Raw genomic sequence first — 72089 nt, 5'->3', positions numbered from 1 at the left:
TTATAATAATTTCTTAAAAAAATATGGGTTCAGAGAGAGAGAGTCCTTTCCTTGAACCCCTCCTTCTCAAAATTTTATAAAATCTTTTTTTTTTATAATAATTTCTTTAAAAAGTATGGGTTCGGAGAGAGTCCTTTCCTTGAATCCCACAATTTTTCTTCCCCTTTTTATAAACATCAATCTTTATGAATGTGGGAGATCGAGAGAAACTCCTTTCCTGGAAACCCCCACCATTTTATGTCTTTTTATAAAGCTCATTCTTTACAAATACGGGAGATTGGGAGAGAATCCTTTTCTTGAAATCCCTTATGTTAATTTATTTTTGCAGAAATCCTATGAACTCTTATTTTTAACAAAATTTATCAAACACATTTCAATGTTCGGTTCGTGGGAGAGTTCTTCCAAGAACCCCGAATTTTATATTGGGACCCGATGGAGAGTCTTTCTCAAAGTCCTCATGCTTATATTATTAAGGGAGAGTTATTCCTTCAGTTCGGCTTAATCAAACAAATACCATAGTTCCAAAACATTAAATCATTTAAGATGAAACGATATGGGTAAAGGTTTTAATGGTAATTATGTCGATGGTGAGACCTTCATTAACTGAGAGTCCTCATTAATGAAGGGAATTCTCTAGGTTTTAATTAGCACATCCCTTTTGAATTAGAGTCCTAATTAAAAGGAATGAAAATCTATACCCGTATTGATTCATGTATATTCACTACACACACCGCACCCTCAATAATTTAGATGCTAATGATGAGGTGCATGATGCATGAGCTGAGAGTCCTTCTCACTCATTATGAATCTCTAGGGACTAAATAATACCTCTTCATAATTAGAGTCTTAATTTTGGAGAGGGAGGAATTTAATAAAACACATTTATAATGAATTTAATAAACACAACCTCAACTCACTTTGGGGCCATCTCACTTACCCGTGTTCTTAGGAATCCAGAATAGTGAAATATCAAACGTTCCTTTAATAAATAATGAGGACCAACATCATAATTTTAACCCCAAAATTATTGGTTTTAAATTATAATGAGCACATCGTTAAATCCCCTTGCCCTTATTGAGGGACGATGTGGGGTGCCTAACACCTTCTCCACACGTGTACGAACCCCGAACCTGAAATCTCTGTTTTAGAAATGGCTTTATGAATTTTTTTTTTAAAAAATGGTTTTCTTTAATTTCCCTCAAAATTAAAGTGACGACTCTTCACTTTTCCACATCGGTGAGAATTGTCCGGTAACCGCAAAACCCTTGCGACAGCTTGGTGACTCCACTAGGGATTTAAATTAACCTCGGTTTAGAGGTCCAAAAGTATATTTAATCTTATGCTCTTGTAAATTAAAATAATTAATTATGGGGTTTAACTTATGAAATCAAAGGCCTTAACATTTAGATTATCACTATTCTTTTTTACTTTTGATTGTTTTAATTATTTGACTTTTGCATTACACATTTCCAAGGATTTAACCTAAAATCATTTAGAGTAGAGAAAGAGAATCCATATAGCCGACCCTAAATTTTTGGGATAAAAGCTTAATTGAGTTGAGTTGAGTTATGTGTTATAGCAAGCATTGTTTAAATTCCCCTGGATAAGGAAAAGGTAGATATGTCCCTTCACACACTTAATACTTGCACAATATCCTCACACACTTCAGCTCTATACCTGGGCTTTCTTATCCTCTAGAAAGTAGGAGGGAGTCGTGTAGCGATACCCGTGGGTTTTACCCTGTTAGTATCCGTGAGGACTTCTGCTTAGATTGGAACTCGCTTCATTTATTGTGATACCCATGGATTTTCCTGTCAGTATCGTGGTAATGAAATGGGGCTCTACTGTTCACAGTAGGGACAATTTGGGAACCTTTAAACTTTAGAAAGCTAGACTTGAGCTAAACCATCATGATAGTCAAGAGTTCTAGTAAGCCATCTCTAAGGGTAGAACTATCCAATTAGATAGCACCCACCTAGTATTAGGATTATCCCATTCATAGGGCAAAAGGGACGCCCATTCTCTTTTTTTACTTTATTTATCATTTGAGCATCTTCCATCTTTAAGAAAAGGTGATTTCGATTCATACTGTTAAAATAGGCTAAACATCTTCCTACCTTGACAGATGTATGGATAACATTTACCTTAACAGTACAACTCGAGATTAGTTAAATCATTTATTTTCATTTTTATCCTCACATGATCAGGTATCATAAGATCTTCATTTGTAAAGGGTAAACAACAGTAGACTCAATGGTATCTTCAAGTCAGTTAGCTGATGGGATCACAATAATGAATGAATAGCAAAACCTGTAGTAGGATTAATCCTTGTTAGAGTTAGGCGAAAAGTCATGAGCATGATATGAATAAATATCATGAACATGCGCATGACCCTGTCATTCATAGTTGGACTATTGAATGATGCCATTGGCTCAATGATTCAAAATACCCTTCTGCAAAGATGACAGTTAAATTGTCACCATATCCTTTTGATCATAAAAATAATAACTAAATAAAGAAGCCAAGTAAATACAATAATATATTTTCCCACTTGCAGATTAAGAAAAACTAACATTGCTCAACTCAAAGTGGATCTGGTGAAGCAATCTACTGTTCTGTCAAAAGTTTACTTAACTTGAGCAAGAACAAGAAGGATAAGGATGGAGGAGCAGGAACAAGTTCATAGTTTACAAGGCCAAGTCTCTGAATTGAAGGAGCAAGTTTATGAGCTAATAAAGTTAATGAAGAAAATGGCCCAAAATAAAGAAACAGTATTTCCCATAACCCAAATGTCTCAATAATGACTAGGGATTCTAGTGCTCAACGTCCCTAAGACCAACCCTCAACCACTTTCCAACCACTAAATAATGATCTAGCAGTCGTTGCTAATACTCAAACCAATGCCCATGTCTTTATGTTCTAGACTAATGAGACATCTTTCCCTCTTGTGGCCCAATTTGCTAGTATGCTTTATACTCAGGTCATTCCTTACATTGAACATTACTTATTAACACCTAATCCTATAATCCTACTAAACCCTTCAGCACAACCAATTACCAATTCACCAGCAGTAAGAGAGGTTGTGTATGGACCTACTAGGGCAAATAAGATGAAAGAAAAGGAGAGTGAGAAATTATCCACTCTAGAAAAATGCTTAAAAGCCATTGAAGGGTTGAATATGTATGGCTCACTAGATGTTTCTTAAGGAACGGAAGTGTGAAAAAACACAAGTTTATACCATTTAATTCAAAATTTTCACCTAGGGTCACATGCATCATGCAAGATTTATTTTTTATCTATTTGATTTCAATGATAAACAACATATTAAAACTCTTTTAATATGTTTTTGGATCTATATTTGCCATTTAAGATTTTAAAATTAATCAGATTAATTTTAGAACCCTAGATTAAATCAAGAACGATTACACTAACCTCTTGATGTACTGCAGCGTGTCTGTGCCTTTGAGATTCGTCTTTAGGACACCAGATGTTGTCCCTCTAGCTTGTCCACACCAAGAACACCTATGGCAGTCCTTGAACAGCTTCTAAAGCCTTTTCTATTAATTAGAAATTCAAGTTCTGCCTTTTAAGAGATTAGAGATGTAAACAGGACACTAGAAACAATTTCTAGTGTTCTTAATTCAAGAGATTGACGGCTAATCTCTTTGAATTGATGAGAGATGAAGAAGAATAGAGGGAGGGCTGCAAAATGGCGTGACCAAGGAGTGTGGCTGCTGGTTATATTTTATTTTCTCATAACAACACTTAAATAGCTAGGTTAACACATTAAACCCTTGCCACATGTCACCCTTTGATTAGCTCTAGGTTTAAGTGACCCAATCACATTATGCTAAGTGTCAAACCTATATGTAATCTTGATTTTAATCATCTTAGATGATTAAAAAAAAAATTTGCAAGCTTATGTGTTATGCCATGTGTCACCATCTCATGGTGCCACGTGTCACACTGCAAAATGACCAAAATGCCCCTGTGTCTTAATTTTGAGTTCTCAACCCAAAATAATTATTTTTCTTCTTCTAATTAATTTATATCAAATATAAATTAATTAATTAATCTCTATTAATTAATTTCTCATTAATTAAATTCATATTTAAACACTTTAAATATAAATTTAACTTATATTATACATCCAATAATCTAGATTTGGTTTCAAGTCATGCTAGGGACTTTGCAAACTAATTGCAAACCAAACCTATTTAATTAATCAATTAAACTCTTTAATTAATTAATTAAATCATATTTAATTAGGTGATAACTTGTGTATGTGTGTGACTTACTAGGCTCATCACTAATTGGCAATGAGACATGATATCAACTCTTAATATCATCATAACTCTTTCTTACCATAAATGATTTCTCTAAATCATTTTATGAACCTCATAGACCATGGTTAACACCTAGCATAGCATGCCATGGCCACCCAATTAGTAATAAGGTTTACCTTAAATGAACCTATAATCATATGTTACCATGCACTAGAATCTCTCTGTTACAAAATCCCAACTCAATTTGAGTTATGGTTTATGTCAAACTCCATTTGCTATGAATATTATGTTCTCTTTTAATTCCAGTTCTTGATTAAAAAGATTTTCTCATCAGAAACTCTTTGTGAATAAATCTATCTGTCCTGGCCAGGAACTTGAAACATCAAGAACAATTAAATGAACATAGGATTTTATCTCTATTTACTTAGAGGAACAGATTCCATCTTGATCAACACCTACCTCCATATATAACTAGTAGGAGCCAACACATGCCCATATACCCATACACGGTACAAGTATGAAAGCAGTATCAAACTCAAACTACCTATATACAAGATAACTGTGCTATCTCAGGTCTAAAGATTATATGCACTGATATGATTTATGACAAAACATTGACAAGAGTAAACTCCATGTGCTTGTCATAAGTGTCACTGGTTTGGCCTACTTATCATTTATAAGTGCTTATCATGTTTGTTATATGGCATGAGACTCACCATTCCATCTTATTTATATCTCATATAAATAACTTGGGAACAAACATGAATACAATCTTTCTGGATAAGTCATGTCCTTATTATGAAGTATCCTCGATTGTGAACCTATTTATGATACTTCGTGCTAGAAATATTATCACTCATATTCTTAACAACTTAAGAATAATATTTCTAACAAAATATCAATGGACCTTTTCTATTACACATAAATATATTATGTAAACGGAAAAGTGGAAATGCCTTTTATTAATAAAAATATGTACAAGATACATACTAAATGATATGCTCTAGGGCATACTATTAACAATCTCCCACTAGCACTAGAGCCATTCATTACAATACCTTAGACCCATCTTCTCAAGATGTCAGTCTAACTGAACTTGTGACAAAGGCTTAGTGAATGGATCACCGGATTTTCGGTGATGTTATTTTTCTGCATGGTCATCGCCTTGCCCAACTATATCTCGATAATGTGGTAGTGCCTTTCTATGTGTTTGGATTTTGGGTGAGACCTTAGTTCCTTAGCTCATATCGTTCCATTGTTGTCACGATTGTAATGGAACTGGACTCAATGGAAGGAACTATTGTAAGTTACATCACGAACTTCTTTATCCAAGCGACTTCCTTTGCGACATCGATGCGACAATATACTCGACCTCTGTAGTAGAATCTGCGATCGTGCTCTGTTTGGAACTCTTCCAACCGATCGCACCTCCATTACAAATGAACACATATCCAGAGGTAGACTTTCTATCATCGATATCGATTGGAAATCGAATCGGTATAACCATCCAATTGCAAGTCTCCACCTCCATAAATCAAGAATAAATCCTTAGTTCTTCTCAAGTACTTAAGAATATTCTTGTGACTATCGATGTTCCAAACACGGATTGCATTGATACCGCTAGTCAAACTAACGACATATACGATATCCAGGCCTAGTACACAACATTGCATACATTAAACTTCCAATAGCCGAAGCATATGGAATCCTGGCCATCTTATCTCTTTCTTCAGGTGTCTTTGGAGACATCTCTTTAGAAAGATGGATACCATGTCTCACTGGTAACAATCCTCTCTTGGAATCAAGCATGTTAAACCTCTTTAACACCTTTTCCAAGTATAGACTTTGGGATAAACCAATTATTCTTTTCGCTCTATCTCTATAGATGCGAATTCCAAGAATATAGGTTGCCTCCCCTAAGTCTTTCATGTAGAATGTATTTGACAACCATACCTTTATAGTCATCAACATACCTGTGTCATTACCCATCAACAGTATGTCATCCACATATAAGACAAGGAAAGTGATAGCACTGTCACTAACCTTCTTATATACACATGGCTCATCCTCATTTTTGATAAAACCAAAGGATTTAATGGCTTCATCAAAACAGATGTTCCAACTCCTCGAAGCTTGTTTCAACCCATAAATGGATCGCTTTAGCTTGCATACCTTGGAACCATCTTGGGATTCAAATCCCCTAGGTTGTTCCATGAAAATGTTTTCTTCAATGTATCCATTGAGAAAAGGCTTTTGACATCCATCTGCCAAATCTCATAATCATAGTATGCAGCTATTGCTAATAAAATCCTAATTGATTTAAGCATGGCAACAGGCGAGAAAGTCTCCTCATAGTCGATTCCTTGCCTTTGGCGAAACCCTTTCGCTACTAGCCTTGCCTTATAGGTCTCTACCTTTCCATCAGAACCAATTTTCTTCTTGAAAACCCATTTGTTCCCTATAGGTATAATACCTTCAGGTGGGTCAATAAGATCCCAAACTTGATTCTTATACATGGAATCAATCTCGGATTTTATAGAATCAATCTCGGATTTTATAGCATCAATCCATTTTGAAGAGTCTATATCTGATATAGCTTCTTCATAAGTAAGTGGATCATCTCCATGATCTACTTCTTCATGAGTAGACAACTCTTGTTCTTCTTCATGATGAAAACCATATCTCATCGGTGGGTGAGATACCTGGTTGTTCTACGAGGAGCAGTGTAGATGTTTCATCAACGGGTATTGGTTGACTAGATGGATCTATATCCATCGATGCATTGGTTGGTCGAAATTCTCCAATTCTAACTCTATTTGCCTTCCTTTGCCTCCTTCTTGAACAAATTTGTTCAAGAAATGTGGCATCTCTACTTATCACAACCTTTTGTGAAGTAGGCAAATAAAAATAATATCCAAAACTATCTTTTGGATATCCAACAAATCGACCTTTTTCTGATCTGATCTCCAATTTATCAGTGTTCAGCTTTTTGATATAAATTTGGACAACCCCAAATCTTAACATGCTTAAAACTTGGTTTTCTTCCATGCCATATCTCATAAGGTGTGGAAGAAAGCGATTTTGATGGAATCCTATTCAGAATATACAAAGCTGATTCTAATGCAAATCCCCAAAAGAAGATTGGCATATCAGTATAGCTCATCATACTACGTACCATATCCAATAGGGTGCGATTTCTCCTTTCAGATACACCATTCAGCTGTGGCGTTCCTGGAGGAGTCAGCTGAGAAACAATGCCATGCTCTCTCAAGTATTCATCAAATTCAGTACTCAAATATTCACCTCCATGATCTGATCGAAGAGCTTTAATATTCTTTCCTGTTTGATTTTCTACTTCAGATTTAAATTCTTTGAACTTTTCAAAAGATTCATGTTTGTATTTCATCAAATACAAATACCCAAACCTTGATTTATCATCAGTAAAGGTAATAAAATAATGAAAACCCCCTCTAGCCATTTCTTTAAATGGACCACATACATCACTATGTGTTAGCTCCAAAATATTTTCAGCTCTTAGCCCTTGTCCAACAAAGGGTGATGTAGTCATTTTACCCTGAAGGCAAGATTCACAAGTTAGAGTAGGCTCAGAGCCCAATGAGGATAGAATCCCCATTTTCTCCAATTTTGCAATCCTATCTTCTGCAATATGACATAATCTTAAGTGCCAAATATATTTTGAACTTGAGTTGGTTTTCACCATGGCATTGCATTCTTTTAGATCACTTGCATTCAATTTGTGTTTGTCATTATTATCCAAATAATAAAGACCATCATTCATATAACCCGAACCAACATATTTATTTCCAAAATAAATATTGCATACATCATCGATGAATGAAATTCATAGCCATTTCTAGTCAAAACAGATATAGAAATGATGTTTTTAAAAGAATAAGGTACATATAAAATATTATCCAAACAAAAAACATGTCAAAACATGTAAAAAGATTTAGATACTATTGCTAAAGATTCAAGATTGAGCCATTGCCAATCTGGACTCTAATATCTTGAGAAGCATAGTACTCTTGTTTGCTAGTTCACGCATATCATTAGAAATGTGAGAATCGCACCGTGATCTAAAACCCAAGTTGTAGATGAACTATGAGTATCATCAGAATCTAAATAACAAGATATGGACATACCTTAGAAGGTGTATCCTTCTTGTCCTTGAGAAGCAAGATACTCAGGCGGTTCCTTTTCAGTGCCCATCCTTTTGGCGGTGAAACACTTTCCTTTACCTCCATCACTTTAGTCTTCCTTTTCTTTAGCTATTTTCTTTGAAGGACCAGAATCGAGGTTTCTTTTTCTTATTGCCCTTCTTCTTGTTGGACTTTCCGGTAGAAGAAGATGCAACCAAAGCTACCTCTTTCCCTTTATTGCACGGCATATTCTTTTGGGCAATAACCGACATGTTGAGTAAATCGGCTAAGGTGCATTCTGTTTAGTCATATGGAAATTTGTCACAAAATTACCAAAAGACTCAGGAAGGGAATGAAGGATCAAATCCGTCTGTAGTTGTAAATCCATGTTGAAGTCAATATTGTCCAACTGCTCAATCAGCCAAATCATCTTGTGGACATGATCCCCAACATTCTGTCCCTCAGACATCCTCATTCGGAATAGCTGTCTAGATATCTCATACCTAGCATTCCTACTGTGCTCACCATACAACTCTTGTAGGTGAAGGAGGATCTCACTCGCACTCTGCATGTTCTCATGTTGCTTCTGTAACTCATTACTCATGGAAGCAAGCATGTAACACTTAGCTCTCATATCATGCTCTTTCCACTTGTCCAAAGTATCATGTTCCTCTTGTGTGGCCTCTGGAGGTAAGGGACCAGGAACATTTGAATCTAGAACATATCCTATATGTTCAAGGTTCAGGACAAGCTTCAAATTTCTTAGCCAATCAGACAGATTTGGTCCTGTCAACCTATTGTGATCAAGTATGCTCGCAAGGATATTGGATGGTGGTGGTTGTTTTGTGCTCATTTTTATCAGAAAATTAACTGCAAAAAATAACCAGATTAATTAGTAAATGTATCATGTAGTTAACCAAAATGATTATGGTCTTTTAATCAAATTGGTCCTCCCACTAACTTAGCGAATCCTACACTTCCAAAGTAGGAAACGGAAATCCTAGTTGGATGTATTTCTAGTGGGTGATTGAATTCTTATAATTCTATTGATCATCCTCAGGTACATCCATTATTGGAATTACAATAAACTATAAGTGAGCAACTCCTTGCCCATCACATCTCATGTGAGGTTCAATCCTTTACCTAGCCCCTAATGCTCAAAATCTCAGGTACATCCATTATTGACTTATCTTGCATTAGTTAAGTTGATCCCATTGAGCCAGTAATTATGTAAATAATTTTAATGTCCTCAGGTACATCCAATATTGGCCACCAAACCATTTACATATTTACAACATCTCATGCTTAATAATTATTCTTAAGAAAATCTCTTAAATTAATTGCATCTCATGCAACTATTTAAAATTTCTTAAAATAATTGCCCCAATGGAGGGCCTATGTTATAATTACTTTAATTATAGCATATCCAACTTAATCATTTGTTTGGAAGATTTTATGGTCATTCTAATTACTATTAAGGTCTCACTTTGTACATTATCCATTTAGCATGCATATATCATATAATTGCATACATTCCCATACATCTCATGCATTCATGGATAAGCAGTAAATATGGTATGATCATGGACTTTCTAAGGGATTCAATTCTGAGCCACCAAGAATTGAATCAGGGCATTCCTAGGTGCATTTCATTCATTCATTTTACAAGAGTTGCTGAAGGAGTACATAATCAACACTTGATCTTGAATTCCTCCCACTGGTCCCACCAATGCTCTTGACCTCCTTGAACTTCTTGCAATCCAATATTACATAGTAATCCTTGGCGTACCAAGGTGAATTTACAAGAACTTAAATAAATGAAATTACAACCCAAAAATTATTATAAACATAATAATACATGCCCAAAATAAATTAAAATAAATTAATTAATTTACAATCCCAAAGAAACATAAAAGAAATAAATCCAATCACATTGGTCTTTTATAGTCCATGATCATCCATCATGCATATCACTATTTAACAATTAAATAAAACATACATACTTAAATTAAATTGAATATCTCATATTCAACTTAAAAATTCAGATTTGAATATGATTCAAATAAATTTAAAAATTCAGATTTGAATCTCATTCAAACAAATTTAAAAATTCAGATTTGAATCACATTCAAACAACTTCAAAAATTCAGATTTGAATCACATTCAAATATTTTTTAAAAAAATCAGATTTGAATCACATTCAAACATTTTTTAAAAAATCATATCTGAATTTTATTCAATCAATTTTAAAAAATCAGATTTAAATATGATTCAAACAACTTTAAAAATTTAGATTTGAATCACATTCAAACAACTTTTAAAATTCAGATTTGAATCACATTCAAACAATTTTTAAAATTCTGATTTGAATCATAATTTAATTGTGTGATTAAAAATCCTAATTAAACATTTTAATTAGTCATATGATGAACCTTTCATCATGCAACAATTGCAGAATTTAATAACAACCATGCGCACCATGATCTTCCAAAGCCATGCGCACCATGTTGGAGTTCATCAAGCATGCCGCCACACCTCTTGATCCAACCAGCAATGGATCAATCATCTCATGATCAAATCACACAATTAAATCATATAATAAACAATCTAAATGGCAAATATAGTGGCTCTGATACCAATTGAAGGAACGGAAGCGTGAAAAACACAAGTTTATACCATTGAATTCAAAATTTTCACCTAGAGTCACATGCATCATGCAAGATTTATTTTTTATCTATTTGATTTCAATGATAAACAACATATTAAAACTCTTTTAATATGTTTTTGGATCTGTATTTTCCATTTAAGATTTTAAAATTAATCAGATTAATTTTAGAACCCTAGATTAGATCAAGAACGATTACATTAACCTCTTGATGCACTGCAGCGTGTCTGCGCCTTTGAGATTCGTCTTCAGGACACCAGATGTTGTCCCTCTAGCTTGTCCACACCAAGAACACCTATGGCAGCCCTTGAACAGCTTCTAAAGCCTTTTCTATTAATTAGAAATTCAAGTTCTGCCTTTTAAGAGATTAGAGATGTAAACAGGACACTAGAAACAATTTCTAGTGTTCTTAATTCAAGAGATTGATGGCTAATCACTTTGAATTGATGAGAGATGAAGAAGAATAGAGGGAGGGCTGCAAAATGGCATGACCAAGGAGTGTGGCTGCTGGTTGTATTTTATTTTCTCATAACAACACTTAAATAGCTAGGTTAACACATTAAACCCTTGCCACATGTCACCCTTTGATTAGCTCTAGGTTTAAGTGACCCAATCACATTGTGCCAAGTGTCAAACCTACATGTAATCTTGATTTTAATCATCTTACATGATTAAAAAAAATATTTGGCAAGCTTATGCGTTATGCCATGTGTCACCATCTCATGGTGCCACGTGTCACACTGCAAAATGACCAAAATGCCCCTGTGTCTTAATTTTGAGTTCTCAACCCAAAATAATTATTTTTCTTCTTCTAATTAATTTATATCAAATTAAATTAATTAATTAATCTCTATTAATTAATTTCTCATTAATTAAATTCATATTTAAACACTTTAAATATAAATTTAACTTATATTATACATCCAATAATCTAGATTTGGTTTCAAGTCATGCTAGGGACTTTGCAAACTAATTGCAAATCAAACCTATTTAATTAATCAATTAAACTCTTTAATTAATTAATTAAATCATATTTAATTAGGTGATAACTTGTGTATGTGTGTGACTTACTAGGCTCATCACTAATTGGCAATGAGACATGATATCAACTCTTAATATCATCATAACTCTTTCTTACCATAAATGATTTCTCTAAATCATTTTATGAACCTCATAGACCATGGTTAACACCTAGCATAGCATGCCATGGCCACCCAATTAGTAATAAGGTTTACCTTAAATGAACCTATAATCATATGTTACCATGCACTAGAATCTCTCTGTTACAAAATCCCAACTCAAGCTGGAGTCATGGTTTATGTCAAACTCCATTTGCTATGAATATTATGTTCTCTTTTAATTCCAGTTCTTGATTAAAAAGATTTTCTCATCAGAAACTCTTTGTGAATAAATCTATCTGTCCTGTCCATGAACTTGAAACATCAAGAACAATTAAATGAACATAGGATTTTATCTCTATTTACTTAGAGGAACAGATTCCATCTTGATCAACACCTACCTCCATATATAACTAGTAGGAGCCAACATATGCCCATATACCCATACACAGTACAAGTATGAAAGCAGTATCAAACTCAAACTACCTATATACAAGATAACTGTACTATCTCGGTCTAAAGATTATATGCACGATATGATTTATGACAAAACATTGACAAGAGTAAACTCCATGTGCTTGTCATAAGTGTCACTGGTTCGGCCTACTTATCATTTATAAGTGCCTATCATGTTTGTTATATGGCATGAGACTCACCATTCCATCTTATTTATATCTCATATAAATAACTTGGGAACAAACATGAATACAATCTTTCTGGATAAGTCATGTCCTTATTATGAAGTATCCTCGATTGTGAACCTATTTATGATACTTCGTGCTAGAAATATTGTCACTCATATTCTTAACAACTTAAGAATAATATTTCTAACAAAATATCAATGGACCTTTTCTATTACACATAAATATATTATGTAAACGGAAAAGTGGAAATGCCTTTTATTAATAAAAATATGTACAAGATACATACTAAATGATATGCTCTAGGGCATACTACTAACAGTTTCTGCCTTAAGACTAGTCCCTGATGTAGTGGTATCTCCTAAGTTCAAAATCCCTGAGTTTGAGAAGTATAGTGGCACTACCAATCCTTGCATACATTTGGCCACTTATATAGCAAAGATGTCAGCATTTTCTTACGATGACAAGGTACTGATCCATTTTTTTCCATGAGAGTCTTTCCGTTCCAGCTTTACGCTAGTGTATTCAGTTGGATAAAAGTAAATTGCACTTCTAGAAAGACTTAGTAGACGCATTTTTGAAGCAGTATAAGTTTAATTGTGATGTGGCCCCAACCAGGAGGGACCTCTAAAACTTGGTGCAAAAAAAGACGGGGAAAGTTTCAAAGAATACACTCAGAGGTGGAGAGAGAAAGTTATAGAAGTATATCCACTAGTGAAGGATAGTGAGCTTTGTTCCCTATTCATTGAAACGCTGAAAGCTCCTTATTTCAATCTAATGATTGGGAACACCTCTAACAACATTGCTGACATTATACAGACTGGGGAGAGAATTGAAGCAAATATGAGACTGGGGAGGTTACACGAAGTAGTAGGGGAAAGTTCTGTGAAAAGGATGACAAATTCTAGGAAGAAAATGGAAGGGGAAGTAATAATGTGATGCAATAGGCCTATTAACCACACCCCCCATAAAATACCTATCGTCCTCGATTTCCTTCCCAAAACCTGATGGTAGCCAATGTTCCACCACAGTTTTCGAATTATTCTTATCCCCAACCACAATAAGTCCCACAACCAACCAATTATGCTTCACGTCCATATACTCAAACAAATCAGTTCATCCAACCACCCACTCCACAAACCAATCCAAGGCCACCCAGGAATCCCAACCCACCATTGCCTATGCCCTTAATCGAGATTTATTGCTACTTTTTGAGCATAAACCAGATAGTCCCCATACCACTTGACCCTTTGCAACCCCCATATCCGAGGTGGTGTGATCCAAATGCTCGTTGTGAATACCACGAGGGGCCAATTGGTCACTCAATAGATAATTATAGAGCTCTCAAAGGTAGGGTACAATCTCTTATCAGAAACGGGTGGTTGAAAATGTTAGTAGTATGTCCTAGAGCATATCATTTAGTATGTAACTTGTACATATTTTTATTAATAAAAGGCATTTCCACTTTTCCGTTTACATAATATATTTATGTGTAATAGAAAAGGTCCATTGATATTTTGTTAGAAATATTATTCTTAAGTTGTTAAGAATATGAATAACAATATTTCTAGCACAAAGTATCATAAATAGGTTCACAATCGAGGATACTTCATAATAAGGACATGACTTATCCAGAAAGATTGTATTCATGTTTGTTCCCAAGTTATTTATATGAGATATAAATAAGATGGAATGGTGAGTCTCATGCCATATAACAAACATGATAGGCACTTATAAATGATAAGTAGGCGAACGGTGACACTTATGACAAGCACATGGAGTTTACTCTTGTCAATGTTTTGTCATAAATCATATCGATGCATATAATCTTTAGACTGAGATATACAGTTATGTTGTATATAGGTAGTTTGAGTTTGATACTACTTTCATACTTATACTATGTATGGGTATATGGGCATGTGTTGGCTCCTACTAGTTATATATGGAGGTAGGTGTTGATCAAGATGGAATCTGTTCCTCTAAGTAAATAGAGATAAAATCCTATATTCATTTAATTGTTCTTGATGTTTCAAGTTCCTGGCCAGGACAGATAGATTTATTCAGAAAAGAGTTTCTGATGAGAAAATCTTTTAATCAAGAACTGGAATTAAAAGAGAACATAATATTCATAGCAAATGGAGTTTGACATAAACAATGACTTTATCTTGAGTTTGGATTTTGTAACAGAGAGATTCTAGTGCATGGTAACATATGATTATAGGTTCATTTAAGGTAAACCTTATTACCAATTAGGTGGCCATGGCATGCTATGCTAGGTGTTAACCATGGTCTATGAGGTGCATAAAATGATTTAGAGAAATCATTTATGGTAAGAAAGAGTTCTGATGATATTAAGAGTTGATATCATGTCTCATTGCCAATTAGTGATGAGCCTAGTAAGTCACACACATACACAAGTTATCACCTATTTAAATATGATTTAATTAATTAATTAAAGAGTTTAATTGATTAATTAAATAGGTTTGGTTTGCAATTAAATTGCAAAGTCCCTAGCATGACTTGAAACCAAATCTAGATTATTGGATGTGTAGTATAAATTAAATTTATATTTAAAGTGTTTAAATATGAATTTAATTAATGAGAAATTAATTAATAGAGATTAATTAATTAATTTATATTTGATATAAATTAATTAGAAGAAGAAAAATAATTATTTTGGGTTAAGAACTCAAAATTAAGACACAGGGGCATTTTGGTCATTTCACAGTGTGACACGTGGCACCATGAGATGGTGACACATGGGATTACACATAAGCTTGCCAAATGTTTTTTAATCATGTAAGATGATTAAAATCAAGATTAAATATAGGTTTGACACTTGGCACAATGTGATTGGGTCACTTAAACCTAGAGCTAATCAAAGGGTGACATGTGGCAAGGGTTTAATGTGTTAACCTAGCTATTTAAGTGTGGTTATGAAAAGAAAAATAACCAGCAGCCACTCCTCTCCTTTGTCACGCTACTTCGAGGCTTTTCATCTATTCTTCTTTATCTCTCATCAATTCAAAGAGATTAGCCATCAATCTCTTGAATTAAGAACACTAGAAATTGTTTCTAGTGTCCTGTTTACATCTCTAATCTCTTAAAAGGCAGAACTTGAATTTCTAATTAATAGAAAAAGTTTTAGAAGCTGTTCAAGGGCTGCCATAGGTGTTCTTAGTGTAGACAAGCTAGAGGGACAACATCTGGTGTCCTGAAGATGAATCTCAAAGGCACAGACACGCTGCAGTGCATCAAGAGGTTAGTGTAATCATTCTTGATTTAATCCAGGGTTCTAAAATTAATCTGATTAATTTTAAAATCTTAAATGGCAAATACAGATCCAAAAACATATTAAAAGAGTTTTAATATGTTGTTTATCATTGAAATCAAATAGATAAAAATAAATTTTGCATGATGCATGTGACCCTAGGTGAAAATTTTTGAATTCAATGGTATAAACTTGTATTTTTCACGCTTCCGTTCCTTCTATTGGTATTAGAGCCACTATATTTGCCATTTAGATTGTTGATTATATGATTTAATTGTGTGATTTGATCATGAGATGATTGATCCATTGCTGGTTGCAATGGATGTGTGGCGGCACACATGGTGAAGCCACCATTGGTGGCGACAACAAAGGTTCTTCAAGTTGGCACAAGGTTTGCTTTTTAATTTACAATTGTTGTATGATCTAAAAGCTCATCCTATGTCTAATTAAATTGTTTAATTAGAATTTTAATCACACAATTAAATTATGATTCAAATCAGAATTTTAAAAATTGTTTGGATGTGATTCAAATCTGAATTTTAAAAGTTGTTTGAATGTGATTCAAATTTGAATTTTTAAAGTTGTTTGAATCATATTTAAATCTGATTTTTTAAAATTGATTGAATAAAATTCAGATCTAATTTCTTAAAAAATGTTTGAATATGATTCAAATCTGATTTTTTAAAAAATGTTTGAATGTGATTCAAATCTGAATTTTTAAAGTTGTTTGAATGTGATTCAAATATGAATTTTTAAATTTGTTTGAATGAGATTCAAATCTGAATTTTTAAATTTATTTGAATCATATTCAAATATGGATTTTTAAGTTGAATATGAGATATTCAATTTAATTTAAGTATGTATGTTTTATTTAATTGTTAAATAGTGATATGCATGATGGATGATCATGGACTATAAAAGACCAATGTGATTGGATTTATTTCTTTTATGTTTCTTTGGTATTTTAAATTTATTTTAATTTATTTTGGGCATGTATTATTAAGTTTGTAATAATTTTTAGGTTGTAATTTTATTTATTTAAGTTCTTGTAAATTCGCCTTGGTATGCCAAGGATTACCATGTAATATTGGATTACAAGAAGTTCAAGGAGGTCAAGAGCATTGGTGGGACCAGTGGGAAGAATTCAAGATCAAGTGTTGATTATGTACTCCTTCAGCAAATCTTGTAAAATGAATGAATGAATGAAATGCACCTAGGAATGCCCTGATTCAATTCTTGGTGGCTCAGAATTGAATCTCTTAGAAAGTCCATGATCATACCATATTTATTGCTTATCCATGAATGCATAAGATGTATGATAATGTATGCTATTATATGATATATGCATGCTAATTGGATAATGTGCAAAGTGAGACCTTAATAGTAATTAGAATGACCATAAAATCTTCCAAACAAATGATTAAGTTGGAAATGCTATAATTAAAGTAATTATAACATAGGCCCTCCATTGAGGCAATTATTTTAAGAAATTTTAAATAGTTGTATAAAGTGCAATTAATTTAAGAGATTTTCTTATGAATAATTGTTAAGCATGAGATGTTGTAAATATGTAAATGGTTTAGTGGCCAATATTGGATGTACCTGAGATTTTGAGCATTAGGGGCCAGGTAAAGGATTGAACCTCACATGAGATGTGATGGGCAAGGAGTTGCTCACTTATAGTTTATTGTAATTCCAATAATGGATGTACCTGAGGATGATCAATAGAATTATAAGAATTCAATCACCCACTAGAAATCCATCCAACTAGGATTTCCGTTTTCTACTTTGGAAGTGTAGGATTCGTTAAGTTAGTGGGAGGACCAATTTGATTAAAAAACCATAATAATTTTGATTAATTACATGATACATTTACTAATTAATCTGGTTATTTTCTGCAGTTAATTTTCTGATAAAAATGAGCATAAAACAACCACCACCATCCAATATCCTTGCAAGCATACTTGATCACAATAGGTTGACAGGACCTAATCTGTCTGATTGGCTAAGAAATTTGAAACTTTTCCTGAACCTTGAACATATAGGATATGTTCTAGATTCAAATATTCCTAGTCCCTTACCTCCAGAGGCCACACAAGAGGAACATGAAACTTTGGACAAATGGAAGGAGCATGATATGAGAGCTAAATGTTACATGCTTGCTTCCATGAGTAATGAGTTACAGAAGCAACATGAGAACATGCAGAGTGCGAGTGAGATCCTTCTTCACCAACAAGAGTTGTATGATGAGCACAGTAGGAATGCTAGGTATGAGATATCTAGACAGTTATTCCGTAAGAGGATGTCTGAGGGACAGAATGTTGGGGATCATGTCCACAAGATGATTCGGCTGATTGAGCAGTTGGAACATCTTGACTTCAACATGGATTTCCAACTACAAACGGATTTGATCCTTCAGTCCCTTCCTGAGTCTTTTGGGAATTTTGTGACAAATTTCCACATGACTAAACAGGAATGCACCTTAGCTGGTTTACTCAACATACTGGTTATTGCCCAAAAGAATATGCCAGGTAATAAAGGAAAAGAGGTAGCTTTGGTTGCATCTTCTTCTGTTGGAAAGTCCAACAAGAAGAAGGGCAATAAGAAAAAGAAACCTCAGATTCCTGGTCCTTACAAGAAAATAGCTAAACAGAAAAGGAAGACTAAAGCTGATGGAGGCAAAGGAAAGTGTTTCCACTGCCAAAAGGATGGGCACCGAAAAGGAACCGCGAGTATCTTGCTTCTCTCAAGGACAAGAAGGATACACCTTCTAAGGTATGTCCATATCTTGTTATTTAGATTCGATGATACTCATAGTTCATATATAGCTTGGGTTTTAGATACTGGTGCCAGTTCTCACATTTCTAATGATATGCAGGAACTAGCAAACAGTAGCAGCTTGCGTTCTTAAGATATTAGAGTCCAGATTAGCAATGGCTCAACTGTTGAAGCTTTAGCCATAGGATCTAAATCTTTTTACATGTTTGGACATGTTTTGTGTTTAGATAATATTTTATATGTACCTGATGCTTTTAAGAACATCATTTCTATATCTAGTTTGACTAGAAATGGCTATGAATTTCAGTTCACAGATGATGTTTGCAATATTTATTTTGGAAATAAATATGTTGGTTCGGGTTATATGAATGATGGTCTTTATTATTTGGATAATAATGACAAACACAAATTGAATGCAAGTGATCTAAAAGAATACAATGCCATGGTGAAAACCAACTCAAGTTCAAAATATATTTGGCACTTAAGGTTATGTCATGTTGCAGAAGATAGGATTACAAAACTGGAGAAAATGGGGATTCTATCCTCATTGGGCTCTGAGCCTACTCCAACTTGTGAATCTTGCCTTCAGGGCAAAATGACTAGATCACCCTTTGTTGGACAAGGGCTAAGAGCTGAAAATATTTTGGAGCTAATACATAGTGATGTATGTGGTTCATTTAAAGAAATGGCTAGAGGGAGTTTTCATGATTTTATTACCTTTACTGATGATAAATCAAGGTTTGGGTATTTGTATTTGATTAAATACAAACATGAATCTTTTGAAAAGTTCAAAGAATTTAAATCTGAAGTAGAAAATCAAACATGAAAGAGTATTAAAGCTCTTCGATCAGATCGTGGAGGTGAATATTTGAGTACTGAATTTGATGAATACTTGAGAGAGCATGGCATTGTTTCTCAGCTGACTCCTCCAGGAACGCCACAACTGAATGGTGTATCTGAAAGGAGAAATCATACCCTATTGGATATGCTACGTAGTATGATGAGCTATACTGATATGCCAATCTTCTTTTGGGGATTTGCATTAGAATTAGCTTTGTATATTCTGAATAGGATTCCATCAAAATTAGTTTCTTCCACACCTTATGAGATATGGCATGGAAGAAAACCAAGTCTTAAGCATGTTAAGATTTGGGGATGTCCAGCTTATATCAAAAAGCTGAACACTGATAAATTGGAGACCAGATCCGAAAAAGGTTGATTTGTTGGATATCCAAAAGATAGTTTTGGATATTATTTTTATTTGCCTACTTCATAAAAGGTTGTGATAAGTAGAGATGCCACATTTCTTGAACAACAGTTTGCTCAAGAAGGAGGCAAAGGAAGGCAAATAGAGTTAGAATTGGAGAATTCTGACCAACCAACAGATCAGAAGGATATAGATCTATCTAGTCAACCTATATCCGTTGATGAAACATCTACAGCTGTTCCTCGTAGAACAACCAGCGTATCTCACCCACCAGTGAGATATGGTTTTCTTCATGAAAAAGAACAAGAGTTGTCTACTCATGAAGAAGTAGATCATGGAGATGATCCACTTACTTATGAAGAAGCTATATCAGATATAGACTCTTCAAAATGGATTGATGCTATGAAATCCGAGATTGATTCCATGTATAAGAATCAAGTTTGGGATCTTGTTGACCCACCTGAAGGTATTGTACCTATAGGGAACAAATGGGATTTCAAGAAGAAAATTGGTTCTGATGGAAAGGTAGAGACCTATAAGGCAAGGCTAGTAGCGAAAGGGTTTCGCCAAAGGCAAGGAATCGACTATGAAGAGACTTTTTCGCCTGTTGCCATGCTTAAATCAATTAGGATTTTATTAGCAATAGCTGCATACTATGATTATGAGATTTGGCAGATGGATGTCAAAATAGCTTTTCTCAATGGATACAATGAAGAAAACATTTTCATGGAACAACCTACGGGTTTTGAATCCCAAGATGGTTCCAAGGTATGCAAGCTAAAGCGATCCATTTATGGGTTGAAACAAGCTTCGAGGAGTTGGAACATCCATTTTGATGAAGCCATTAAATCCTTTGGTTTTATCAAAAATGAGGATGAGCCATGTGTATATAAGAAGGTTAGTGACGATCTATCACTTTCCTTGTCTTATATGTGGATGACATACTGTTGATGGGTAATGACACAGGTATGTTGACAACTATAAAGGTATGGTTGTCAAATACATTCTCCATGAAAGACTTAAGGGAGGCAACCTATATTCTTGGGATTCGCATCTATAGAGATAGAGCGAAAAGAATAATTGGTTTATCCCAAAGTCTATACTTGGAAAAGGTGTTAAAGAGGTTTAACATGCTTGATTCTAAGAGAGGATTGTTACCAGTGAGACATGTTATCTACCTTTTCTAAAGAGATGTCTCCAAAGACACCTAAAGAAAGAGATAAGGTGGCCAGGATTCCATATGCTTCGGCTATTGGAAGTTTAATGTATGCAATGTTGTGTACTAGGCCGGATATCGCATATGCTGTTAGTTTGACTAGCAGGTATCAATCCAATCCAGGTTTGGAACACTGGATAGCTGTCAAGAATATCCTTAAGTACTTGAGAAGAACTAAGGATTTATTCTTGATTTAAGGAGGTGGAGACTTGCAATTGGATGGTTATACTGATTCTGATTTCCAATCAGATATTGATGATAGAAAGTCTACCTCTGGATATGTGTTTATTTGTAAAGGAGGTGCGATCGGTTGGAAGAGTTCCAACAGAGCACGCATTGCAGATTCCACTACGAGGTGAGTATATTCTTGCATCAAATCCGCAAAGGAAGTCGCTTTGGATAAAGAAGTTCGTGAGAACTTACGATAGTTCCTTCCATTGAGTCAGCGGTTCCACTACTGTGACAATAATGGAGCGATCATACAAACTAAGAACCAAGGTCTCACCAGAAATCCAAACACATAGAAAGGCGCTACCACATTATCAGAGAAATAGTTGGGTGAGGCGATGTAGCCATGCAGAAAATAGCATCAGCTGAAAATCCAGCTGATCCATTCACTAAGCCTATGTCACAGACTCAGTTAGACCGACATCTTGAGAAGATGGGTCTAAGGTATTGTAATGAATGGCTCTAGTGCTAGTGAGAGATTGTTAGTAGTATGCCCTAGAGCATATCATTTAGTATGTATCTTGTACATATTTTTATTAATAAAAGGCATTTCCACTTTTCCGTTTACATAATATATTTATGTGTAATAGAAAAGGTCCATTGATATTTTGTTAGAAATATTATTCTTAAGTTGTTAAGAATATGAGTGACAATATTTCTAGCACAAAGTATCATAAATAGGTTCACAATCGAGGATACTTCATAATAAGGACATGACTTATCCAAAAAGATTATATTCATGTTTGTTCCCAAGTTATTTATATGAGATATAAATAAGATGGAATGGTGAGTCTCATGCTATATAACAAACATGATAGGCACTTATAAATGATAAGTAGGCCGAACCAGTGACACTTATGACTGTCGACACCATATTTTGGCTGATCCCCTGAAATTAATAAACTTTGAAGCCGATCCCCGACACAGTCCCTTTTACCAACCGACCACACTTCCGATCTCCCCACAAAAAAGAATTTAATTAATACCAAATCTCCAGGTCATTTAAAGCCTCACCGATCCCTCAAACCAATTCTCGAGTCCCCCGATCATTTAATTGTATTTCCGATCTTTCTTGTCAAATAAAATTGAACCAACATAAGGCCTTCGTAACACCAGTCTTGTTGCCGGTCTCTCATTTAAAATTTGAGAATGATAAAGGTTTCGACTCAGTTTCTTGCAAGATTGATGGCAGCTCGTCCATGGGAAGATTTTCCCTCCCCGAAGAAGGCACATGCCTTGATGGTGCTGGTTGTCCCCGAGCTGGAACGAAGACCCTAGGAAGTTCAGGCTGAGCGCTTGGTCCGACCACCTCTACCTCATTGGATGACCATGAGAACTGAATGGAAGGGGGGCTTATTGCTCTCTGACCCTCGGCACCGCTCATATTCAAGGGAAACAAAAAATTTAAACTAAAAGAAAGATCAAAACCCTTACCGGAGCTTGAACGGTGTCGGAGGAACTTGAGAAAACAAGAGAATTTGGAAGTTGTTTGCGAGAGACTGAAAATGACATAAAGGAGCAACTGGCTAACCCCACCCCTATTTATACTCGTCCGAGCATTTAATGCTCACGATGTTCCAGGTAGTGCATCGGATAGCGGGACTCGCTACTGCTACGACACGTCTCACGAATATTCTGGAGATTCCATAAAGAGATCGGTTAACTATAGAGCGGCAGATTAAGGTGTTTTGAATTACGGATCGGATAAGTGTCATTCAAATTAAGAGTCGGATCGGATAAATACTTCAGAGATCGGAAAATAATCAATGCAATAATAATAAAACAACAGTTATCAAAATAAATTTTATTTCTGAAAAGATCTAATTACATCATTTGGGCGATCTCTGGAGATCGGATTACATTAAAGGTCTAATTACATTATTTGGGCGATCTCTAAGATCGGATTACATTAAAGGTCTAATTACATCATAAGGGCGATCTTTAGAGACCGGTGGAACATCCTATCTAAAAGGCCTATGTCAAAGCCTAGTCTCGTGGCTGAGTCAAAAGATGTGTTTGACCAGAGACCAAATGGGGACTATGACTCTCATGAGAATGAGAGGTCGTCATCAAAGTTACCGCTCGAAACCGAGCCGCTGTCGGAACACCCAGTGTGAAGAGGAGCTAGGTGAACGCCAAAGAGCAGTCACCGGTGTTGAGGGGAATATTAGCAGTCTTCTTGCCTAAAACCAGTTCGCCGATTATATCGGGCGAACGATTCGAGATCAGCATGATCGAGGTCCTCAATCCAGATCGGTTAATTAGTCCAGTTTTCTCACTGTCATCAGATAAGGTCATCATAATTTTTCGATCACCGGGATCGTAAATTTTCAGGCAAGGAACAAAGAGGACAACCGGAAAAAGATTAAAGGCGGTCATTTTGTCCGGGATTGTTGCCGGAGCAGCTAGAACAAGGAAAATGAAGAGAATAAGGGAGAAAGTCAAGTGAGGTAGAGCTTTCCAGTTGAAGGTATATATATAGGAAAATTTGAGCATTTATTGCAAGCAGAAAATGAAGCGGACGCCTCGGGAATTGAGGGAAATAAATGTTTTGACTGGACCGAACCTAATAAAAAGGAAGACTGGTGTGGTGAAGATCGGTAGAAGGGAGACCAGCATGAAAGATCGGAAGAGAGCGTGTCAGGAGAGGGGAACCCGGTATGAGAGAGCGGAAAAGGATCACGTTGAAAAGACTGGAAAGGAGGGAAGGTCAGAAGACAAAGAGAATAAGACAGCTCCTGCCAATTATCGTCATAATTAGAGCCAAGGTAGTTAAAGCATTGCAGGTGAAATCTCAACCGCACGCCCCAGAATCGCCCGCACTACTGACATGTGCCAGAGTACGTCAGGACAGCGCTGTACATCCTAATCTCCACCGTTGATCTTACTTGTAAGGACGAGCTCGGAGCCCTCAGATCAAAGAAGAAAAATGACAAGATCAGCGCCTTTCACTCCTAGCCCTCAAATCGCTCTTGACAAGAAATTTTGCGCCGTCAGATTAGAAGAGAGAAAAGGACAAATACTCCGGAAGGGATCGATCGTCTGCTCGATTCTCTTTAATTCCTGAGCCCTTAGATCATGTCCTTCAAAATCTTAACCCTCCATCTCCCCCAAAACAGATCCTGACCCTTCATGGGGAGCACCCGGTTCCTATAAATACCTGCATGAAAAACTGTTCAAAGGAGGACGAAAGAAAGAGGGCAGTGACTATAGTGCAAGAACTCTGAAACTTAATTCAGTTAGTTACTCTGCTTTTTTTAGCATTCATAAGAAAAACTTTTGAAACCAGTTTTCTAAAGTATTTTCTTGCAAAAGGGATTCTTGAATACTGAAACTCTCTATTTTGATTCGTTCATTATCTGTGGTGCTCTCATTTTCAGCTCTTTGTTTTATTTAGTTCCACTCCCATTGTCGTGCTCAACCTCATTTAAACTCGGGTATTATTTCGACCCGATTGCATTTTAGCGAAGCATCCTTCATTTCAAGGCGGACCTTAATCTTCCGGTTACCAATCTGCAGTTTTATTAAGCTTTGTGATTCAATACTTAGTTTAGTAGATTTGGCTCCCTACAGGTGAGTGCTCGTATTGCCATTTTATTAAGTGCTCGTTTTCATTTTTCGTATTTTCTCTGTTTTTTTTAAGTTTATATTGCGCTAAAGAATACCAAAAGATTACTCTCGAGTTTACTCCTTTGTTAATCAGTCCATTCTTTTTATTAATCTTTGTTATTTCTGAATGCAAATCTTCTAGTCTCGAGTAATGTAGAAGGGGTCGGGTAAAATGTAGGTAACCGTATCTTAAGGGTTTCTTTAAAAATAATAAAAGGTCTATACAATGAGTCGGGAAAATAGTAAGGCCGAATCACTAGAATAATGCAAAAGATAAATGAGTAAGACAACACAAGGTAGAGTAAAACCGAACTTTAAAATAGATAAATGGGATAGATCGGGTATCAAAAGGTACTGGTAAGGCGATCACATAGGAAGGTCGGAAAATTCAGTTTGGTATCTCCTGACTAGTTACAAGGTACCAATGAGTTAAAAGAAGCCTTATTCCGAGCTCCTGCATCTTTAAATGCCAAAACCCTTAGTTCTAGGATTTCGTGACGGGTAGCTGTAATCAAGTTTCGAGAGATCGGAAAAGTCCTTATCCGATCCCTATTAAAAGGAGATCGGAGGAGAGTTCTTATCCGATTTCCACTTAAAATTTTAATAAATATTTAAAAGAAGATCGGAGGAGAGTTCTTATCCGATTTCCACTTAAAAATTTTAATAAATATTTAAAAGAAGATCGGAGGAGAGTTCTTATCCGATTTCCACTTAAAAATTTTAATAAATATTTAAAAGGAGATCGAAGGAGAGTTCTTATCCGGTTTCCACTTAAAAATTTTAATAAATATTTAAAAGGAGATCGGAGGAGAGTTCTTATCCGGTTTCCCCTTAAAAATTTTTAATAAATATTTAAAAAGGAGATCGGAGGAGAGTTCTTATCCGATTCTCAAGCTTAAAAATTTTAATAAATATTTAAAAGGAGATCGGAGGAGATTTCTTATCCGGTTTTTCCTTAAAATTTTTTAATAAATATTTAAAAAGGAGATCGGAGGAGAGTTCTTATCCGATTCTCAAGCTTAAAAATTTTAATAAATATTTAAAAAGGAGATCGGAGGAGAGTTTTATCTGATTCTCAAGCTTAAAATTTTTAATAAATATTTAAAAAGGAGATCGGAGGAGAGTTCTTATCCGATTCTCAAGCTTAAAATTTTTTAATAAACATTTAAAAAGAGATTGGAGGAGAGTTCTTATCCGATTCTCAAGCTTCAAAATTTTAATAAATATTTAAAGGAGATCGGAAGAGAGTTCTTATCCGATTCCCAAATTAAATTTCAACAAATACGTAAGACAATTCCCCTTGAAATAAAATTAATACGCAACCGCAACTCACTAAGGTTGTCTCATTTACTTATGTATCTGGGTAACCCGGATTAGTGAAAAATCAAACATTCCTTTCGGTAAAAAATGATTAACATTTCCATTCAAACCCTCCTAACTATGAAGAACATGAAGTTAAATCTGCTTACCCTTGTTGAGGGACGAGGTGGGGTGCCTAACACCTTCCCCACCCGTTCATGGACCTCGAACCTAGAATCTCTGTTTTTGAAGTGGTTTCATTTTAATTTACTTTCACAAATGGTTTTTCTTTAATTTCCCTCAAAATTAAAGTGGCGACTCCTCACTCTTCCCACTTCGGTGAGTGTTCGTCCAGGCGACCGTAAAACACCTTGCGACAATGACAAGCACATGGAGTTTACTCTTGTCAATGTTTTGTCATAAATCATATCAGTGCATATAATCTTTAGACTTGAGATAGCACAGTTATCTTGTATATAGGTAGTTTGAGTTTGATACTGCTTTCATACTTGTACTATGTATGGGTATATGGGCATGTGTTGGCTCCTACTAGTTATATATGGAGGTAGGTGTTGATCAAGATGGAATCTGTTCCTCTAAGTAAATAGAGATAAAATCCTATGTTCATTTAATTGTTCTTGATGTTTCAAGTTCTGGCAGAGACAGATAGATTTATTCGAAAGAGTTTACGATGAGAAAATCTTTTAATCAAGAACTGGAATTAAAAGAGAACATAATATTCATAGCAAATGGAGTTTGACATAAAAACAGAGAGATTCTAGTGCATGGTAACATATGATTATAGGTTCATTTAAGGTAAACCTTATTACTAATTGGGTGGCCATGGCATGCTATGCTAGGTGTTAACCATGGTCTATAAGGTGCATAAAATGATTTAGAGAAATCATTTATGGTAAAAAAGAGTTCTGATGATATTAAGAGTTGATATTATGTCTCATTGCCAATTAGTGATGAGCCTAGTAAGTCACACACATACACAAGTTATCACCTATTTAAATATGATTTAATTAATTAATTAAAGAGTTTAATAGATTAATTAAATAGGTTTGGTTTGCAATTAAATTGCAAAGTCCCTAGCATGACTTGAAACTAAATCTAGATTATTGGATGTGTAGTATAAATTAAATTTATATTTAAAGTGTTTAAATATGAATTTAATTAATGAGAAATTAATTAATAGAGATTAATTAATTAATTTATATTTGATATAAATTAATTAGAAGAAGAAAAATAATTATTTTGGGTTAAGAACTCAAAATTAAGACACAGGGACATTTTGGTCATTTCACAGTGTGACATGTGGCACCATGAGATGGTGACACATGGGATTACACATAAGCTTGCCAAATGTTTTTTAATCATGTAAGATGATTAAAATCAAGATTAAATATAGGTTTGACACTTGGCACAATGTGATTGGGTCACTTAAACCTAGAGCTAATCAAAGGGTGACATGTGGCAAGGGTTTAATGTGTTAACCTAGCTATTTAAATGTGGTTATGAAAAGAAAAATAACTAGCAGCCACTCCTCTCCTTTGTCACGCTACTTCGAGGCTTTTCATCTATTCTTCTTTATCTCTCATCAATTCAAAGAGATTAGCCATCAATCTCTTGAATTAAGAACACTAGAAATTGTTTCTAGTGTCCTGTTTACATCTCTAATCTCTTAAAAGGCAGAACTTGAATTTCTAATTAATAGAAAAAGTTTTAGAAGCTGTTCAAGGGTTGCTATAGGTGTTCTTAGTGTGGACAAGCTAGAGGGACAACATCTGGTGTCCTGAAGATGAATCTCAAAGGCACGAACGCATTTGCGATTGCATCAAGAGGTTAGTGTAATCGTTCTTGATTTAATCCAGGGTTCTAAAATTAATCTGATTAATTTTAAAATCTTAAATGGCAAATACAGATCCAAAAACATATTAAAAGAGTTTTAATATGTTGTTTATCATTGAAATCAAATAGATAAAAATAAATTTTGCATGATGCATGTGACCCTAGGTGAAAATTTTTGAATTCAATGGTATAAACTTGTGTTTTTCACGCTTCCGTTCCTTCAGAAAATAGAAGGTGAAAGTGCAACTCCTAATGTTGGAACTAATACATTGCCTAACCATGAAATTGGCAAAGGAGGCAATGTGAACATGATAGAATGCATAGGGGATGCTTTGGAACCAGAAATGCTGATTGTGCAAATAAAGGAAATCAAGAGCTTGATAATGGGGGGCAAAGGATATCCCTATATTTTTCTTTGAGTAATGAATATTTGGTTACTAACACTTGACCACTTTGTCCATGGTGTCAAGTGGAACTATGAATGGACCTTTTCTCATGATTAAGCATTAACAAATTAATAGCACATTTTTCCAAATTTCATATCTAGTTACTTCTTTTTGTTTAGCCTTTTCTTTGCTTAATAAAACCACTTAATAAAATTCTACTCTTTTAACTGCCCCATTTCTATTTTCTTCAGGAACAATGATCAACCAAACCATAATGATTCAATCAACTCTGATATTGCTCAAGTTAACTTTGAAAGACCAATAATTTTCCTGGATACTAGTGATTCTGATGAAGAGGAACTATGCCACGCATGCTAACGAACGCATGATGGCCAAGAAAATCTTACGACGGAGATACTATTGGACTGCTTTGGAAGGAGAAATTATATTGAATATGTTTGAAAGTGTCACAAGTGCTAGATATATGCTGACCAGATAAACGTCCAACGCCATCCAATTTTTTGAATTTGGTAACCCTATGGCTGTTTACAATGTGAGGCATCGATGTCATTGGAAGCCTCTGGGGTAATTCATCTTAATTCATCACCTTATCGGCCCCAAATGAACAGAGCTATAGAAGCTGCAAATAAGAATCTCAAATGAATGATAAACAAGATGACTGTCACTTACAAAGATCGGCATGATATGCTTCCATTTGCCCTCCATGCTTATCGGACAATAATAAGAACATCGACTGGGGCAATTCCATATTCGTTAGTGTATGGCATGGAAGTAATTTTGCCAATCGAGGTGGAAATTCCTTCTTTGCAAATCTTAGTGGAGGCAGAGTTGGATGAAACCAAATAGGTTAAAATAAGATTCGATCAGGTTAGCAGCAGTCTGCCATGGACAGTTATACCAAAGAAGAATGGCCAGGGCGCTTGAATAATAATGTACGATATCGGGAGCTCCAACCAGGAGATCTTGCATCGAAGAAAAATACTACCAAAGGTGTGGGACTCAAACTTCAAAAAAAAAAAAAGAGAAGAGAAAAGAAAAATGTAGGAGTGAAAACCCGAAAAGGCGATCCTAGCAAAATGAGTGAAAGAAGGAGAAAACCTATAAGGGAGCCTTCTTTAAAATGAGTGAAGGATGAAAACCCGAAAAGGCATCCTAAAAGAGTGAGAAAAAAAAAAGAATAAATAAAAAGAAAGAAAAAAAGAAAAGAAAAACAAAACAAACTCAAAAAAAGAAAAAAAACATAGGAATGAAAACCTGAAAAGACGCTCTTAGCAACATGAAGCCTTATTGAGAACGTGAAATGGAGTGACAAGGATAGTCAATGGAATAAAGACGAAAGGCAACAAGTGACCATGGCACAGGGATTCTTTTCGGATTACTAGTATTTGGGGCAGTGAAGGGTCCAGAAAAGTTAATGAAGGAATTTGTGAGATTTCTCTTTCTTCCAAATTTTATACCTTCCACGTATTCTTATTCTTTGTTATTGAAAACCATATCTATGTTATTTTTCTCATATTCCATTAGCCCATTTACCTTGGAACATGCATTGATAACTTGTTAATGCTTTATCATGAGTTAAGAATTTAAACACAGGTAACTTTATATGCATTACTTTGAGAATTGTAGGGAATGACTAAGCAGTGAACACACAGCCTATTGATATGGGAAGCTGGGAATCAAAATTCAAAAAAAAAAAGAAAAAAAAAATAAGGAAAAAAAAGAAAAATCGTGGGAGTGAAAATCCGAAAGGGTGCTCCTAGCAAAATGAGGGAAAGAAGCTAAAAAACCCGAAAGGATGCCTTCTGCAAAATGAGTGAAGGATGAAAACCCAAGAGGGCATTCTGAAAAAGTGAGTTATCAAAAAAAAAGAGGAGTGAAAACCTGAAAAGGCCCTCTTAACAAATAAAAAGCAAGTTGAGGCCATTCTTCAAAAACCATTCATTGACTTTTAGGAAGAAGAATGAAAGAAAAAGTAGAACGGGGTAGAATGAAATGCCTTGTCTTTGCAATTACTCTTACTTCTCAACTTAAATTCTCAACTTTAAGCTCATGGTTAAGTAAACTTTTGACTCGAGTAGAGTCTCTTACTACATTTGCTTTGAAGATTAAGCTTTAAATATTTCATAATTGAATTTATGAAAAATTTACCTATTAAGTAGCAGATAATTAAATACTCACAGAATTCAAAATAAAATTATTAGTTTAGATATAATGGCCATCCATTTGTTCTTAAGCATCAATTTGTGCAATTTAATTTTCCTGCACTTTAATTTCAAGATCCAAGTTGATTTTTAATCTCTTGCAATTTTCAGTTATCAACCTTTGGATTCAAGATCCACATTGATTTTAGTTTTCAGTACTTAATTTCCTATCATCAACCTCTGGATTCTAGATCTAAGTTGATTTTAATTTTCAGTAATTTACTTTTTAGTTATCAACCTTTGGATTCAAGATTCAAGTTAATTTTTAATTTCTTGCAATTTACTTTTCAGTTATCAACCTCTGGATTCAAGATCCATGTTGATTTTAATTTTCAACATCTAATTTCCTGTCATCAACCTCTAGATTCAAGATCCAAGTTAATTTTAATTTCCAATAATTTACCTTTCAGTTATCAGCCTCTGGATTTAAGATCCAAGTTGATTTTTAATTTCTTGCAATTTACTTTTCAGTCGTTAACATGGATTCAAGATCCATGTTGATTTTAATTTTCAACATTTCATTTTTTTTCATCAACCTCTGGATTCAAGATCTATGTAGATTTTAATTTTCAGCATTTACTTTTTAGTTATCAACCTCTGGATTCAAGAACCATGTTAATTTTAATTTTTAGTATTTAATTTCTTGTCATCAACTTCTGGATTCAAGATCCAAGTTGATTTTAATTTCTTGCAATTTACTTTTTAGTCATTAGCCTCTGGATTCAAGATTCATGTTAATTTTAATTTTCAGTATTTAATTTTCTGTCATCAACCTCTAGATTCAAGATCCATGTTGATTTTAATTTTCAGCATTTACTTTCAGTTATCAACCTTTGGATTCAAGATTCATATTGATTTTAATTTTCAGCATTTAATTTCCTGTCATCAATCTCTGGATTCAAGGTCCAAGTTGATTTTAATTTCTTGCGATTTACTTTTTAGTTATCAACCTCCGGATTTAGAATCCAAGTTGATTTTTAATTTCAACATTTAATTTCTTATTATCAACCTCTGGATTCAAGATCCAATTTAATTTTTAATTCTTGCAATTTTATTTTCCTGTCTTCAACCTCTTGACTCAAGATCCATGTTGATTTTAATTTTAGCATTTTAATTTCATGTTATCAACCTTTGTATTCAAGATCCAAGTTGATTTTAATTTTTCTATTATCAACCTCTAGACTCAAGACATATGTTGATTTTAATTACTTGCAAGTTATTTTTCCTTGTTATCAACCTCCGAACTCAAGGTTCATGTTGATTCTAGACTCAAATTCCATGTTGATTTTAAGATTTTAAAACTTTCTATGTATCGAGGTAATTTATTTCTATGTTTATTAACTTTTCAAGTTTATATGTTAAAATGTTTTTCCTTTATTCAAACTCTAATATGCCAACTTTTGCATTTTGAAGGTTTTCGGATTCAGTTTAATTTCATGTCTCACCTATCCAAATATGAGTTTATATATTTACATTTTCCCTATCTGTAGTGTAACACCCCCATATTAAGTAATTCGTACATTCTACTTTTTCGGTGACTAGTATCTGTCCGGACAGTTAGAATGTCTAGAACCATACCTAAGCCACATAAATAAGCCATAAATAAATTTGATAAAGATCAAATGAAGTTGGAAGGAAATAAGTGAAATAAAGCCTAAATCGGTTAAATGAGCTAAGGTCCCGTCGATCAGTGACCACCCCTGGAAGTGGCTACGAGCTCAGTTGCAACCCTAAATTCATGTGGGATCCCATGACATCCTAGGCCAAGGGATAATTGTGAAACTATTGGAAATGTGAAAATCATAGAAAAGAAAAGAGAACAAACTCAAATAAGTAAATCAGAACTCAAGGAGCTATCAAGCATTATTAAAAAGATGGATTATAACCGATGAGGGGCATTTTGGTCAATTCACCCTTAGAGGTGACTTTGACCTAAATGTCCATTAAAATGTATGAAATTAAAAATATTGAAAAAGATATTAAAAAATGAAGAGGTGTAGGAAAAGAAAAGAAAAAGAAAAGAAATTTTTATTTTTAATGCTTTATGATATAAGCATGATGTAACATGACACAATTAAAATTATAATTTTTAATTCACTAAATGTAGGGATAATTATCAATAAATAAGGACCAAAAATTAAAATCAAATAAATGTCTTCTTCTTGCAAAAACCTGCCGGCTCCACTTTCCTCTCTACCTCTCCCAAATTCCTCCATTAATGAATATATTAAGCTCCTAAAACCCTAGTTTTAGCCCATAAATTTCATAACCGCTTTAACAAGAACTTGATAATCAAGCTTGGGTAAAAGATTAAGAGAAATAAATTAAAGAAATTGAAGATTTTGGAAGACACAAAATCTGGTCAACAAGGTAAGCTTTCCTACACACTTAAATTCTTATGTAATCATTGAATTGAGGTAAATTATAGGAAAATTAAATTAAGAAAATGCAAGAAATTAGGTTGAATGGGAAGATAGAATTTCGGCCAGCTATGGGGTATTAAGGTTTTGATGTTTTTTAATTTAATTGAACATGGATTCTAGCTTGATTAAGGATATGTATATGATTGATGAGTTGAGTTTGCATGAGTTTGCATGAAATTAGTAAGATGGAAGAATTAGGGTTCTTGGAAAATTAGGGTTTTGTGACATGTTGATCAATTGAGATTTATAAGACCTAATTATGGTCATTTGCATACTTTGGTTAACAATTTATGTTGAATTGAGGAATGGAATTGATGGATTGGTGGTGTGTCATAAGTTGAAATTCTGGACTGCTTGAGTCCAATCCACTTAGATGGTTATAAGTTGAGTTATATAGCTCCAATTGGTGTTAGGCCAATTGAAGATGAATTTTAAGACATGGGGCTAGAATTTTCATGAAGACACCTTGCCCAGAAAATGAACATAAGTTGGCCTAAATTTGGCTTGAATTTGGATTACAATTCTAGACCTGACAAAAAATGACCAAATAAACAATGTTTAGCAAATTAGGCATAAATCACACTAGAAAACTCCAAATTAGGTGATTCTTAAACCAATGGAAACCTGAAACATAGTATAACATGTCTTTTGAAGATCATGAACCCAAATAATGACTCTAAGTTGATCAAATTGCTAGGCCAATTTAGTCTATCAAATCTGCCCTAATGCTAGACTAACCTGGAAATTCTGGACAAATACCTATCCGACCAGTTTTAGCGAAATTGCCATAACTTCAGCTAAAAAACTGAAAATGCAGTGATTCCAAAGCCAAAATGTTCATAATACATAGAACTACAATTTTTGTTTTTTGACCAGAACCCAGATCCTAAAGGAACTTAAGGAAATTGTTAGGACAACTCAGGAATCCTAATCCTAGAATTCCTGCCTTTGGAGTGGTTGACCATTTGATACCCAGATAGTAAATGAACCATAACTTTCACTAGAAAATTCCAAATGGGATGAGACAAAATGATCTGAAAACCTAAGACTTAGGGCTACAACTTTGGTTCAGAAACCTTAATCAAATTTTGGGTGTAAGACCCTTAAATATTAATTGAAAAGCTGACTTGAAACCTGGAATTCTTGAGTTATAGGATTCACAAGTCCAGGTTGGTTAATTAGCCATAACTTACCCTAGAAAACTTCAAATTTAGTGATTCTTGAACTTGTGACACCATGAGACACAGAATAATAACTCATATGAAGAACACCAAGCCAAATTATGACTATAACTAGTCCAATTAGCTTGACAAAGTTGAGTTCTAGAATCTGCCTTGTTTTGGAACAGTATTGGTCACTGGACTAGTACTTGGCAAATTAACTATAACTAGAGCTAAAAAACTCCAAATTGAGTAATTCAAAAAGGAAAATGAAACTAAGACACAGAGGAATAATTTTCATGGAGAACACTTCACCAAATTATGACTAGAACTAGGTGGAAATTGGGTTCAAAAGTTAGGGCATAAAACTGTCCAGAACCCAAATTCCTTAAAATTGCACAAGTAACATAGGAATTCATTTGATTAGTTATTGGAGATAATTGGGATAATTATTGAGACATTTCCATTGTGTATTTTTAGTGGAAAAGGAGCCTCCTGAAGAGGGGACAAGTTGAACTAAGTAAGAGGAGTATAAAAAGGTTTGTGCACAACTAATCCTAATCCTTTGTTTTTCAATTGAAAATTGTTTTGAATAAGTTTATATGAATGATTATGATTTTTTATTGCATTGAGAATTTTAATTTGAGAAAGTGTGTGTTGCCTACCCTATAAGGGGAAATTTATGAATGAAATATGATTGTTGAGTTGCAATAAAATTATTTGAATGAAATTGTTTAGATTGGTTTTTGAAACCACACTTGGCATGACAATTCTTACTGTGTTCCTCTTCCATCTATGGGGCTGAGTTTGATTATGTTTCCTCCCTCTCCGTCTTACCAGTTGAGGTTAAGTTCGAATGAGTACTCATACAGCTAGCTAGCCACCTTCCTCAATAATTTCAGTTAGTGAGGTTGTAGATTGTTTTGTCGTGATGTACGACACGTCATTGATAGGAAATTTTGTGTCATGATCTAAGTTGTGTGAATTGTGGCAACACCATTGTTTGAAATTATTTTGAAAAAATGTTATAGAAAATGTGGATATTAGTTTCATGATTTATGGAAATGTGAATGTTGCAAACTCTTATTTACCCCTTTTTAATAAATTTTGTTTATACTAAGTTTTAAATTATAGTTGTGCACCACTGAGTGTTGTTCAACGATAGCTATTTCATACTATCGCGGGTAAGGAGAAGAAAAGAGCTGCAGAGTGAGCAGTGCTGAGCACGATAGGATATAGCTTTGGGTATACATTTTAGGTATACCCTTGTATATTCATTTTGATGTAGATGTATCTGTATGTATTTATGTATAGATGTTGAGCATTTATAAAAATCTTTGTAAGGTTATTTTGGTCACTTCAGTTAATGTCAATTTTGTAATATAAACTTTATTATCCCAATGAATGTAACATTTAAATTTCTTTTTAAATTCTGCAAATGATGAATATTATATTCTTATGATGAAATTGTTGAGAATGAAATGAGATGTTTCATTTGATTGAGTTGAATTGTGGATTATATATTTTTATAAATTAATTTTCACAAGTTTAGAAAAACTGTTTTGTTGCATTTTTAGCTGGTACTATACAGAATTTTTGAAAAATTTGAAAAATGCTCAATTATTTCTAAATAAATTTTATGACATCCATTTGAATCAAATACATTTTAATACTGCTTTTCTCACCATGCCAAACTTAAATAGGAAATTGATATGTTAAAACCCCTTGTAGTATATTTAATAAATTATCGGTAAGTGAAGTTCGATAATTTATTAGGTATACTACGGAGTCGTGTTATGTTTTACAGAGGGATAAGGTGTGATATGGAGAAAACTTGAAATTTAATTTCCGTTTTCTCTAATAGAAAACATGTAAAGAGGGGTAGCTGTAGATACCATATTTTGTCCGGACCAATAAGAAATATGTGTAATTGCGTTGTTATTTTCACTTTCCTTATAATTTTATTTTCAATTGTTTTTTTTTTTACACGTTGATTTTATTTTCAATTTTACATGTTAATTCCATTGCCCTGGTTTGATTAAAGTTATTGAATTTCACTTTCATGTGTAATATGATTTTAATATTTAATTTTGGAAAAATAAAAAAAAGTAAGTAAAATTATTTCTTAAAATATTTCTTGGTTAAAAAAAATCAACTTTATTATTTGAAGGGGAAAGTATACACTCATCCACACCTACCTAAGCATCGTCACACCCCTCTGAAGAGTTCTAAGGCCGATCTCTATGTGAGAGCTAGGAGCAGGCTGATCTCTATGGCCGATTTCTATAGGCGAGCTAGAAAGTAGGTCGATCTCTACGTTTGATCTCTATGGTCAAACTTTATGGCCAATCTCTATAGGTGAGCTAGAAAGCAGGCCGATCTCTACGTGAGAGCTAGGAGTAGACTGATCTCTATGGCCAAACTCTACGGTCGATCTCTATAGGCGAGCTAGAAAGCAGGCCGATCTCTACGTGAGAGCTAGGAGCAGGCTAATCTCTATGGCCGATCTCTATAGGCGAGCTAGAAAGCAGGCCGATCTCTACATGAGAGCTAGGAAGCAGGCTGATCTCTATGACCGAATTCTATGGCCGACCTTTATAGGCAAGCTAGAAAGTAAGCCAATCTCTACGTTTGATCTCTATGGCCGATCTCTATAGGCGAGCTAGAAAGTAGGTCGATCTCTAATCGTTGAATTTTTTTTTTTTTTTGGATATAGCTATTTACATTTTACACTACATTTTCATTTTGGACAAAAGTAATTGAGTTTGAAATCAAAATTAATTAAAGTCTATATATAGTTTGACCATAACTTAAATCCATAATCCATAGCCTTTATGTCCAAAAATCAAGATCCATAACTCAAAAACATTAATAATTAAGTACCCGTGTGACATTGTGGTTAGAAGGCCAAAACTAATTTTCAAATTAAAAAAAAATAAGATACCGTAGAAAAAACAGTTTGGAAACAAAGATTTTATTATTTTAGTGTTCTTGTCACTAAAACTTATAAAATTTAATTTTAAATTATTTTTTAATGCTCTCTAATTAATATATTTAAAAAAGTAATTTTCTCAATAATAAATTTAACAATAATACCAAATAGGCCATAAATAAAGGATGCAGATGAACTAAAAACGTACTTTGAAGAAGTCAAGAGTAGTAAATGGCCTTGAAATTAGTAGCAATTACTAATGTGGCAAGTCTCCAGGAGCAGTTATCATGATAAAGTGTGTGGGTATAGTGAGCTTATCACCAAGCAAGCAAGCAGCAGCTATAAAAGGAGCAACAGATGTAATTTTAAGGCACCCATCCAATCCAATCAACAACACAACATATAAGTTAGCTTTATAATGTCAATTACTTAACAAGCGTTGAGTAGATTTATATTAGCATTCAATTTACTTTTCTTATCAATTACACTTTACTTTTTTAAGAAGTACGTATTTTCAATTAAAGTTCAATCAATCTCTCAATCATTTATTATTTTTTAAACATATTTATTTATTTTTCATGCAATCAATTTATTTTTTCAAAACAATGATTTATATTTCGTGCAAAAACTCTTAATTTACTTTTTGGCGCACAATGATTTACTTTTAAAGCATATTCAATTTATATTTCTTGCAAGCAATTAATTTTTATTTTCTTTTAATAGTGAACTATAGATAATATTGATAAAACACTTCTTAATGGAGCCAAGGAACCCTAAGAAAATAGGTCTTTTATTTCTTCCCATTGCGGCTCAATTGTTATGGGCAAAAGTTAGAAAGGCACATTTGTGCTCAATTCACATCATCTCTCCGTTCTTCATCTTGGTGTGGAGTCTTAAAACTAATACAAGATAAGATTTTCACCTTCTTCTGCATAGTATGTATGATCAAGATTCTAAAGAATGGGATGAATTGGTGAATGGTATATATGACCAAGGTTCTAAGGAATGAGATGAATTTTATTCATCATTTATTAGATAGTCATGGCACGCTATGCTAGGAGTTTACTATGATTTATGAGAACTAAGAGTGGAAAGAAAATTTTAATCTAGGTATGGAAAGAGTTTCAATGATATTAAAGAGTTAATATCATATTCTCATTGCCAATTAATCATGTACCTAGAAAGTCACACACAATAGAACTAATATGATCAAGACAATATTAATTTGATTAATTAAATAAATTATTTAATTGATTAGTTAAATTAATGAATTTAGTTTGCAATAAGATTGCAAAGTTCCTAGCATGACTTAAAACTAAATTCAAAGAATTGGGTAAATAAGAAGAAAATTAATTTATATTTAATTTTTAAATATAAGCTTATAATTAAAGGAGTTCAATTATGATAGAATTTATATTAGATGTAAATTATAATGTAAGAAGAATTAATATGGCTTAAATGGCTTATAAAGTCATGAGAGAACTGTGACTCAGTGGCTTGGTGATGATATGGCATAAGATGTCAAATGGCACCATGAAATGGTGACAACTTATCAATTTGATTGGATGAGATAAAGACATCTGTAAATGTCTTCTCATTAGTGGAAGACAACTAATCTCCACTAATTGCCTTTAGGGATTAGAAATCTGTAAGCTTTATATATTTCCACCCATTTTAGGGATATGGAAATCCCTAAAGTATAAAAGTCAAATCACTTGATAGATGGTAAGAGTGTATTCATTTTCTTCTTCTTCTTCTTCCTTTTTCTCTCAAGATAAGCTAAGTTCATTCTTTTTCCTTCCATTCTTACATTTGATTCAAGAAACATTAGAAGTGTTTACTCTTAAATCAAAGCTAGAGAAATTATTTCTTGAATTTCCCAAAAAGAAAAACCCAAGAAAACCCATAGCCTTCTTCCATGCTCAGTTGGCCGAACCAATGAGAGTGCTTCTGGGGAGGAATTGATCCAAAGGTTGAGTCGAGATCACAAGGTTCGTGTGGACGGATTAGAGGACCAACATTTAGTGGTCTAGCTTCCCGGAGGGTAGGATTTCATTCTGTGCCCCATTGAGTAAGAAATCCCTAAACCTTTGTTTAGGTATTTTAAGGTTGTTCTTAATCTTATGTTTTCTAATGACAAAATAGGCCAAAAGACCAATTAGGGTTACAAGGGTTGTAACCATTTATTGGGTATGTTAATTGTTAACATAGAAATGAAATTTGATTGCATGTGATCCATAAAATTTAGGTTAATTAAAATTAAAAATTGCTTAGTTGCCAATCCCACTGCTTCCGCTCCTTTAAAAACATCATACGTTAATTGAGAGCTCTGTGAGACACAAAGAGACAGAGAGGCAAAGATAGCAAGGACCAAGGATATGGATGGTAATGGATAAGATACTCGCAAAAATTACTTTATCCGAACTCGAACCCGATAAATATTATCAAAACTTAAACTCGTCCCAAACTCGATTAAAATTTATTCTTAACTATTCGAATCCGTCCCAAATCTGATTATTATTACCCCAAAAAAATCGAACCCGTTTAATTTTATATATTTTAATTATCATTTTGCATTAAAAATTATTTTGATTAATAATTTATATTTTAAAAATTCAATAATTTTATAAAATATTTAAATTTCATTTTATATAAAATAAAATATATAAAAATTTACAAATATTATTATAAAAAATATATATTTTATATTTAATTAAGTATTTATATAAATAGGTTCAGGTAACGGATACCCAACATATAAAATCCAAATCCAATCCGAACTTGTTATGGGTATTATTTTTCAAACTTAAACTTGTCTCAAACCTGATTATATAATATCCAAATAAGTCCTATTAAGTTTCGATCGGATCGAGTATCCGCAAACACTTGACCCATTGTCACCCCTAACCAAGGCCAAGGAGCTCTGACTTTGTTGTTGTTTTTAGGTTCTTCTTTATCCATTTCTGTTTTTCTTTTTTTTTTTTTTTCTCAAATTTGTTATTTCTAGTTGTTTCTTTTTGTTGGAAATGACTTTTTGCTATTTTTAGCAAGACATGTTGCCCCATTTGCACGAGCGTGAAGAAGCTTTTTGATGAATTGGGAATAATCTCCGTAGCTCAACTTCCTGACTGCATCCAACTCAAAATCCTTAGGCTCCATGGGTCCCAACTTGTCTAAATACAAATTGCTATAATAGTATTCATCCTGCTCCTCTCTATTGACCTTAATGTTCATACGGTTTATGTTGTCTTCTTCTTGGCTGTAGCGAAACCAGGCTTGGAAAAAGGGGTCAACTTTGACTGTGCTGGTGATGGTTCTTGTCGTTGTCATCTTCACTGCTGATAGTTCCACACAATTGATCAGATGAATTCATGTATTTATTTATTTATTTATTTTTTATTTTTTTAGTAAGAGTTTGAAAAAGTAGGAATTCAAATCTGGGTTTGTCAATCACTACTGAATAATTAAGGCTACACTTTTATTTTTAATAATTTTAAATTATAAAAATAATATTTTATTTATTAAAAACTAATTATATCATTTTTTAACGGGTTAATTAATGCCATTAATTTTAAATTTATTTAAATGAATTAAAATGTAGTAACGATTTTTTTTTTTCAAACCATGGAACTCATTTTAATATCCAAAAATCTTTTGTGATAGGCAAACAGCCTCAGTTGTTACATGTGGGGCCAGCTCTTTCTGTTAGAACATCACAGCTGTAGGTATAAAACCATTGGGATTCTTCAAATGGGCTCACCTCCATGCCACAATATCACGATTCCTCCTCCTTTAGCATTACCGATGTGGGATTTGCTCCATCATCCAACAGAAGTCTACATAAAATTTTCCATTTAAAATAACCATAAACATAATGAAAACAAAATAATATTAGAACGTAATTGAAACCTATATATGAAAAAAAAAAATTCAACACTTAAAGCTTTTGGGTTATATAAAATAAAGAATATAAAACCAATTTAGATAAATAATTTAATAGGAAATAAATAAAATGGATAAGGAAAGTGTGAAAAATATTCATCTAGTTCATTATAAATTTCAGAATGAATTAGTTTATAATTAATTAATTTATTTATTTATGATAAAATAGTACATATATATATATTTGAAAATTTTTAATAATTTATTATAAATTTATAATAGTGATAAGAATTTATCAATAAAATTTAATTTTATGGTATTAAAATCGTTTTCAAAACTACATAATTTTGAATTCAAGGCTCAATTAAAATTACCTAAAAAATAATTATAAAAATTTTACAGAAAAAACACACGCGTGGGGCCCACTACAGCCATGGCAAATTGGAAATAGGCCCCACCCTGCGTCCGCCTGAAAAGCTTTGGCCAATTGTCCCCACAAGAGACTCCAGAAGACTGCAACTTAACTTTGAGTTGGTTTGCCATGTTCATAATCAAACCGTCGCAAAAGAATTCAACTGATTTCAATGAAAAGAACACAACAAAAACGACCGTTACATATGAGATTTTGGCTTTGCAAAAGCCACAAAGAGGGAAAGAAAACGACATTAGACTGATAACATTAGCATGTATGACTCCACATTCACACCGACTTGTGTCAAAAGAACATCATCAAATAAATTAATGCAATTAAAAAAAAAATCAAATAAATTAATATTTAAACCAAAGGCCAAAGATAAAATCTCCTCCGATGTTTAAAAAAGATAAAAAACAGAGTCACCTTATCACTCCCGTGATTCTCATTGGCTGGTGTATGTGTGGACCCATAAACAAGGAATTACATAGAACTATATATGTACTCTCTCTCTGTGAAATATATGGTCCTATCTTTATAAGTTGACACTAATTTTTAATATTTTTAGTGTATATAATAATTAGTCTTTTAATATTCTATCTTTTGATTGAGAAATTATATAATAAATCTGTAATTTCATGTAGTATAGCCTACATGAAATGGTAATCCAATTAACATTAAATACATATATGTAAATAAGCCCCACAGAAATTTAATCATCATGCAATTTTTTTTTTTCAGTTGATTTTAATAACCATAATTGCTTATGTGTTAATTTTTCAGTGACTTAACATTACATGTAACTTACATGGTATTATTGTTCCACTATAAAATTACTCCGATCGATGAAGGTTATGTATCAATGAGTTAGATTCCATTTAAAATTTCTCAACACTAAAATAATCGAAATTTATTAAAAAAATATAGCTGATTTCATTTGATTCAGTTCATCAATTCAAAATCTTTCAAAAAACAGAAATTCATCATTTAAATCCACAATTCAAGGGAAAATAATCACATTTTAAAAAAGATCCCATTGACAATGGCATTTTTTACAATAAAAATAAGCATTTTAAAATCTTCCAGAAGCAATATAAATTGACAAAACACTGGGAAAGAATTCATCATTGATGATTTGAAGCATTTATATTTTAATTTTAATGAAAATTTAAAAAAATAAAATAAAAAACAAAAGCTAGACCTTTGAGACTTCCATAAATCATAAACTCTTCAATAATCAATTCATGATTTTGCAATTATGAACCACATAATTGTTAAATGAGAGAAAGAGGAACTTCAAACAACTGCAATTGCTTGATTGATTAGAAAAGGGAGGCAAGAAATTGAACATCAACGAACGTCTCCAATTCTGATTTGCAGGGCTATGTGGCTATCCCTTTCAATTTGATTTTGATGGTGAACTAGGCAAGAGCCAATTGATACCTACCAAAATATCCTTTTGAGTCTCCAATTTGTCTGGGTGAGTACAGAGAGCCGAATCCAATTTTCAAATTACGGTGGTTCGGTTCGATGTTTTAGTTTAGACTAAACAATGGTCACCCCGACTGGTAATGCTTGAAATTAGGAATTTGAAGAACTCTGCTAGACATCTTTAGCTTTCATTGTTTTTACAGTTCCATGTTGCCATAGATTGACATGGACTTGCAGACATGTAAAAGAAATAAAGAGAAGTAGAAGAAATGCATAATTCAAACTAAGATCGACTTTTATTAAACACAGCTGCCAAATGAACATCTAGTTGAACAATATTTTTAATCCTCCCTTCATTGTTGAGAAGACCAGTCTCAGACAGGATTCATAAATGAGAACGAAAACAAGATTTCTTAACATCCAAATCATATTTAAACTGGGAAAACAATTGACTCGAGCCGCAACAATGAAATCTGAAGGGGAAAACAAAATTAACTTGAGAGTTTTAAGTCGACAGCCATTCTTTACGAATATCAAATGTGTAGTTGATCTCCAAATAGCACTTGTTGTCATCATCAACAAACTGAAAAGCAAGAAAGAACATGAAAAAGAGAGAATATATATATATATATATATAGCGGCTGCACAAATGGAAGCCAAACATGCTTCATGGCTCTAATAGTTACAATAAAAAAATAAGATGGCCCACGAGATTGAAATTCACGTCTACAATTTATGGTGAACATGAACATAAATTACTCATTTGTTAACTTAGATTCATGCAGTAAAAGGGGAACAAAGTTAGCCTCACTCATTGCTCAGAAACTATCTGTAAAGGTTCATTTTTAAAAGGTCTAGAAACCATTCAATACTTTCATCGTTTTCAAAGTTTTTGAAATCAGATCACCAAAATGCTATATCATATGAATCAGCAGAGCACATGAAACACAATAAATGCAAAAAATGCCTAATAAATGCAAAAAATGCCTTTCTTACGAGCTTCAAATATAGTATCTGGCATTTATATCATTTCAAATGTAACTATTATTATGTGGAGGGGAAAGCTGGTTAAGCTTGTATCTTACATTATACTTTTGAAACTTGGTATAACATGGAAAAACATAATACTGGCAGAACTTACCTTACTTCTAGCTGAGTATGATCCTCTAGCAAACATACCAGATGGAGTAGTTTCCTCAGGCATCTCATGTGTGTAAGGTTCTGCCTGAGGACTGAAGGTTCCCAGCATCTCCTTCGCACTATCCACTGTTAGGCAGAATTATGCAAGGTGAATTTGTTGTTTCATGAATTGAAAAAGATAAAGAGGAGGAAGGACAAGGTGATGGGGGGAGAAGATTACCCTTCACACCAGTTTTCCAAACTGTGTTAGTGTACTTGAGGCCAGAAACAATGTTATTCCCAACCAGAAAAGTAAACTGCAGGCTATAGCGGCTGCCTTCTTTTAAGGTGAACCATGTGCCTTTAAGATTTCCATCCTCAGGAATAGAAAGAACAATATCAGATCTACCAGGGGATTTGATTGCAAGGCTCAGGATCTTAACTTCTGGGTCTAGACTTTCTACATAATTATAGTTAAAAAAAAAATCAGAGATAAATTTGATCTGTGCTATTCATAGAATCATACTTGCATAATTCCAAAAAGGTAAAACATGAAATATTGCTTAAAATATATGAAAATTCAAAATTCAATTGATGAAATGTACATGGAAAAAGGAAGATAATAAAATTACCCCATTTTCTATAACTTGAAGCTTAAAGAACATTCCATAAATAGACAAAATTGCCATAAATTGTGGAGAAAGAAATCATCTTTGGCAATTACCTATAAATTATCTACTGAAAGAAATCATCTTTGGCAATTACCTATAAATTATCTACTGACTTAGGATATAAAATCAACCTGTCTTAATATCTAAGCTTTCACCAACATGAATTTTGCTTTCTCAAAGAGTAATAAGCAGAGACTTTGTAAATCCAAGAAAGGCTTAATAAGAGACATCATGAACACAAATTGCCAGGATCATAGAAAAATCCACATTTCCACATATGCAATTTAGAAAAGAACAATGTAGAGATTTAACACACTCACTCTCAATGTGAGCTCTCGTTTGCAATCAATTACGGGGGCCAAAAAATCTAAGCAAATAAACAAATGTTTCATTCTTTTCCTTCAATTCTGAAGCAACAATAGGAAGTCTATATGTGAAAAAGCTCAAGCGGGTTTATGTGATTACCTCCAACAGAATTAAAATCCACACTTCCAAGAAGCTGTTCCTTCCACCTCCTCAAGCTCTCATCATCCTACAGTCTCAAACACCACAAAAACAATAAACAAGATTAAACATAAATGAAGTTAGAAAAGATGGAACTTAAACATAAATGAGACAAGAATGAAAGTGAAAAATCAGACCAACCTTATCTTTTTCAAGTTGTTCTTTGAGAGTATATTGAGGACCCAACTCAATCTTCCTCTCTTCATCCTCTTCTTCTTCTTCCTCGGTTGCACAAATAGAGCTCTCACTTGCATGTCTACTGATTCCACCGCTTTTAGGTGCATCATGATGATGTTCTTCTTCTTCACCGGGAGATGTTTTTCCTATTGTTTTTGTCTCTGAAACCTCCTCGTTGCTTTGCTCATCAAAACCCATGATTTTGGTACTTGAAGCCGCACCAACCGCCAAAGACATCAACAGCCCATAAAAATTAACAGAAACAAAAACAGCAGCACTTTCTCACTCACAATATATGACAATACAAGTGGGGAAAAAGAGAAATAGAACTCAAAAGCAAAAGAAAACAGAGAATCTAAAACCCCCCAAAACCAACAATATGAGATAAACCCCAATAATATTAAAAGAGGATAGAGGGAGTCAAAGAATCTTAGAAAGTTGAATAGAAGACAAAAACCAAGAAAACCCACAAAGGATAACCATTCAAACAAGAAAAGACAGTAAGAAAAAGGACAGAAACAAAGATGGAAGAAGAGGGAGGGAGAGAAGAAACGGCTTAATTGGCATTGGAAAGTTCAAACAGAGAAAAAGGAAGAGGAAATGGTCATGTGGTGATTCGAATTACATGTATCGTCCACAATGTATGCGAGAGAGAGAGAGAGATGGGATGATCGTGAAGGCCACTCCCGCACTAGGATCTCCAAAGACCACGATTCGAGGAGGGTTTTTTCAATTAGTGCACATTTTCATCAGAGAGAGACACGTATAACGAGAGAGATTATTAGCCAGCCTAGTTTTGAGTGGCGGATTTGGTACCCTTTGACCCTTTCTCATGGTTGTTATAATTGGAAAAAAGAAAAAGCTGCGTAGGATTCATCTGGCTATGAGCCTTCGTGCATAGTGGGCAAATTAGCTTGAGGGAGTAAGTGAAAAAAAAAAATAAATAAATAAAAGGAGGTGACTTATAAGTTATTTATTAAAAAGTGGTAGAAATTGCTAAGTTAGTACAGAGAGAGAGAGAGAGAGTTCAAATATTAAAGAAGGCTAAAAAAATTTTTTGAGGATTAAAATGAAAAAAAAAATAATTAAAAATAAATTTATCAGCAAGATAGTATTTAGGGTAATGACCAATTGTCACCTTGACACAGAAATATTCTCTCGTGAATTGATATATAAAAAGTGAATTGATATGTAAAAAGTGAATAAAAAAGTGGACGGACTAATAAAAAGAAATAGAATGAAACGAAAAAAAAAAACATAGGACCCCACCTAGGAAGCGTCTTGCCAGTGGTGCTACCCATGAAAAAATATAGAGATAATTTTAAAAATATTAAAAATATAATAAGTTAAAAGTATAATAAATTTAAAAAAATATAGAGATAATTTTATTTTTATTGTGTAATATATTTTTTGATAAGAGTAATTTATAAATTTATGGATAATATATTACATATTTTTTAATAAAAATAATATAATATTTTTAGAGTATTTAAAATAAACAAGAGATAAATTCATATTATTATAAAAATTTAATTATGTAGTATAATTCTCAATGTATTGTTAGATTTAGGAAATAGGATAAAATTTATATATGTATTACTTTTTTTATGTGTAATTTAGTAATGTGGTAAAAAGTTTAGGGTTAGTGAAAATGTGAAAAAAAAAATATTAGTGAAAATAATATATTATGCTGTAAAATTAAAATTAGGAAAAAATAATTAAAAGTCTAATAAGTTTAAAAAAATAGATTGAAATTATTTTTTTATATTTTTGTAATATATCTTATATTTAAATATTTAAAATTTAATTTTAAATTTTTATTATTAATATTATTAATTTATTATATTTTTATATAATTATTTTTATATAATTTTATTGTCGAAGTTGTCATGTAAGGCAGATAATAGTCAGAGGAGAATAGGCCCCACTTCTTTATGATTCAATGTTCAATCCCTTAAAAGCCAATAAAGACCATAAAGTTCACTCAACTTAATGATTTGATGAAATTTGGCCCCACTAAACAAGCATCGGTCGGTGAAAAATAAAAGGAATCCAGATGCGATTATTAGTTGCGTCCACCTGCACACACGCAAAATGAATCTAGATGGGCACATAGAACGAGGGTTGCTACCTAGGGTAGCGCTTACTGCCACACGACACTGTAGTATCCTGCTTATAGGAGCGGAAGCATAGTGATTAGTTCATTAGAGCATTGAATTTCAAAAATTTTATTCTAGGGTTTCATGCATAATGTCACATCTCTTATATGTTTAATTAATTTCAATGCTTAATTGCATATTAAAACACTTTTAATAAGTATTAGGATATATGTTTGTCATTCAAGATTGTGAATTAACAAATTAATTCATTTAAACTCTAGTTTAAAAATAGAGTTTGAGCACTAACCTCTTTGATGCACTATGGATGTAATTGGCACCTTTAAGAAGCACCTAGGACCCCAAGTGTTGTCTCTCTAGCTTGTCCACACCAAGATCACCAATGGGCAACCCCCAACTTTGCTTCTCAAGCCTTACCAACCAATTATAATTTGTGTTTTTGTCCTTAGAGAGGTTGCATGTGTGTATAGGACACTAGAAACAAATTCTAGCAATTTTAATTCAAAAGAATTTGGGTTATTCTTTTTGAATTGATGAAAAAGCAAGAACAGGAGAGGTAGAGAAAAGGTGACGCCACCTTTGAGAGGCTAAAGAGAATGTTATTTGTTTCTTATTTTCTTTTCCCTTTTATAATTAGGTTAAGCAATCACTTAAACCCTTTGCCACATGTCACCACCACATTGCATCTTATTTTTAAATGACTTAATCACATTAAGCCAAGTGCTAAAGGTAGACTTAATCTTGACTTTAATCACCTTGCATGATAGGAAGACAAATGGCAAACTTATATGATGCCATGTGTCACCATCTCATGGTGCCACATGTCACCATGTGAAATGACCAAATTACCCTTGTGTTGTAATTTTGAGTTCTCAACCCAAAATCATTATTTCTCCTCTTCTAATCAATTTATATCAAATATAAATTAATTAATCTCTATTAATTAATTTCTCACAATTAAATTCATATTTAAACTGTAACACCCTCCCAGTAACAACTCCGTACATTCTCTGCATCGGTGGCGGTGTCCAACGGCTAGAACGTCCGGAAAAATATTTAAACTAAAGTCGGGAATCATAATTAACTCAAATATTAATAAGAAAAATTTAGTAAAAAAATTTAGAAATAAAATACAACCAAGTCAAACGAGCCGGTGCCCAAGCGATGGGTAACCGGAGGAAAGTTGCGGTTCTCGCAACTAAGAGCCCTAGACCCGGGGGAAAAATTATAAAATAATTTTTGGGACTCCAGAGAAGGGTTACTGAGGTTCCCATGGCATTAGAATGCCAAGAAAATATTTAAAAAAATTTTCCAATCGGTACAGACAATTTTGACCCGTTAAGCCAAACGGAGGGCATTTTGGTCATTTCGCATTCAGAGGTGATTTTTGGCCGACTTGTCCAGTTGAGTAAATAATTAATATGACATAAAATATGAATAAATATTACTAGAAATTAAATTGAAAATGAGTAGTGGAGAAAAGAAAGGAAAATGGGAAAAAGACTTATTTATGACATCATTGTGATGTCATTTAAAATTTTCCACCAATCACACTTAAGCAACTAATTGACTAACAAATAAAAGAGACTTAAAGAAGACCAAAATAACAAAAATTGCAGCAGCCATCTCCCTCCCCAAAAGCCAGCCGAAACATGCCCTAGACCCCTCCATTGATTTTTTTTCAATCAAGCTCAATTTCTCCCTTTGTTACACCACTAAACCCTAACCCCTTTCATTAAACCTTGACCATATCACTTGGGGAAGCTTTTGGCAGCCAAGAAGAAGAAGGAAAGTGAAGTTTTGAGCTTGGGAAAAATCTCCCTACAAGAGGTTAGTGCATATATGTAGTTAAAACTCATTAATTCCATGATTGAGGCTTGTAATGGATGAGAAATTGTGAAATAAATGAAACAAATTCATGTGTATGTGCACCAAAGAATTCGGCAGCACAAATAGAGGAATGGTTTTGATTGTTTTAATGGACTTAAAGTGAGCTAGAAATGGTGTTTAAGGTATGAATATGCATGGATGTTGAACTAGTGTGCTAATTGAGGTTTATGGGTAAATTGAATTGGACATTAGGGTTTTGAGAAGTAAAAATTGACTTGGCTTATCAAACTGTTAAAGAACACTATAATGGTCAATAAGTGACCATTTGAGGTATGTTGACCACAATTTGGACTGAAAAATGGTATGGCAAAGTCAAGGTGTAAGCTGCCCTAGACAAGAAAGAAATGGACTGAAATTTTAGTCCAATTACACAGCCATAACTTTGTTGTGTTAGTCCAATTGGTGTTTGGCCAATTGGACATGAAACTAGGCTTATAATGGCACATTTTTTCTGAAGAAACCATGCCCAAAAGACCAAAGCAAGAGGACCAAAACTTGGCCCCAATCCGGATACCCTGCAACTGATTCTGCAGAATTGACCAAATGAACTGTTCATTTGACCATAACTCACTGTAGATATGGTCAATTGACCTGAAATTTTTACAGCAATAAGTTAAGACATAGACAAACAACTTTCATGAGGAACCTACCCCAAATTATGGCCAGAACCTAACCCAAATGGTAGTGGCAGTCACTGTTCATGTTACTGTAGATATGGTAATTTCTGCAGAATGGTAATCCGGCCAGCTGTGGTTTTTGGACCATATCTAGAGCTACAAAACTCCAAATGGAGTGATTCAAAAAAGGAAATTCAACTAGACAAAATAAGGAAAAACTCTCATGTTTGCCATTTCTTCAAATTTCCACTGTAAAAGTGTGTAATGGAACAGTAAACTTAGGCTCAAAAACTGAAATTTTCTGCCCTCTTGGTTTTAAGTTGGAAATGGTAATGGTGACCAATTCTAACAAGTTTTAAATGTAAAATGTGGTATGTTGGGAGTGCCAAAGTCAATGTACATATTTTCTATCCAAAAGTCAACATTTTGGTTGACCAATGAGGTGAATAGTGACACCAAAACTTGAAATGCACAAATTGAAGAATTTAAAAGTTTCAAATGCCCTAGTATACCTAACATGATTGGTTTGGATAGTTTGGCATGCCAATAGGGTTCAGTTAGCGATCGCACATGGCAATATGCCATTCGTGATTTCATGGCTTTTAGCCATTCGACTTTGCATTGAGATTTGGCCTTGTGCTCGAGATTATTTACACTTGGTAGCCGCTCATGCACACCGGGAGATGCATATGTGACCGATGGTGTGACGGCCCGAGGTACTAGATACCCAGTACCAGTTTACTTGTTATTCAGTCCAGTCGTCTAGTGTAGGTTACTTGGGCAACCAAATGAATGAAAGTGAACAAAGTTACTGAATTAATGTATATATAACCATACTAAACAAATGAATCATACACATTCACTATATATTTGTTTTCTTGCTATTTTCTTTTATTTTATTATTGCACCACTAAGCATTATTGCTTAGCGCATTGCTTTTGCCACGCGTAGGTACTGGAGATACAGATCGTGAGCCCAGTAGACCGCAGACTGGGTGAGTCCATCTGCGATTCTGCAGATGTGTCCGTGTCACCTCGTCACCTGCAGTGCATTGGTAGGACACTAGATGTCATTTTGTCATTTTGTAATTAAATTTTTATTTTCTCATATGTATTTGGGATTTATGTAATGTATTTTGAGGTTCATGTAAATAATAAAGATTTATGGGTATGTATGGAAGTAATTTGAGTATTTAATTGTTGTTTATATATGAGAACCCTGAGAAAGGGATGTTTGAGAAATGAAAAGGTTGTTGAGACCTGAAATTGAAAAATTGTTGAGATCTTGATATTGAGTTTAGTGATGATATTGGAGCTGAGAATGAATGAATTTGTTTATTAGAAGTGTTTTTAACAGGTTCCGAAGAACTGTTTTCTCCATTTTTAGCTGGTACTCCGCCGGATTTTCTTTAAAATTTTCGGAACCTCAAATAAATAATAATTTCGATAAATGGCTTAAATAAATCATATTTCATAAATTAACTTCAAAAGCATGATACAAATTAAGTAAGGTATATTAGAGTGTGCCAGTACACCGTGTGGCATTACTTACTCGGGTATACTGTACACGGGTAAGGGGTGTCACATAAACACTTTAAATATAAATTTAATTTATACTATAATCCAATAACCTATATTTGGTTACAAGCCATGCTAGGGACTTTGCAATCTCATTGCAAATCAAACCTATTTAATTAATCAATTAAACTCTTTAATTAATCAATTAAATTACATTTTACGTGGTGATTAACTTGTGTATGTATGTGACTCACTAGACTCATTACTAATTGGCAATGAGATATGATATTAACTCTTAATATCATCAGAACTCTTTCTTACCATAAATGATTTCTCTAAATCATTTTAAGCATCTCATAGACCATGGTTGACACCTAGCATAGCATGCCATGGCCACCCAATCAGTAACAAGGAATACCTTAAATGAACCTATAATCATATGTTACTATGCACTAGAATTTCTCTGTTACAAAATCCCAATTCGAGCTGGAGTCATGGTTTATGTCAAACCCCATTTGCTATGAATATTATGTTCTCTTTTAATTCTAGTTCTTGATTAATTAGATTTTCTTATCAGAAACTCTTTTCTGACTAAATATGTCTGTCCTGGCTAGAAACTTGAAACATCAAGAACAATTAAATAAACATAGGATTTTATCCTTATTTACTTAGGGTAACAGAATCCATCTTGATCAACACTTATCTCCATATATAACTAGTAGGAGCCAACACATGCCCATATACCCATACAAAGTACAAATATGAAAGCAGTATCAAACTCAAACCACTTATATATAGGATAACTGTGTTTTCTCAGGTCTAAAGATTATATGCACTGATATGACATATGACAATGCATTGACAAGAGTAAACTCCATGTGTTTGACATATGCGTCACTGGTTCGGCCTACTTATCATGTATAAGTATCTATCATGTTTGTTATATGGCATGAAACTCACCATTCCATCTTATTTATATCTCATATAAATACCTTGGGAACAAACATGAATATAATCTTTTTGGATAAGTCATGTCCTATGTGAAGTATCCTCGATTGTGAACTAATTTATGATACTTTGTGCTAGAAATACTATCACTCATATTCTTAACAACTTAAGAATAGAATTTCTAACAAAATATCAATGGACCTTTTCTATTACACATAAATATATTATGTAAATAGAAAAGTGAAATTGGCTTTTATTAATAAAATATATATAAGATACATACTAAATGATATACTCTAGGGCATACTACTAACAATCTCCCACTAGCACTAGAGCCATTCATTATAATATCTTAGACCCATCTTCTCAAGATGTTGGTCTAACTGAGCTTGTGACATAGGCTTCGTGAATGGATCAGCTAGATTTTCAGCTGATGCTATTTTCTGCATGGCTACATCGCCTCGCCCAACTATCTCTCTGATAATGTGGTAGTGCCTTTCTATGTGTTTGGATTTCTGGTGACACCGTGGTTCCTTATGTGACACCCCTTACCCGACTACAGTGTAGCCGAGCAAGTTATGCCACTCAGTGTGCCGGAGCACTGTATTTTATCTTAATTCATTTTTATCATAGTTTTGAAAATAACTTGTGAAATATAATTCATTTATTGAAATTGTAATTTATTTGAGGTTCCGAAAATTTTATAGAAAATCCGACGGAGTACCGGCTAAAAATGGAGAAAACAGTTCTTCGGAACCTGTGAAAAACACTTCCAATTATCATATTCAATCAATCCCAACTCCAATTATCAAGATCTCAATATTTTTCAACCATTCGTTTCTCAATCATTCATCTCATTTGTTAATCATGTACAAGTCATAAATAGGCATTCACTCTTCCATTCACAAATACAATTTTCATTATTTACATGAACATCAAAATATGTTACATAAGTTCAATTACATATGAGAAAATAAACATTTGTTACAAAATACCAAAATGAAACCTAGTGTCCTACCAATGCACTGTAGCCTGTGAGGTGACACGGACACTATGAAGAACTGTGAACTGCCTTACCGAATCCGTGGTCTACTGGGCCCTCTGTCCAAATCTTCAGTACCTACGCGTTGCAAAAGCGACGCGCTATAATACAAGAAAATATAATATGCAAATAAAATCATAATTTCTTAGCCATTGTGTTCATAAGAACTGAATAATTACCAACTTAATGTTTAGTCGAGGGCTAATTACGTTTTATGATATTAACTTCTTCATGCATTTTGTTAATTATTTTCTTTATGATCTTGAGTTTCTTTGTATTCTATCGTAATCATTCCTGATATTTAATTTTCGTATTTTCTTTAACAATTAGTTCAATTATAGTTATACTTTTCCATGCCCAAGTAACCTATACTGAACGACTGGACTGGATAACGGGTCGTTGGCACTGGACACCGCGGTGCCTCGTCACATACCATGGGACGCAGTAACGCCAACCATGTATGCAATCGATGGCTAAAAAGCCATGATATCACATAATCGAGCATAAAAGCCATGCATACGGGCATAAAAGCCATGAATACGGGCATAAAGCCATGAATACAGGCATAAAGCCTTTCGCAGTACTGCTAAAACAATACCCTATTGGCATGCCAACCTATCCAAACCAATCACATTAGGCCTACTAGGGCATTTTGCACTTTTAAGTTTCATAATTTTTGAATTTCAAGTTTTCATGTCACTATTCATTTCATTAGTCAACTAAAATGTTGACTTTTGCATAAACAATAGGTACATTGGTTTTAGTACTCCCAACATACCACATTTTGTATTCAAAACTTGTTGGTTTTGGTCACTTTCTCAAAGCTTAGGTCATTTTGGCAAAATTGCCAATTTTGGTTTTAGTGTCACTATTCACTCATTGGTCAACAAAAATGTTGACTTTTGGATAGAAAATAGGTGTATTGGTTTTAACACCCCAAACATACCACATTTTGTATTTAAAACTTGTTGGTATTGGTTGCCAATACCATTTCTAAGCTTAATGCTAATTGAACAAAATTTTCAGATTTGGTGCTTCATCTTTACTGTTCCATTTGTTATTTTTACAGTGGGAATTTGAGGAAATGGTAAACATGAAAGTTGTTCCTTATTCTGTCTAGTTGAATTTTCTTTTTTGAATCACTCCATTTGGAGTTTTGTAGCTCAAGTTATGGCCAAAATAAGTTTACTGTTCACGTGCACTGTTCATGCTGCACTTTTGGGTTTTGGCAGATTTTGGTCCAACTTTGGTCAGTAATTTGATCAAGTTAAGTTCAAAATTTGGCCTAACTTTCTTCATATGAAATGTTCTACTATGCCTTAGGTTTTCATCGGTTCAAGAATCGCCTAAATACGAGTTTTCTAGAGAGAGTTATAGTCCTCCAAACATTGCTGCTCAAATGAAAATTCTGGAAATCTCAGTACAGTAAACTTCACTTTGCTCAATGATTTGATTAGGTTCTGGTCATAATTTGGGGTAGGTTTCTTCATGAAAGTTGTTTGTCTATGTCTTAACTTGTTGCTGTAAAAATTTTAGGTCAATTGACCAAATCTACAGTGAGTTATGGCCAAATGAACAGTTACTGTTCATTTGGTCATTTCTGTAGGTGCTGTTGCAGGGTGTCCGGATTGGGGCCAACTTTTGGTCCTCTTGCTTTGGTCTTTTGGGCATAGTTTCTTCAGCAAAAATGTGCCATTATAAGCCTAGTTTCATGTCCAATTGGCCAAACATCAATTGGACCTACACAGCCAAAGTTATGGCTGTGCAAGTGGACTGAAATCTCAGCCCTCATGCTGCTGTCTTTAGGCAGCCTACCATTCCACTTTGCCATGCCATTTTTCAGTCCAATTTATGGTCAACATACTTCAAATGGTCACTAATTGACCATTAAAATGTTCTCTAACAATTTCCTAAGCTAAATCCAAGTTTCACTCCCAAACCCTAGCTCATTTTCAAGGATTACACCAATTACCTTAGTTAGCACACCAATTCATCATACATATATATATATATATACCTTAAACATCATCTGTGACACCCCTTACCCGACTACAGTGTAGCCGAGCAAGTTATGCCACTCAGTGTGCCGGAGCACTCTATTTTATCTGATTTCATTACAGTTCTTGATTTATTTATTCAAAAACTTTATTGAAGATTTAGGCTATTTTTACTAAGTGTCAAAATCTAACTAAATTGGAAATTTCAAAAATTTTAACGATAATCCGACAAAGTGTCGGCTGTAATTTGGACTAACAGTTATTCTGAACCTGCCAAAGACAATTTCAATATATACTCAATTTCTCAAACTTAATAGTCTCAAAACAGTATCCAGATTTCTCAGAAATCTCATTAGATTTTCAATATCTCAATATTCACAAGTATAATCTCATTATAACTTAAATTCAATTCACATACTAAAATACTTACTTTGAATAGCTTCCATAATTCATAGGTTAATTACATGAGTTTATTTTGTACAAGATATACAAATAATTTACAATGTGCTAGGAATGAACAATATACATAACATGTATAAAATGAGCCCTATCTACATGCATTGCTGAGTAGGTGACAATCTTGAACTCTTCTGACACTTCGCAGATCCGGACTCAAAATCTCAATGATACCACTGGTTTTACCTTGAAGACTGCGCAAGGAAGCAATTCCATCGCGCTAAGCATTTCTGCTTAGTGGTGCAATAATATAACCAGAAATAATATATACAAGTAAAGAAAGAAATAAATGATAATTCAGATACTCAGAGTCAATTTAATTTGGTATGGTATTTCTAGTATCAATGATCTTATATACTAGTTTGTTCCTCTTTGGAAGTGCTTAGTTTATAACTTTTCAGTAATACTAGCAGGTATATAATTTATTCTATCGTATTGTATTTCAAGTCTGCATTTGCTCGCAATTTATATTTTTGTTATGTTTCTTTTGCTAATCTCTTTTGCTTATTCATTCAATACTTAATTTAATTGTACTGGATTTTCATTATACTTAACATAACTTAGCTGCCTGAATTGAATAATACTTTAATCGACTGCCCAAGTAACCTATACTAGACGACTAGATCGATAACGGTCGTTGGCACCGACACCGCTGATTGCCTCGGGCCGTCATACCATGGGACGCAGAACGTCAACCATGTATGCAGTCAGTATGGCTAAAAAGCCATGTTAACACATAATCGGGCATAAAAGCCATGAATATAGGCATAAAAGCCATGAATACGGGCATAAAGCCATGAATACAGGCATAAAGCCTTTCGTAGTACTGCTAACACAATACCCTATTGGCATGCCAAACTATCCAAACCAATCTTGTTAAGTATACTAGGGCATTTGATATTTTAAAATGTTAATATATTGTGCTTTATGACTTCATTTTTTTCATGATAAATTTCAATCATAATTCATACATTCATTTGATCATTTATATGATCACAATTCACATCAATTATTCTTTTATACCATTGTACTCAAAATACTTCTCCTCTTTACAATAATGAGAACTAATGTCTCATTCATACATTAATACGGTTTATTTATCCATTCATTATGTTATTCATATTGATCGCAATTTTAAACAATTGTTCACATGTACCATTGTATTCAAAACATTTTTCCTTTCTCATTTATACATTCAAGAATCTACTTATGTAATTACAAATTTTATATTTCAAGTTGAGTTTCTAATATTTTATGAATTCCATTTGTGATGGGCATATATGCCCTAACTATCTATTCACATCAATTAGGTGACTTATTTTTCATCTTTCAAGTAATCCATGAATATTTCATGGATTTCAAATTTATGGCCTAAATTTCTTTTTAACAATTTTGACTAGGATGCATAGTCCATATTTGTCATACAATTCTAAGCATTTAAGCTTAGAATTGGTTCTAGGTCTTCATCTTAATTTACTAATCATTTTGATTACTATTCACCTTACTAGTCAATCAAAATGTTGACCTTTTTATACTTAATGAATATATTAATTCTTATTACACTAAGATCCCACATTTTGAGTTTTACATTTGCTAGTATTAATTGCCAATTGCAATTTAAAGTCCCCTAGATGCATTTCTAATTTCAAATTTTGAATTTCAAGTTTTGGTGTCACTATTCATTTCATTAGTCAACTAAAATGTTGACTTTTGCATAAACAATAGGTACATTGGTTTTAATACTCCCAACATACCACATTTTGTATTCAAAACTTGTTGGTTTTGGTCACTTTCTCAAAGCTTAGGTCATTTTGGCAAAATTGCCAATTTTTGGTTTTGGTGTCACTATTCACCTCATTGGTCAACAAAAATGTTGACTTTTGGATAGAAAATAGGTGTATTGGTCTTAACACCTCAAACATACCACATTTTGTATTTCAAACTTGTTGGTATTGGTTGCCAATACCATTTTTAAGCTTAATGCTAATTGAGCAAAATTTTCGGTTTTCATGCTTCATCTTTACTATTCCATTTGTTATTTTTACAGTGGGAATTTGAGGAAATTGTAAACATGAAAGTTGTTCCTTATTTTTTCTAGTTGAATTTCCTTTTTTGAATCACTCCATTTGGAGTTTTGTAGCTCAAGTTATGGCCAAAATAAGTTTACTGTTCACGTGCACTGTTCATGCTGAGATTTTGGGTCTGGCAGATTTTTGGTCCAACTTTGGTCAGTAATTTGATCAAGTTAAGTTCATAATTTGCTCTAACTTTCTTCATATGAAATATTCTACTATGCCTTAGGTTTTCATCGGTTCAAGAATCGCCTAAATCCGAGTTTTCTAGAGAGAGTTATAGCCATCCAAACATTACTGCTCAAATGAAAATCTGCAGAGTTGCAGGTTTGAACAGTAACTGTGACTGCCATTTGGGTTAGGTTCTGGTCATAATTTGGGGTAGGTTTCTTCATGAAAGTTGTTTGTCTATGTCTTAACTTGTTGCTGTAAAAATTTCAGGTCAATTGACCAAATCTACAGTGAGTTATGTCCAAATGAACAGTTACTGTTCATTTGGTCATTTCTGCAGGTGCTGTTGCAGGGGATCCGGATTGGGGCCAAGTTTTGGTCCTCTTGCTTTGGTCTTTTGGGCATGGTTTCTTCAGCAAAAATGTGTCATTATAAGCCTAGTTTCATGTCCAATTGGCCAAACACCAATTGGACCTACACAGCCAAAGTTATGGCAGTGCAAGTGGACTGAATTTTTAGTCCCTCTGCTGCACTAACAAGGCAGCCTACACATTCACTTGGCTATACTATTTTTCAGTCCAATTCATGGTCAACATACCTAAAATGGTCACTAATTGACCCTTATAATGTTCTTTCACAATTCCATAAGCTAAATCCAAGTTTCACTTCTCAAAACCCTAATGTCCAATTTAAATTATCCATAAACCTCAATTAGCACACTAATTCAACATCCATGCATATTCATACCTTAAACATCATTTCTATCCATTCTAAATTCATTAAAACAATCAACCTCATCCTTCCTTAGGGCTGCCAAAAATTAAAGATGCCCTAACACATATAACTTACTTCAAACTCTTACAATTTCTTAACTTAAAATGATGCTTTAACAAGGATTAAAGGAGTGAGAGTGAAAGGATAGCACTAACCTCACTTTAACCTCTTGTAGGGCAGATTTCTTCAAGCTAAAACTTCACTTTCCTTCTTCTTCTTGGCTGCCAAAAGCTTCCCCAAGTGATATGGTCAAGGTTTAATGAAAGGGGTTAGGGTTTAGTAGTGGAAACAAGAGAGAAATGAAGCTTAAAGGAGCTTTAATGGTGGAACCTCTTCTCTCTCTCTCTCTCAACATTTTTTAGGCTGCCCAAGGTTGAAGATGCAGATTGGTTTTTCATATTTTTGGTCTCTTTTATCTCTTTTAATAAGTTTAACAAATTGTGATTGGTGGAGGAAATTTAAATGACATCATATGATGTCATAATTAGCATTTTCTTTCATTTTCTTTTCTTTTCTTTTCTACTAGCTTCAAATTAATTTTTCATCAACATTAATTCATATTTTATGTCATAATAATTATTTACTCAACTGGGCAAGTCGGCCAAAAATCACCTCTGAAGGCAAAATGATCAAAATGCCCTCCGTTTGGCTTAACGGGTCAAAATTGTCTGTACCGATAGAAAAATTTTTCTAGGTATTTTCTTGGAATTCTAATGCCATAGGAACCTCAATGACCCTTCTCTGGAGTCCCAAAAATTATTTTATAATTTTTCCCCTGGGTCTAGGGCTCCTCGTTGCGAGAACCGCAACTTACCTCTGGTTACCTATCGCTTGGGCACCGGCTCTTTTGACTTGGTTGTATTTTATTTCTAAAATTTTTACTAAATTTTTCTTATTAATATTTGAGTTAATTATGGTTCCTGACTTTAGTTTAAATATTTTTCCGACGTTCTAGTCTGTCCGAACCGACACCTGGCCACCGAATAAGAGAATGTACGGAGTTGCTACCAGGAGGGTGTTACAACTCTTCCTCTTATTTAAATTTCGTCCTCGAAATTTACCCAAAGGTAAATAGCCGAGGAGCTACTACCTCTTTATTTCTTCACCTTCCGTATTATCCTACTTCACTTTCTCCTTAGTCTCAATCCTATACTCAAACATTTGTGTACACATTCTTTTTCATCTTAAATATAGTCTCCTTCTCATTTCCATTCGCTTTCTCATTGTCTCTTCACTCTCTTATTCCATACCCTAACCTAAAATAAACAGGAAATACAGATCTGCAATAGTGTCACCTCGACTCTTATGAATGCAATGCATGATATGCAATCTATCTAGGTCCAGAAACGCCTAAACCGCGCTCTGATACCACTAAATGTTACACCCCTTACCCGACTACAGCAGCCGAGCAAGTTATGCCACTCAGTGTGCCGGAGCACTCTATTTTATCTGATTTCATTACAATTCTTGATTTATTTATTCAAAAACTTTATTGAAGATTTAGGCTATTTTACTAAGTGTCAAAATCTAACTAAATTGGAAATTTCAAAAATTTTAACGATAATCCGACAAAGTGTCGGCTGTAATTTGGACTAACAGTTATTCTGAACCTGCCAAAGACAATTTCAATATATACTCAATTTCTCAAACTTAATAGTCTCAAAACAGTATCCAGATTTCTCAGAAATCTCATTAGATTTTCAATATCTCAATATTCACAAGTATAATCTCATTATAACTTAAATTCAATTCACATACTAAAATACTTACTTTAAATAGCTTCCATAATTCATAGGTTAATTACATGAGTTTATTTTGTACAAGATATGCAAATAATTTACAATGTGCTAGGAATGAACAATATACATAACATGTATAAAATGAGCCCTATCTACATGCATTGCTGAGGAGGTGACAATCTTGAACTCTTCTGACACTTCTGCAGATCTGGACTCCAAAAATCTCAATGATATCTCTGGTTTTACCTTCAAGACTGCGCAAGGAAGCAATTCCATCGCGCTTAAGCATTTCGCTTAGTGGTGCAATAATATAACCGTAAATAATATATACAAGTAAAGAAAGAAATAAATGATAATTCAGATACTCAGAGTCAATTTAATTTGGTATGGTATTTCTAGTATCAACGATCTTATATACTAGTTTGTTCCTCTTTGGAAGTGCTTAGTTTATAACTTTTCAGTAATACTAGCAGGTATATAATTTATTATATCTGTATTGTATTTCAAGTCTGTACGGTTCTATAATTTATATTTTTGTTATGTTTCTTTTGCTAATCTCTTTTGCTTATTCATTCAATACTTAATTTAATTGTACTGGATTTTCATTATACTTAACTTAACTTAGCCGCTCGAATTGAATAATACTTTAATTGATCGCCCAAGTAACCTATACTAGACGATCGGATCGATAACGGGTCGTTGGCATTGACACCGCGTGCCTCGTCATCATACCATGGGACGCAGAACGTCAACCATGTATGTAGTCAGTATGGCTAAAAAGCCATGTTAACACATAATCGGGCATAAAAGCCATGAATACGGGCATAAAAGCCATGAATACGGGCATAAAGCCATGAATACAGGCATAAAGCCTTTCGCAGTACTGCTAACACAATACCCTATTGGCATGCCAAACTATCCAAACCAATCTTGTTAGGTATACTAGGGCATTTGATATTTTAAAATGTTAATATATTGTGCTTTATGACTTCATTTTTTTCATGATAAATTTCAATCATAATTCATACATTCATTTGATCATTTATATGATCACAATTCACATCAATTATTCTTTTATACCATTGTACTCAAAATACTTCTCCTCTTTACAATAATGAGAACTAATGTCTCATTCATACATTAATATGGTTTATTTATCCATTCATTATGTTATTCATATTGATCGCAATTCTAAACAATTGTTCACATGTACCATTGTATTCAAAACATTTTTCCTTTCTCATTTATACTTTCAAGAATCTACATATGTAATTACAAATTTTATATTTCAAGTTGAGTTTCTAATATTTTATGAATTCCATTTGTGATGGGCATATATGCCCTAACTATCTATTCACATCAATTAGGTGACTTATTTTTCATCTTTCAAGTAATCCATGAATATTTCATGGATTTCAATTTTATGGCCTAAATTTCTTTTTAACAATTTTGACTAGGATGCATAGTCCATATTTGTCATACAATTCTAAGCATTTAAGCTTAGAATTGGTTCTAGGTCTTCATCTTAACTTACTAATCATTTTGATTACTATTCACCTTACTAGTCAACCAAAATGTTGACCTTTTTATACTTAATGAATATATTAATTCTTATTACACCAAGATTCCACATTTTGAGTTTTACATTTGCTAGTATTAATTGCCAATTGCAATTTAAAGTCCCCTAGATGCATTTCTAATTTCAAATTTTGAATTTCAAGTTTTGGTGTCACTATTCATTTCATTAGTCAACTAAAATGTTGACTTTTGCATAAACAATAGGTACATTGGTTTTAATACTCCCAACATACCACATTTTGTATTCAAAACTTGTTGGTTTTGGTCACTTTCTCAAAGCTTAGGTCATTTTGGCAAAATTGCCAATTTTTGGTTTTGGTGTCACTATTCACCTCATTGGTCAACAAAAATGTTGACTTTTGGATAGAAAATAGGTGTATTGGTCTTAACACCTCAAACATACCACATTTTGTATTTCAAACTTGTTGGTATTGGTTGCCAATACCATTTTTAAGCTTAATGCTAATTGAGCAAAATTTTCGGTTTTCATGGTTCATCTTTACTGTTCCATTTGTTATTTTTACAGTGGAAATTTGAGGAAATTGTAAACATGAAAGTTGTTCCTTATTTTGTCTAGTTGAATTTCCTTTTTTGAATCACTCCATTTGGAGTTTTGTAGCTCAAGTTATGGCCAAAATAAGTTTACTGTTCACGCAATCGCTCATGCTGAGATGTTGGGTCTGGCAGATTTTTGGTCCAACTTTGGTCAGTAATTTGATCAAGTTAAGTTCATAATTTGCTCTAACTTTCTTCATATGAAATGTTCTACTATGCCTTAGGTTTTCATCGGTTCAAGAATCGCCTAAATCCGAGTTTTCTAGAGAGAGTTATAGCCATCCAAACATTACTGCTCAAATGAAAATCTGCAGAGTTGCAGGTTTGAACAGTAACTGTGACTGCCATTTGGGTTAGGTTCTGGTCATAATTTGGGGTAGGTTTCTTCATGAAAGTTGTTTTTCTATGTCTTAACTTATTGCTGTAAAAATTTCAGGTCAATTGACCAAATCTACAGTGAGTTATGTCCAAATGAACAGTTACTGTTCATTTGGTCATTTCTGCAGGTGCTGTTGCAGGGGATCCGGATTGGGGCCAAGTTTTGGTCCTCTTGCTTTGGTCTTTTGGGCATGGTTTCTTCAGCAAAAATGTGTCATTATAAGCCTAGTTTCATGTCCAATTGGCCAAACACCAATTGGACCTACACAACCAAAGTTATGGCAGTGCAAGTGGACTGAATTTTTAGTCCCTCTGCTGCACTAACAAGGCAGCCTACACATTCACTTGGCTATACTATTTTTCAGTCCAATTCACGGTCAACATACCTAAAATGGTCACTAATTGACCCTTATAATGTTCTTTCACAATTCCATAAGCTAAATCCAAGTTTCACTTCTCAAAACCCTAATGTCCAATTTAAATTATCCATAAACCTCAATTAGCACACTAATTCAACATCCATGCATATTCATACCTTAAACATCATTTCTATCCATTCTAAATTCATTAAAACAATCAAACTCATCCTTCCTTAGGGCTGCCAAAAATTAAAGATGCCCTAACACATATAACTTACTTCAAACTCTTACAATTTCTTAACTTAAAATGATGCTTTAACAAGGATTAAAGGAGTGAGAGTGAAAGGATAGCACTAACCTCACTTTAACCTCTTGTAGGGCAGATTTCTTCAAGCTAAAACTTCACTTTCCTTCTTCTTCTTGGCTGCCAAAAGCTTCCCCAAGTGATATGGTCAAGGTTTAATGAAAGGGATTAGGGTTTAGTAGTGGAAACAAGAGAGAAATGTAGCTTAATTGAGGTTTAATGTTGGATCCTCTTCTCTCTCTCTCTCTCATCGTTTTTTAGGCTGCCCAAGGTTGAAGATGCAGATTGGTTTTTCATATTTTTGGTCTCTTTTATCTCTTTTAATAAGTTTAACAAATTGTGATTGGTGGAGGAAATTTAAATGACATCATATGATGTCATAATTAGCATTTTCTTTAATTTTCTTTTCTTTTCTACTAGCTTCAAATTAATTTTTTATCAACATTAATTCATATTTTATATCATAATAATTATTTACTCAACTGGGCAAGTCGGCCAAAAATCACCTCTGAAGGCGAAATGACCAAAATGCCCTCCGTTTGGCTTAACGGGTCAAAATTGTCTGTACCGATAGAAAATTTTTTCTAGGTATTTTCTTGGCATTCTAATGCCATAGGAACCTCAATGACCCTTCTCTGGAGTCCCAAAAATTATTTTATAATTTTTCCCCCTGGTCTAGGGCTCCTCGTTGCGAGAACCGCAACTTACCTCTGGTTACCCATCGCTTGGGCACCGGCTCTTTTGACTTGGTTGTATTTTATTTCTAAAATTTTTACTAAATTTTTCTTATTAATATTTGAGTTAATTATGGTTCCTGACTTTAGTTTAAATATTTTTCCGGACGTTCTAGCTGTCCAAACCGACACCGGTCACCGGAACAGTAGAATGTACGGAGTTGCTACCAGGAGGGTGTTACATCATCTTTAGTCCACTCTAAGTCCATCAAAAACACTTAATCTTGTTCCTTCCTAGGGCTGCCAAAATTCATTGTATACATACACATAAATTCCATTCATTTAATTCACAAATTCTTACTTATTTTAGGTCTCTAATTATGGAAAGAGAAATATGTATGCATAATAGGCACTAACCTTTTTGAAACCAACCTTGAGCTTGTTATTCTTCAAGATTTCCCCTAGAATCATAATAATCATAATCAATTATAACTTCACTTTCCTAAATTAAATATTCAATAAAAATTCAATAGCATTTCCCCTTAAATTGGACTAAACTCCTATCATAAATCTTAAATCCACAACCCATTAATACCCAATCTGGCAGCTTGTGTATTCAAATTTATATATAATGATCTAACCGTTAGATAAATCCCAAATTTTAACCATATATTCAAGACATCCCTATACAATATCAGTAAAAATTTTAGCATCAAATCATCTCTATATCATGAGATATCAAAACATTCATTCAGCCCTTCAAAATTTGAATTTTTGTAGAAATCAGTCTTACTCAGACAGCTCATGCAAAATAATTTATATCTCATAAACCACAAGTCTAAAATTCACCAAATTTTAACACAGCAGCCTCAACATCCCAAATATCATTTGTACCAAATTTCATAATTTTATAAGCATCCTAACTATTTATTTTTCTCAAATTTCAGTAGCCAAAATTCAGAATTCAACCTACAGACAGCCTGTGTTCAACAATATATTTCTTCAAATCCAACCGTTGAATAATCACCAAATTTTAACCATAACTTCCAGACATACATACCTCCAACATATTCAAAAATCAGCCATAGATGTTGAGCCAAACTCACCTGGACGGAAGAGAAACATGCTGCCCTGCTGAACCCCTTTTTCTGCTACTGTTCATCTCCTTCTCCTTCTTCCTTTCTTTCTTTCTTTTCCTTTTCTCTCTCTTTCTCTCTTATTCCAGCTCGTATGAAGAAGGAAACTGCTGGTTTCCTTTGTTTTTTTTATCTCATTTTAAGTCATTTTTATCTCTTTTTATTGGTTTGTCAAATGGTGATTGGAGGGGGGCTTTTAAATGACATCACCATATGTCATAATTAAGCATTTTCCTTCATTTTCTTTTCTTCTTTTCTCTACTCATTTTCAATTCAATTTCTAGTAATATTTATTCATATTTTATGTCATATTAATTATTTACTCAACTGGACAAGTCGGCCAAAAATCACCTCTGAAGGCGAAATAACCAAAATGCCCTCCGTTTGGCTTAACGGGTCAAAATTGCCTGTACCGATTGAAAAATTTTTCTAGGTATTTTCTTGGCATTCTAATGATATGGGAACCTCAATGACCCTTCTCTGGAGTCCCAAAAATTATTTTATAATTTTTCCCCCAGGTCTAGGGCTCCTCGTTGCGAGAACCGCAACTTCCCTCTGGTTACCCCTCGCTAGGGCACCGGCTCATTTGACTTAGTTGTAGTTTATTTCTAAAATTTTTACTAAATTTTTCTTATTAATATTTGAGTTAATTATGGTTCCTGACTTTGGTTTAAATATTTTTCCGGACGTTCTAGCTGTCCAGATCGACACCGGTCACCGGAATAGTAGAATGTACGGAGTTGCTACCGGGAGGGTGTTACACCTTAGCCTATATGACCGCCCCATTGTTGTCATAGTAGAGTGGAACTGCTGACTCAATGGAAGAAACTACTGCAAGTTTTGTCATGAACTTCTTTATCCAAACAGCCTCTTTTGCAGCATCTGATGCAGCAATATACTCAGCCTCTATAGTGGAATCAGTAGTCGTACTCTGTTTGGAACTCTTCCAACTGACTGCACCTCTATTATAAATGAACACAAACCCAGAGGTAGACTTTCTATCATCGATATCTGATTGAAAATCAGAATCAGTATAACCATCCAATTGCAAGTCACCACCTCCATAAATCAAGAATAAATCCTTAGTTCTTCTCAAGTACTTAAGGATATTCTTAACAGCTATCCAGTGTTCCAAACCTAAATTGGATTGAAATCTGCTAGTGAAACTAACAGCATGTGCGATATCCTGCCTAGTACACATCATTGCATACATCAAACTTTCAATAGCCGAAGCATATCCAATAGCCGAAGCATATGGAATCCTGACTATTTTATCTCTTTCTTCAGGTGTCTTTGGAGACATCTCTTTAGAAAGGTGGATACCATGTCTCACTGGTAACAATCCTCTCTTGGAATTAAGCATGTTAAATCTCTTTAACACCTTTTCCAAGTATAGACTTTGGGATAAACTAATTATTCTTTTCGCTCTATCTCTATAGATGCGAATTCCAAGAATATAGGTTGCCTTCCCTAAGTCTTTCATGGAGAATGTATTTGACAACCATACCTTAACAGTTGTCAACATACCTATGTCATTACCTATCAACAGAATATCATCCACATATAACACAAGGAAAGTGATAGCACTATCACTAACCTTCTTATATACACATGGCTCATCCACATTTTTTATAAAACCAAATGACTTAATGGCTTCGTCAAAATGGATGTTCCAACTCCTCGATGCTTGTTTCAACCCATAAATGGATCACTTTAGCTTGCACACCTTGTAACTATCTTGGGATTCAAAACTCTTAGGTTGTTCTATGAAAATGTTTTCTTCAATGTATTCATTGAGAAAAGCTGTTTTGATATCCATCTGCCAAATCTCATAATCATAGTATGCAGCTATTGCTAATAGAATCCTAATTGATTTAAGCATGACAACAGGCAAGAAAGTCTCCTCATAGTCGATTCCTTGCCTTTGGTGAAACCCTTTCGCTACTAGCCTTGCTTTATAGGTCTCAACCTTTCCATCAAAACTAATTTTCTTCTTGAAAACCCATTTATTCCCTATAGGTACAAATACCTTCAGGTGGGTCAACAAGGTCCCAAACTTGGTTCTTATACATGGAATCAATTTTAGATTTCATAGCTTTAATCCATTTTGAAGAGTCTATATCTGATATAGCTTCTTCATAGGTGAGTGGATCATCTCTATGATCTACTTCTTCATGAGTAAACAACTCTTGTTCATCTTCATGAAAAAAACCATATCTCACTAGTGGGTGAGATATCCTGGTTGATGTGCAAGGAATTACTGTAGATGTTTCATCAATAGATGTAGGTTGACTAGATGGATCTATGTCCATTTGATCTATTGGTTAGTCAGAATTCTCCTATTCTAACTCTATTTGTCTTCCTTTGCCTCCTTCTTGAATAAACTGTTGTTCAAGAAATATGACATCTCTGCTTACCATAACCTTTTGTGATGTAGGCAAATAAAAATAATATCCAAAACTTTCTTTTGGATATCCAACAAATCGACCTTTTTCTAATCTGGTTTCTAATTTATCAGTGTTCAGCTTTTTTATATAAGCTGGACAACCCCAAATCTTAACATGCTTAAGACTCAGTTTTCTTCCATGCCATATCTCATAAGGTGTGGAAGAAACTGATTTTGATGGAATCCTATTCAGAATATGCAAAACTGATTCTAATGTAAATCCCCAAAAGAAGATTGACATGTTAGTATAGCTCATCATACTGGGTACCATATCTAATTGGCTACGATTTCTCCTTTCAGATACACCATTCAGCTGTAGTGGTGCTCCTAGAGGAGTCAGCTGGGAAACAATGCCATGTTTTTTTAAGTATTCATCAAATTCAGTACTTAAGTATTCACCTCCACGATTTGATCGAAGAGTTTTAATACTTTTTCCTATTTAATTATCTACTTCAGATTTAAATTCTTTGAACTTTTCAAAGGATTCATGTTTGTATTTCATCAAATACAAATACCCAAACCTTGATTTATCATCAATAAAAGTAATAAAGTAATGAAAACCGCCTCTAGCCATTTCCTTAAATGGACCACATACATCACTATGTATTAGCTCCAAAATATTTTCAGCTCTTAGTCCTTGTCCAACAAAGGGTGATCTAGTCATTTTGCCCTAAAGGTAGGATTCATAAGTTGGATTAGGTTCAGAACCTAATGAGGATAAAATCCCCATTTTCTCCAGCTTTGCAATCATATCTTCTGCAACATGGCCTAATCTTAAGTGCCAAATATATTTTGAACTAGAGTTGATTTTCATCATGGCATTACATTCATTTAGATTGCTTGCATTCAATTTGTATTTATCATTATTATCCAAATAATAAAGACCATCATGCATATAACCCGAGCCAACATATTTATTTTCAAAATAAATATTGCAAACATCATCTGTGAATTGAAATTCATAACCATTTCTAGTCAAACTAGATATTGAAATGATGTTCTTAAAAGCATCAGGTACATACAATATATTATTTAAACACAAAACATATCCACACATATAAAAAGATTTAGATCCTATGGCTAAAGCTTCAACAATTGAGCCATCGCCAATCAGGAGTCTAAAATCTCGAGCATGCAAGCTGCTACTGTTTGCTAGTTCCTGCATATCATAAGAAATGTGAGAACTGGCACCAATATCTAAAACCCAAGCTGTAGATGAACTATGAGCATCATCAGCATCTAAATAACAAGATATAGACATACCTTCTGAAGGTGTGTCCTTCTTGTCCTTCAGAGAAGTAAGATACTCTGGGCAGTTCCTTTTTCAGTGCCCATCCTTCTGGCAGTGGAAACACTTTCCTTTGCCTCCATCAGCTTTGGTCTTCACTTACTGTTTGGCTATCTTCTTGGAAGGTCCAGGAACCCGAGGTTTCTTTTTCTTATTGCCCTTCTTCTTGTTGGACTTTCCAGCAGAAGAAGATGTAATCAAAGCTACCTCTTTTCCTTTATTGCTCGGCAAATTCTTTTGGGCAATAACCAGTATGTTAAGTAAACTAGCCAAGGTGTATTCCTGCTTAGTCATATGAAAATTTGTCACAAAATTCCTAAATGACTCAGGTAGGGACTGAAGGATCAAATCCGCCTGCAGTTGGAAATCCATGTTAAAGTCAAGATGTTCCAGCTGCTCTATAAGCCGAATCATCTTGTGGACATGATCCCCAACATTCTGTCCCTTAGACATCCTCATTCGAAATAGCTGCCTAGATATCTCATACCTAGCATTCCTGCTATGCTCACCATACAACTCTTGTAGGTGAAGGAGGATCTCACTTGCACTCTGCATGTTTTCATGTTGCTTCTGAAACTCATTACTCATAGAAGCAAGCATGTAACATTTGGCTCTGATATCATGCTCCTTCCACTTGTCCAAAGTGTCATACTCCTCTTGAGTGGCCTCTGGAGGTAAGGGACCAGGAACCTTTGAGTCTAGAACATATCCAATACATTTTAGGTTCAGGACAAGTTTTAAATTTCTTAGCCAATCAGAAAGATTAGGTCCCATCAACTTGTGATCAAGTATGCTCGCAAGTATATTGGATGATGGTGGTTGTTGTGTGCTCATTATTATCAGAAGAATAACTACAGAAAATAACTAGATTAATTAGTAGATGTATCAAGTAATTAACCAAAATGATTATGGTCTTTTAAGCAAATTGGTCCTCCCACTAACTTGGCAAATCCTACACTTCCAAAGTAGGAAATGGAAATCTTAGTTGGATGGATTTCTAGTGGTTGATTGAATTCTTATAGTCTTATTGATCATCCTCAAGCACATCCATTATTGGAATTACAATAAATTATAAGTGAGCAGCTCCTTGCCCATCACATCTCATGTGAGGTTCAATAATTTATCTAGCCCCTAATGCTCAAATCTTAGGCACATCCATTATTGATTTATCTTGCATTAGTTAAGTTCATCCCATTAAGCCAGTAAACATGCAAATAATTTTAATGTCCTCAGGCACATCCATTATAGGCCATCAACTATTTGCATATTTACAACATTTCATGCTTAACAATTATTCTTAAGAAAATCTCTTAAATTAAATGCATCATATGCAAGTATTTAAAATTTATTAAAATAATTGCCTCAATGGAGGGCCCATGATATAATTACTTTAATTATACCATTTCCAACTTAATCATTTGTTTGGAAGATTTAGTGGTAGGCTTAATTACTATTATGGTCTCACTTTGCACATTATTCAATTAGCATGCATATATCGTATACTTGCATACATTCCCATACACATACATCTCATGCATATATGGATAAACAAATAATATGGTATGATCATGGACTTTCTAAGGGATTCAATTTTGAGCCACCAAGAATTGAAATCAGGGAATTCCTAGGTGTATTTCATTCATTCATTTTACAAGAGTTGCTGAAGGAGTACATAATCAACACTTGATCTTGAATTTCTCCCACTGGTCCCACCAATGCTCTTGACCTCCTTGATCTTCTTGCAATCTAATTACATTGTAATCCTTGGTATACGTAGGCGAATTTTCAAGATCATGGTCTTTAAAGTCCTCAAATAAATGAAATTACAACCCAAAATTATTACAACATTTATAATACATGCCACTAAAATAAAATTAATTATTTTACAACCCAAAGAAAATAAAAGAAATAAATCGAATCATATTAGTCTTTTATTGTCCATAATAATCTATCATGCATATTAAAATTTAACAATTAAATAAAACATACATACTAAAAAATTAAATTGAATATCACATATTCAACAAAAAAATTCAGATTTGAATCTCATTCAAACAAATTTAAATTTAGAAATCCTTTCTAAATTTAATACCTTGAAAACAATTTTCAAAAATTAATTGTGTGATTAAAATTCTTAATTAAACAATTTAATTAGGTATGGGCCTAATTATGGGCCTTAAGATATACAACAATTGCATAAAGAAGCCCAAAACCCAAGCCCAAAACCAAAACACACCCTTAGGGTGTGATTCACAATCAAGCCGCCACACATATGAGCACAATCTCATTGATGCTGCCACCATGGTGGCACCAAACAGCTTTGAATTAATCAAAATTTAATCCAATCACACCTCAATAAACAATCCTAATGGCAAATATA

The 72089-nt window shown here is 33.8% G+C and overlaps 1 protein-coding gene across 1 annotated transcript; it reads right to left on the bottom strand.

Annotated features, from left to right (window-relative positions):
• Positions 1–43454: 43454 nt before the first annotated feature.
• On the bottom strand, positions 43455–46435 carry LOC131176632 (rho GDP-dissociation inhibitor 1-like). Its single transcript, XM_058141700.1, has 5 exons — positions 45616–46435; positions 45436–45502; positions 44541–44759; positions 44322–44446; positions 43455–43763 (listed from the first exon to the last, which is right to left on the bottom strand). Exons 1-5 carry the CDS (start codon positions 45886–45888, stop codon positions 43686–43688), a joined length of 762 nt encoding a protein of 253 aa, XP_057997683.1. The 5' UTR covers positions 45889–46435; the 3' UTR covers positions 43455–43685.
• Between the last annotated feature and the right edge of the window lie 25654 nt (positions 46436–72089).

This window comes from Hevea brasiliensis, unplaced genomic scaffold (genome assembly GCF_030052815.1).
Source record: "Hevea brasiliensis isolate MT/VB/25A 57/8 unplaced genomic scaffold, ASM3005281v1 Scaf2, whole genome shotgun sequence".
Classification (NCBI taxonomy): domain Eukaryota; kingdom Viridiplantae; phylum Streptophyta; class Magnoliopsida; order Malpighiales; family Euphorbiaceae; genus Hevea; species Hevea brasiliensis.
This window is presented reverse-complemented; position numbering and strand designations above follow the sequence as displayed.

Excerpts from the sequence above, each read along its gene's own strand:
- LOC131176632 (XM_058141700.1), bottom strand. The coding sequence starts at position 45,888 with ATGTCTTTGGCGGTTGGTGCGGCTTCAAGTACCAAAATCATGGGTTTT. Across the intron at positions 45,503-45,615 it reads AACAACTTGAAAAAGATAAG|GATGATGAGAGCTTGAGGAG; the intron begins GTTGGTCTGATT and ends TTGAGACTGTAG. Across the intron at positions 44,760-45,435 it reads GGATTTTAATTCTGTTGGAG|AAAGTCTAGACCCAGAAGTT; the intron begins GTAATCACATAA and ends ATAATTATGTAG.